The sequence below is a fragment of the Salmo salar genome, unplaced genomic scaffold (assembly GCF_905237065.1).
Source record: "Salmo salar unplaced genomic scaffold, Ssal_v3.1, whole genome shotgun sequence".
Classification (NCBI taxonomy): domain Eukaryota; kingdom Metazoa; phylum Chordata; class Actinopteri; order Salmoniformes; family Salmonidae; genus Salmo; species Salmo salar.
This window is the reverse complement of record NW_025548235.1, coordinates 108925-181013: the sequence shown is the minus strand read 5'-3', so window position 1 is coordinate 181013 and position 72089 is coordinate 108925. Positions and strand designations below refer to the sequence as shown.

Sequence of the window (72089 nt, the reverse complement as noted above, 5' to 3'; positions counted from 1 at the left end):
GTTGTAAATGAGAACTTGTTCTCAACTAGCCTACCCGGTTAAATAAAGGACTTGTTCTCAACTAGCCTACCTGGTTAAATAAAGGACTTGTTCTCAACTGGCCTACCTGGTTAAATAAAGAACTTGTTCTCAACTAGCCTAACCTGGTTAAATAAAGGACTTGTTCTCAACTAGCCTACCTGGTTAAATAAAGGACTTGTTCTCAACTAGCCTACCTGGTTAAATAAAGGACTTGTTCTCAACTAGCCTACCTGGTTAAATAAAGAACTTGTTCTCAACTAGCCTACCTGGTTAAATAAAGGACTTGTTCTCAACTGGCCTACCTGGTTAAATAAAGGACTTGTTCTCAACTAGCCTACCTGGTTAAATGTCACCCTTGTGTTATGTCAAACCTGAACAAGTCACATAATAAGTTGCATAAGTGCAATAATAATGTTGAACATGATTTTTGAATGACCACCTCATCTCTGTACCCCCACACGTACAATGATCTGTCGAGCAGTGAATTTCAAACACAGATTCAACCACAAAAGACCAGGGAGGTTTTCCAATACCTCGCAAAGAAGGGCACCGATTGGTTGATGGATCAAAATGTAAAAAAAAAAAATGTTTAAAAAAAATCGGCCTTTGACCATGGTGAAGTTATTAATTACACTTTGGATGGTGTATCAATACACCCAGTCACTACAAAGAAACAGGTTTCCTTCCTAACTCAGTTGCCAGAGAGGAAGGAAACTGCTCAGGGATATTAATATTTTCACATTATGGGGGTATTGTGTGTAGATGGGTGAGACAACAAATCAATTTAATCCATGTTGAATTGAGTCTGTAACACAACAAAATGTGGAATAAGTCAAGGGGTCTGAATACTTTCTGAAGGCACCGTATATTTACACTAAACTAAACTGTCTCTTGATAACATTCACCTGCTATACTTCCCAGGATACAAGCCCCTCACCAGCCCAGCCTTGGGCCAGTTGTGGAAGTACGGGCCAGGTGTGGAAGTACGGGCCAGGTGTTGAAGTACGGGCCAGGTGTGGAAGTACGGGCCAGGTGTGGAAGTACGTGCCAGGTGTGGAAGTACGGGCCAGGTGTGAAAGTACGTGCCAGGTGTGGAAGTACGGGCTAGGTGTGGAAGTACGGGCTAGGTGTGGAAGTACGGGCCAGGTATGGAAGTACGGGCCAGGTGTAGAAGTACGGGCCAGGTGCAGAAGTACGGGCTAGGTGTGGAAGTACGGGCCAGGTATGGAAGTACGGGCCAGGTGTAGAAGTACGGGCCAGGTGTAGAAGTACAGACCAGGTGTGGAAGTACAGACCAGGTGTGGAAGTACGGGCCAGGTGTAGAAGTACGTGCCAGGTGTGGAAGTACAGACCAGGTGTGGAAGTACAGACCAGGTGTGGAAGTACAGACCAGGTGTGGAAGTACAGACCAGGTGTGGAAGTACGGGCCAGGTGTGGAAGTACGGGCCAGGTGTTGAAGTACGTGCCAGGTGTGGAAGTACAGACCAGGTGTGGAAGTACAGACCAGGTGTGGAAGTACGGGCCAGGTGTGGAAGTACGGGCCAGGTGTGGAAGTACAGACCAGGTGTGGAAGTACGGGCCAGGTGTAGAAGTACGGGCCAGGTGTGGAAGTACGGGCCAGGTGTGGAAGTACGGGCCAGGTGTGGAACTACGGGCCAGGTGTGGAAGTACGGGCCAGGTGTAGAAGTACGGGCCAGGTGTGGAAGTACAGACCAGGTGTGGAAGTACGGGCCAGGTGTGGAAGTACGGGCCAGGTGTGGAAGTACGGGCCAGGTGTGGAAGTACGGGCCAGGTGTGGAAGTACGGTCCAGGTGTGGAAGTACTGGCCAGGTATTTAACGTAAATAGCTTTCTCTTGTGTTCATTTCTTCTTTTACCAAGGACAATTCTAAATGACAAGTGATAAGTAGACCATCCCCTATAATAACCACGACATGTCGTTATTACATCGTTAATAACGTCACCTCAACCACAGTGTAATCAAACAGTGTGTGAGTTTATAACATTGTTATGACTGTGACTAAATTACGATGCATCTCTTTTTCACATTCCTATCTCTCCGACTAGGACTAGGCTACATGACCCTGTTTCCTTCTGGTCCAATAACTATAAATGAAAGGTCTATTAAGATTGTGTTGCTAGATCACTCACATTACATGTTTAGGCCTAATGGTTTAACAACACCAATATAATGCTATAATTATTTTCAAATGGATTACTTAGCACTTTTGAGATATACCGGAAGCTTGATTTTAAACATTTCCCCCTCATCTACTTCTAGACTGTCACTTTGTTGAAGGATGGGCAACTAGTCTGTCTACTAACCTTCCTAATCGCCAACATATTCAACCTTTAGTGACAACAAATACGGAGTCGGGTCGATTCGGTTTAACGTTAAACCAGATCTCCAATTCTTATGTCGAGTAAAAACATTTTTTTTTTAAATCACCGGGTACAGTTTCGTACATTATGTTACTTTCTTGCTCTCCCGGTCTCCAACTCACTCGCTTCTTCATTTTAGACATTTCAGGGAAACTTACCGTTTAAGAGAAGTCGCTGTCAGAAAGCGCCTTTCAACGTCATCAACGACATCTATTATCAAGTTAAAGTTGTTGTTAAAACTCGGTTTCGTGGAGAGTAAAAAACAGAAGAAAACGAACAAAATTGTTTTTTTAAATGAGATGGGAGAAAGATTCGCTGGTTTAGTTAACTTCCAACCATAGAGGATGAGGTCATTGAGATAAAAATATAAAAAAAAAAGGTCGGCGTCATTTGAAACCAACTCCTAATGAACAGGCGGCCTTAAAGGCACAGAACCACCTATAAAACCATCTATCTCACCGCTGACTTTATAGACTTAATAACTTTATTATCGAGTTAGATAGCCAGGGTCATATCTACTCACATGTAAAATCCAGAACTTATTACTTCCTTTATAACTTTCAGGACGTTTGTATGAGGGGGAGGGGCAATGAAGCTCCACTAGTCTAATGAGATGCAAGATCACTGTGATTGGTTGGACTGGGGCCAAGTTAGTCCTGCTGGCTAGATGACCTTTAACCCCTTCATATGGCTGGTTAGTCCTGCTGGCTAGATGCCCTATAACCCCTTCATATGGCTGGTTAGTCCTGCTGGCTAGATGCCCTATAACCCCTTCATATGGCTGGTTAGTCCTGCTGGCTAGATGCCCTATAACCCCTTCATATGGCTGGTTAGTCCTGCTGACTAGATGCCCTATAACCCCTTCATATGGCTGGTTAGTCCTGCTGGCTAGATGCCCTATAACCCCTTCATATGACTGGTTAGTCCTGCTGGCTAGATGCCCTATAACCCCTTCATATGGCTGGTTAGTCCTGCTGGCTAGATGCCCTATAACCCTTCATATGGCTGGTTAGTCCTGCTGGCTAGATGCCCTATAACCCTTCATTTGGCTGGTTAGTCCTGCTGGCTAGATGCCCTATAACCCTTCATATGGCTGGTTAGTCCTGCTGGCTAGATGCCCTATAACCCCTTCATATGGCTGGTTAGTCCTGCTGGCTAGATGCCCTATAACCCTTCATATGACTGGTTAGTCCTGCTGGCTAGATGACCTATAACCCCTTCATATGGCTGGTTAGTCCTGCTGGCTAGATGCCCTATAACCCTTCATATGGCTGGTTAGTCCTGCTGGCTAGATGCCCTATAACCCTTCATATGGCTGGTTAGTCCTGCTGGCTAGATGCCCTATAACCCCTTCATATGGCTGGTTAGTCCTGCTGGCTAGATGCCCTATAACCCCTTCATATGGCTGGTTAGTCCTGCTGGCTAGATGCCCTATAACCCCTTCATATGACTGGTTAGTCCTGCTGGCTAGATGCCCTATAACCCCTTCATATGGCTGGTTAGTCCTGCTGGCTAGAATCGCTGCTGTGTTTGACATAACAGATCTATTTCATTCCTTCCATAAAAACAACGGTATTATCTCATTCCATAACAAACATCAAATGGCTGGGTCAGGATCATAATCGCTCGGATATCTGTGTTTATTGGGCCACACGCTAATTATTGATTTCCTTCCGAGTCTGTATATTGTTTTGATGTCATGCAGTGTGGTGAGATGAGGTAACCCCATACACCTGGACCCAGTGTGGTGAGGTAACACCATACACCTGGACACAGTGTGGTGAGGTAACCCCATACCAAACACCTGGACACAGTGTGGTGTGGTAACCCCATACACCTGGACACAGTGTGGTGAGGTAACCCCAAACACCTGGACACAGTGTGGTGAGGTAACCCCATACACCTGGACCCAGTGTGGTGAGGTAACCCCATATCAAACACCTGGACCCAGTGTGGTGAGGTAACCCCATATCAAACACCTGGACCCAGTGTGGTGAGGTAACCCCATACACCTGGACCCAGTGTGGTGAGGTAACCCCATACACCTGGACCCAGTGTGGTGAGGTAACCCCATATCAAACACCTGGACCCAGTGTGGTGAGGTAACCCCATACACCTGGACCCAGTGTGGTGAGGTAACCCCATATCAAACACCTGGACCCAGTGTGGTGAGGTAACCCCAAACACCTGGACCCAGTGTGGTGAGGTAACCCCATACACCTGGACCCAGTGTGGTGAGGTAACCCCATATCAAACACCTGGACACAGTGTGGTGAGGTAACCCCATACACCTGGACCCAGTGTGGTGTGGTAACCCCATACACCTGGACACAGTGTGGTGAGGTAACCCCATACACCTGGACCCAGTGTGGTGAGGTAACCCCATATCAAACACCTGGACCCAGTGTGGTGAGGTAACCCCATACACCTGGACCCAGTGTGGTGAGGTAACCCCATATCATACACCTGGACACAGTGTGGTGAGGTAACCCCATACACCTGGACCCAGTGTGGTGTGGTAACCCCATACACCTGGACCCAGTGTGGTGAGGTAACCCCATATCAAACACCTGGACACAGTGTGGTGAGGTAACCCCATACACCTGGACCCAGTGTGGTGAGGTAACCCCATACACCTGGACACAGTGTGGTGAGGTAACCCCATACCAAACACCTGGACACAGTGTGGTGTGGTAACCCCATACACCTGGACACAGTGTGGTGAGGTAACCCCAAACACCTGGACACAGTGTGGTGAGGTAACCCCATACACCTGGACCCAGTGTGGTGAGGTAACCCCATATCAAACACCTGGACCCAGTGTGGTGAGGTAACCCCATATCAAACACCTGGACCCAGTGTGGTGAGGTAACCCCATACACCTGGACCCAGTGTGGTGAGGTAACCCCATACACCTGGACCCAGTGTGGTGAGGTAACCCCAAACACCTGGACCCAGTGTGGTGAGGTAACCCCATATCAAACACCTGGACACAGTGTGGTGAGGTAACCCCAAACACCTGGACCCAGTGTGGTGAGGTAACCCCATACACCTGGACCCAGTGTGGTGAGGTAACCCCATACACCTGGACCCAGTGTGGTGAGGTAACCCCATATCAAACACCTGGACCCAGTGTGGTGAGGTAACCCCATATCAAACACCTGGACACAGTGTGGTGAGGTAACCCCATATCAAACACCTGGACCCAGTGTGGTGAGGTAACCCCAAACACCTGGACCCAGTGTGGTGAGGTAACCCCATACACCTGGACCCAGTGTGGTGAGGTAACCCCATATCAAACACCTGGACCCAGTGTGGTGAGGTAACCCCATATCAAACACCTGGACCCAGTGTGGTGAGGTAACCCCATATCAAACACCTGGACCCAGTGTGGTGAGGTAACCCCAAACACCTGGACCCAGTGTGGTGAGGTAACCCCATACACCTGGACCCAGTGTGGTGAGGTAACCCCATACACCTGGACCCAGTGTGGTGAGGTAACCCCATACACCTGGACCCAGTGTGGTGAGGTAACCCCATATCAAACACCTGGACCCAGTGTGGTGAGGTAACCCCATACACCTGGACCCAGTGTGGTGAGGTAACCCCATACACCTGGACCCAGTGTGGTGAGGTAACCCCAAACACCTGGACCCAGTGTGGTGAGGTAACCCCATACACCTGGACCCAGTGTGGTGAGGTAACCCCATACACCTGGACCCAGTGTGGTGAGGTAACCCCAAACACCTGGACCCAGTGTGGTGAGGTAACCCCATATCAAACACCTGGACCCAGTGTGGTGAGGGGGTTACCTGGGGGTTACCTGTAGCTCAGATATACAGTAAGCTGTTCTGTAGCTCAGATATACAGTAAGCTGTTCTGTAGCTCAAATTTACAGTAAGCTGCTCTGTAGCTCAGATATACAGTAAGCTGCTCTGTGGCTCAGATATACAGTAAGCTGCTCTGTAGCTCAGATATACAGTAAGCTGCTCTGTAGCTCAGATATACAGTAAGCTGCTCTGTAGCTCAGATATACAGTAAGCTACTCTGTAGCTCAGATATACAGTAAGCTGCTCTGTAGCTCAGATATACAGTAAGATGCTCTGTAGCTCAGATATACAGTAAGCTGCTCTGTAGCTCAGATATACAGTAAGCTACTCTGTAGCTCAGATATACAGTAAGCTGCTCTGTAGCTCAGATATACAGTAAGCTGCTGTCTGGCTCAGATATACAGTAAGCTGCTCTGTGGCTCAGATATACAGTAAGCTGCTCTGTAGCTCAGATATACAGTAAGCTGCTGTCTGGCTCAGATATACAGTAAGCTGCTCTGTGGCTCAGATATACAGTAAGCTGCTCTGTAGCTCAGATATACAGTAAGCTGCTCTGTAGCTCAGATATACAGTAAGCTGCTCTTTGGCTCAGATATACAGTAAGCTGCTCTGTAGCTCAGATATACAGTAAGCTGCTCTGTAGCTCAGAAAAACAGTAAGCTGCTCTGTAGCTCAGATATACAGTAAGCTACTCTGTAGCTCAGATATACAGTAAGCTGCTCTGTAGCTCAGATATACAGGAAGCTGCTCTGTAGCTCAGATATACAGTAAGGTAATCTGTAGCTCAGACATACAGTAAGCTGCTCTGTAGCTCAGATATACAGTAAGCTGCTCTGTAGCTCAGATATACAGTAAGCTGCTCTGTAGCTCAGATATACAGTAAGCTGCTCTGTGGCTCAGATATACAGTAAGCTACTCTGTAGCTCAGATATACAGGAAGCTGCTCTGTAGCTCAGATATACAGTAAGCTGCTCTGTAGCTCAGATATACAGTAAGCTGCTCTGTAGCTCAGATATACAGTAAGCTACTCTGTAGCTCAAATATACAGTAAGCTGCTCTGTAGCTCAGATATACAGTAAGCTGCTGTCTGGCTCAGATATACAGTAAGCTGCTCTGTGGTTCAGATATACAGTAAGCTGCTCTGTAGCTCAGATATACAGTAAGCTGCTCTGTAGCTCAGATATACAGTAAGCTGCTCTGTGGCTCAGATATACAGTAAGCTGCTCTGTAGCTCAGATATACAGTAAGCTGCTCTGTAGCTCAGAAAAACAGTAAGCTGCTCTGTAGCTCAGATATACAGTAAGCTACTCTGTAGCTCAGATATACAGTAAGCTGCTCTGTAGCTCAGATATACAGGAAGCTGCTCTGTAGCTCAGATATACAGTAAGCTACTCTGTAGCTCAGACATACAGTAAGCTGCTCTGTAGCTCAGATATACAGTAAGCTGCTCTGTAGCTCAGATATACAGTAAGCTGCTCTGTAGCTCAGATATACAGTAAGCTGCTCTGTAGCTCAGATATACAGTAAGCTGCTCTGTGGCTCAGATATACAGTAAGCTACTCTGTAGCTCAGATATACAGGAAGCTGCTCTGTAGCTCAGATATACAGTAAGCTGCTCTGTAGCTCAGATATACAGTAAGCTGCTGTGTAGCTCAGATATACAGTAAGCTCCTCTGTAGCTCAGATATACAGTAAGCTGCTCTGTAGCTCAGATATACAGTAAAGCTGCTCTGTAGCTCAGATATACAGTAAGCTGCTCTGTAGCTCAGATATACAGTAAAGCTGCTCTGTAGCTCAGATATACAGTAAGCTGCTCTGTAGCTCAGATATACAGGAAGCTGCTCTGTAGCTCAGATATACAGTAAGCTGCTCTGTAGCTGAGATATACAGTAAGCTGCTCTGTAGCTCAGATATACAGTAAGCTGCTCTGTAGCTCAGATATACAGTAAAGCTGTTCTGTAGCTCAGATATACAGGAAGCTGCTCTGGCTTCGACGGGTGAACAAAGCTCATTCTTTCAGAGGAGAATTAATGTGTGACACTGCCTCCAACACACAAAGGGGAGATTAAGGCTCTGTCCTTACATCCTGGTATTCAACACCCGGGTCGGCCCGCCGCAAAACAACATGAAACGGCCTCCTATTCCTTATATAGCGTACTACTGTTGAAAGAGGGCCGATAGGGCGCTAACGTAGGGAATTAGGGTGCCATTTTGGAATGCAGTTTCCCATGTCCAGGTGTACATGCCCACTGTACTGGGCAGCCAGGCTCTTCAGTCTTCGGGCTCCCCTGGGCCCCCAGGAACTTCAACACGAAGGCATTGTCCGCACACTACATTCAAGCTGAAAAAAAAGGTGGCACAAAACACAATTTGATTTACAAGGGGAAAGAGAGAGAGACGACACTTTTCAAATTGAGGGAGTTTCACCTGTCAGTGACTAGCCGATACCGACGGCCATGTTGCCAACTGGAAGAAAACCCGTCGTATCACGACGTCGACATCTCTCTGATTTTAGAAAACACCTGTAACGGCGGTCGTTCAAACCCGAGACCAAGGTGCAGCGGAGGATGTGTTCATCTTACAAGATTTTAATAACCCGAATGAACACTAATACAAAAAATAATAATAACAACAACACCGACCAGCAACAGTTCTGTCAGGATACAAACTAAACAGAAAATAATTCACCCACAAAACCCCCCAAAAAACAGGGCTGCCTATGTATGACTCTCAATCAGCAACGACGATCTACAGCTGTTCCTGATTGAGAGCCACACACGGCCCGAAACACCGCATCACACGCCAACATAGAAAAAGAAACCTAGAACGCCCACCCATGTCACACCCTGGCCTAAACCAAAAATAGAGAACAAAAAAATAAAAATAAAAAAACCCTCTCTCTCTCTATGGCCAGGGGGTTACTATGACAACACCTTAAAGTGTCCCGTTACTATGACGACGTTATTATGTTCCTCCTCTTCTGCAGTTCTGATCATCAGTCAGCGGTGTAAACAATCTGGGATCGGGTCCAAACCCTGACTGGGCCCCGAAATTATATTTCTTCATTATAAATCACGGAATGAAGGACATGCGATTTACAATTACTGTTATGTTTCACCCTGGTTAATCCAGAAACCCTAGGGTTGCTGCACCGCTGCCCTGCTGCCCTGCTGCACCGCTGCCCTGCTGCCCTGCTGCACCGCTGCCCTGCTTCCCTGCTGCACCGCTGCCCTGCTGCCCTGCTGCCCTGCTGCCCTGCTGCCCTGCTGCACCGCTGCCCTGCTGCCCTGCTGCACCGCTGCCCTGCTGCACCGCTGCACCGCTGCACCGCTGCCCTGCTGCACCGCTGCCCTGCTGCCCTGCTGCCCCGCTGCCCTGCTGCCCTGCTGCCCTGCTGCCCTGTCCTAGACTCACTATTAACCCAGAACCCTAGCCCTGCTGCCCTGCTGCACCGCTGCCCTGCTGCCCTGCTGCACCGCTGCCCTGCTGCCCTGCTGCCCTGCTGCCCTGCTGCCCTGTCCCAGACTTACTATTAACCCAGAACCCTAGCCCTGCTGCCCTGCTGCCCTGTCCCAGACTCACTATTAACCCAGAACCCTAGCCCTGCTGCCCTGTCCTAGACTCACTATTAACCCAGAACCCTAGCCCTGCTGCCCTGCTGCCCTGCTGCCCTGCTGCCCGGTCCCAGACTCACTATTAACCCAGAATCCTAGCCCTGCTGCCCTGCTGCCCTGTCCCAGACTCAATATTAACCCAGAACCCTAGCCCTGCTGCCCTGTCCCAGAAGGAAAGAAATTCCACAAATTAACTTTTAACAAGGCCCACCTGTTAATTGAAATGCATTCCAGGTGACGACCTCATGAAGCTGGTTGAGAGAATGCCAAAAGTGTGCAAAGCTGCCATCAAGGCAAAGTGTAGCTATTTGAAGAATCTCAAATATTCTTCCGTTGTACCCAATGATTTATGAAAACTTGCTTGGTAGGTCGATGTCCTCATTGTGGTTTTACAGACGTGTTTAATACATTTCATGTACACACTTTATTTGAATATTTATGAAATTAATATTGTTATATTTGGTAGCACTTATTTGTTTTCACCCGACTCCCCATTTGATGCGTGGAACGGATGTGGGTGGGGCTAGGTCTACATAAGGGTGCTAATTTAAAAAACTCACAAGAGGTCTGACGAAGGCCGTGAGGCCGAGACGTAAAGCTTATTAAAGAGCAGTGATGGGTTAAAGATCAGCGATGGGTTAAAGATCAGCGATGGGTTAAAGAGAGCAGCGATGGGTTAAAGAGAGCAGCGATGGGTTAAAGAGCAGCGATGGGTTAAAGAGCAGCGATGGGTTAAAGATCAGCGATGGGTTAAAGAGCAGCGATGGGTTAAAGATCAGCGATGGGTTAAAGATCAGCGATGTGTTAAAGAGCAGCGATGGGTTAAAGATCAGCGATGGGTTAAAGAGCAGCGATGGGTTAAAGATCAGCGATGGGTTAAAGATCAGCGATGGGTTAAAGAGCAGCGATGGGTTAAAGAGCAGTGATAGGTTAAAGAGCAGCGATGGGTTAAAGAGCAGCGATGGGTTGAAGAGAGCAGCGATGGGTTAAAGAGCAGCGATGGGTTGAAGAGAGCAGCGATGGGTTAAAGAGCAGCGATGGGTTGAAGAGAGCAGCGATGGGTTAAAGAGCAGCGATGGGTTGAAGAGATCAGCGATGGGTTAAAGAGAGCAGCGATGGGTTAAAGAGCAGCGATGGGTTAAAGATCAGCGATGGGTTAAAGATCAGCGATGGGTTAAAGATCAGCGATGGGTTAAAGAGCAGCGATGGGTTAAAGATCAGCGATGGGTTAAAGATCAGCGATGGGTTAAAGATCAGCGATGGGTTAAAGATCAGCGATGGGTTAAAGATCAGCGATGGGTTAAAGATCAGCGATGGGTTAAAGAGCAGCGATGGGTTAAAGATCAGCGATGGGTTAAAGATCAGCGATGGGTTAAAGATCAGCGATGGGTTAAAGATCAGCATGGTTTATACTATAGGTGATATCAAACATGGTTTATACTATAGGTGATATCAAACATGGTTTATACTATAGGTGATATCAAACATGGTTTATACTATAGGTGATATCAAACATGGTTTATACTATAGGTGATATCAAACATGGTTTATACTATAGGTGATATCAAACATGGTTTATACTATAGGTGATATCAAACATGGTTTATACAATAGGTGATATCAAACATGGTTTATACTATAGGTGATATCAAACATGGTTTATACTATAGGTGATATCAAACATGGTTTATACTATAGGTGATATCAAACATGGTTTATACTATAGGTGATATCAAACATGGTTTATACTATTGATGATATCAAACATGGTTTATACTATAGGTGATATCAAACATGGTTTATACTATAGGTGATATCAAACATGGTTTATACTATAGGTGATATCAAACATGGTTTATACTATTGATGATATCAAACATGGTTTATACTATAGGTGATATCAAACATGGTTTATACTATAGGTGATATCAAACATGGTTTATACTATAGGTGATATCAAACATGGTTTATACTATAGGTGATATCAAACATGGTTTATACTATAGGTGATATCAAACATGGTTTATACTATTGATGATATCAAACATGGTTTATACTATAGGTGATATCAAACATGGTTTATACTATAGGTGATATCAAACATGGTTTATACTATAGGTGATATCAAACATGGTTTATACTATAGGTGATATCAAACATGGTTTATACTATAGGTGATATCAAACATGGTTTATACTATAGGTGATATCAAACATGGTTTATACTATAGGTGATATCAAACATGGTTTATACTATTGATGATATCAAACATGGTTTATACTATAGGTGATATCAAACATGGTTTATACTATAGGTGATATCAAACATGGTTTATACTATAGGTGATATCAAACATGGTTTATACTATTGATGATATCAAACATGGTTTATACTATAGGTGATATCAAACATGGTTTATACTATAGGTGATATCACACATGGTTTATACTATAGGTGATATCAAACATGGTTTATACTATAGGTGATATCAAACATGGTTTATACAATAGGTGATATCAAACATTGTTTATACTATAGGTGATATCAAACATGGTTTATACTATAGGTGATATCAAACATGGTTTATACTATAGGTGATATCAAACATGGTTTATACTATAGGTGATATCAAACATGGTTTATACTATAGGTGATATCAAACATGGTTTATACAATAGGTGATATCAAACATGGTTTATACTATAGGTGATATCAAACATGGTTTATACTATAGGTGATATCACACATGGTTTATACTATAGGTGATATCACACATGGTTTATACTATAGGTGATATCAAACATGGTTTATACTATAGGTGATATCACACATGGTTTATACTATAGGTGATATCACACATGGTTTATACTATAGGTGATATCAAACATGGTTTATACTATAGGTGATATCAAACATGGTTTATACTATAGGTGATATCAAACATGGTTTATACTATAGGTGATATCAAACATGGTTTATACTATAGGTGATATCAAACATGGTTTATACTATAGGTGATATCAAACATGGTTTATACTATAGGTGATATCAAACATGGTTTATACTATAGGTGATATCAAACATGGTTTATACTATAGGTGATATCAAACATGGTTTATACAATAGGTGATATCAAACATGGTTTATACTATAGGTGATATCAAACATGGTTTATACTATAGGTGATATCAAACATGGTTTATAGTATAGGTGATATCAAACATGGTTTATACTATAGGTGATATCAAACATGGTTTATACTATAGGTGATATCAAACATGGTTTATACTATAGGTGATATCAAACATGGTTTATACTATAGGTGATATCAAACATGGTTTATACTATAGGTGATATCAAACATGGTTTATACTATAGGTGATATCAAACATGGTTTATACTATAGGTGATATCACACATGGTTTTATACAATTGATGATTGTGTTATTTCATAGTTTTGATGACTTCACAATTATTCTACAATACAGAAAATAGTAAAAAAATAAAGACAAACTCTTGAATGGGTGGGTGTTCTAAAACTTTTAACCGGTAGTGTATATAATTGAGAATATATTACCATAATTATACACATTATAATAACTTGCTCCAGACTGACACTGTCCTTTATACCGCAACGTGAAAACGTTATATGAGCGTTTATAGCTTTATTACGAAGAGATCCTCTCACAGACCCCATTAGATAGAATATTATTTGGTTCCTCCACCCATATTTTCGTAATAGTTGATGGTAGTTGTAGTTTTTATACCCCTGGTATACAGACAAACTTCATTTTGATTGAGTCACGCAAAAAAACACCAAGTCCCAGAATCCCTAGCGAAGGGGGGGGGGGGTGGGGCTCGGTCTGAAGTTACCACAACAGGAAGCGTCACTGTCGCTAAAAACATTGGAGCAGGAAAAAAAGTGCAACAAAAACGCTGTCGAACACGAAGCTACAGGAATGTTTTCCTATTTTTAAGAAAATGTGTTGATTTGTGAGATAATATATATTTTTATTTTTATATATATATATATAATCCACAACTTGTCTTCATTTGATCGTCATCCATCTTGAAAACGGTCGAGTTTGCGTCACTAGCAGCCCTCGATAGATAGCTTTGTGTTGACCAAAATGGATGACAGCAAGGTATGTGGTTCTCTGCATTTGTTAAACATGTTTGTAGGCTTAAATCAGTCATGATTGTTCATGCTTTTCTGGTGTATTGTGTTTTGCTTCTCCAACAAGAGGTTAGGTTACTGTAGCTAACTGGTGCACTAAGACTACAGTCTCCGAATAACAAAAGGCCGCTGTGTATTTATTGTCTTGTTCTGCCGTTATCTCGATAGATGGTGGGAGGTAAAGTGAAGAAACCCGGTAAACGAGGCCGTAAACCCGCTAAAATTGATCTGAAAGCCAAGTTGGAGAGGAGTCGTCAGAGCGCCCGTGAGTGCCGAGCCAGGAAGAAACTCCGGTATCAGTATCTGGAGGAACTCGTGTCCAGCAAGGAGAGGGCCATCTGCGCCCTGAGGGAAGAGTTGGAGATGGTAACTACATCACCCGTTCTTCCTAAATGCACCTGGCTGTTCCCCGTCAATTATCTAAAACCACCACTCATTTGGTGTTGGGGTGAAGAAAAGAAAAAATCCACCATATTTCACAAATTTAGAATTATTTTATTTTACCTGCCTCTTGAATAGAGGCCTAGTCCATCCCGTAGAAACTTCCGGAGACACTGACAGTCACTAATATAGTTAATATTCTAAACAAGCCTCTGTGTCGCTAAATAGATGTTTCCAGACCACAGCCAACTCTGTCATCTAACTCTCTATTTGGTTTTCTCCTTCAGTACAAGCAGTGGTGTACAGCCATGGACCAGGGGAAGATCCCGTCTGAGATAAAGGCTCTACTGACGGGAGACGAACAGAACTCCTCCACCAAGACCTCGAAGAACAGCAACCAGAGCTGATGTGTTGGCGGCGCCACACCAGAACTAGTCCGACTGTCCGTTTTTTGTTTTGAGGTGACAGACCCGGGTGATATTCATTATGGGGGGAAATTATATCAAACGTTGTGCAACAGAAAACAAGGGTGTTCGTGTGTAATACCTACCAGCTCCCCACTTTTTTTATTCGTCCTGTTTGCTTCCGTTTGTTGCCCTAGTGAATATGCCCCAGAGCGAGTCTGTCTGTCTGCTGGAAGGTTCCAGCGCTAGGCAGCAGGTACTCCGTCCATCATGCCAGAACGCTCCACTGTATAAGGCCTCTGTGACGGAGAGTGAAGCGGTGTCTCACCGGTCTGTCTGTTTCAGCCCCCCCCCGTCCTCCGTCCTCTAGAGGAGACGTACAGCAACAGAACTGTCTGAGATACATATCATTACTAACGCTGGGGGGGGGGGACGACCTTCAGAGTAATAGTTCATATTATTTACAGTCGTAATCCACCTGACTGGCCTGATTTTTATCATGAGTGGTTCACTATCGCAACACTCGGATTCGTTAATGTTAATCATGTCAAATATGTTATTTAGTTACAGCTATAGACCGCCTGTATTTAGGTACAGCTATAGACAGCCTGTATTTAGGTACAGCTATAGACAGCCTGTATTTAGTTACAGCTATAGACCGCCTGTATTTAGTTACAGCTATAGACAGCCTGTATTTAGTTACAGCTATAGACAGCCTGTATTTAGTTACAGCTATAGACAGCCTGTATTTAGTTACAGCTATAGACAGCCTGTATTTAGTTACAGCTATAGACAGCCTGTATTTAGTTACAGCTATAGACAGCCTGTATTTAGTTACAGCTATAGACAGCCTGTATTTAGTTACAGCTATAGACAGCCTGTATTTAGTTACAGCTATAGACAGCCTGTATTTAGTTACAGCTATAGACAGCCTGTATTATTGCACAGTTTTATTTACATTTCCTTGTCTCAAATGTTTTAGCTTCTACGTGTGAGAATCGAGGAAGCGTTTAATGGTATATGGATGTGAACCCAAGACGGAAGAAGTGAAAGGGTTTTAAGGCTGTGCATTCATCCAAAACAAAAGCAATTACTCTTATTTGACTTGTATTGGTTATGACTCCGTTTTGTATCTGGAGCAGAACTATGCCAACATCCCAAATGGCACTCCGTTCCCTAAAGTAGTGCACTATGTAGGGAATAGGGTCCCATAGGGCCCTGGTCTAAAGTAGTGCACTATGTAGGGAATAGGGTCCCATAGGGCCCTGGTCTAAAGTAGTGCACTAGATAGGGCACCATTGGGGAAATGGATCTGGTCTAAAGTAGTGCACTAGATAGGGCACCATTGGGGGACATAGATGTGGTCTAAAGTAGTGCACTAGATAGGGCACCATTGGGGGACATAGATGTGGTCTAAAGTAGTGCACTAGATAGGGCACCATTGGGGGACATAGATGTGGTCTAAAGTAGTGCACTAGATAGGGCACCATTGGGGGACATAAATGTGGTCTAAAGTAGTGCACTAGATAGGGCACCATTGGGGGACATAGATGTGGTCTAAAGTAGTGCACTAGATAGGGCACCATTGGGGACATAGATGTGGAAATCTATCCTGAATCTACAGAGGTGATGCTGTAACGACACACAGCACTATATGTTGAATATGTTGGATTTATTGTTTATATATATATATATTTATTATTGGATCACAGAAAGACCTCCCCCCCCCCCCCCTGGTTTTGTAGTGTGATGTTATAGAAGGTATAAAAGGTCTGACGGGCAGAGAGAAATGCTATTTGTCATTTTGTAAAGATGTTCAAGTGTCTTGTTTGTGTGAAAGGCTAGAATGGGGACACGTCCTTCCCAGAACAGAGCCGCCGCTGAAGCGTTGCTCATCCTAGGTTGTATCATGTGGTGTCTAGTCGAGGTCTAGACTAGTTCACGTTCTCTCGCCGTAATGCAGCCAAAATACCTGGTCCTGCTTTGGTTTACAAATGATGATTCTATTGTCCTGAGGTAATTTAAATAAATAAAGACTAATTAATAGACATGAATTCTGTCTGACACTCATTAATATTCATTAATTCTGACACTCATTAATATTCATTCATTCATTCTGACACTCATTAATATTCATTCATTCTGACACTCATCAATATTCATTCATTCTGACACACATCAATATTCATTCATTCTGACACTCATTAATATTCATTCATTCTGACACTCATTAATATTCATTCATTCTGTGCTAATGTGATTAGCATGACGTTGTAAGAAACACAAACATTTCCAAGGACAGACATGCCAGCTATGCCAAGGTAACTAAATATTATGCCAGCTATGCCAAGGTAACTATATATTATGCCAGCTATGCCAAGGTAACTATATATTATGCCAGCTATGCCAAGGTAACTATATATTATGCCAGCTATGCCAAGGTAACTATATATTATGCCAGCTATGCCAAGGTAACTATATATTATGCCAGCTATGCCAAGGTAACTAAGACTCGAAATTGAGCTCAGGTGCATCCTGTTTCCATTGATCATCCTTGATGTTTCTACAACTTGATTGGAGTCCACCTGTGGTAAATTCAATTGATTGGACATGATTTGGAAAAGCACACACCTGTCTATATAAGGTCCCACAGTTGACAGTGCATGTTAGAGCGAAAACCAAGCCATGAGGTCGAAGGAATTGTCCGTAGAGCTCAGAGACAGGATTGTGTCGAGGCACAGATCTGGGGAAGGGTACCTTCTTGAATGTCACCAAGAACACAGTGGCCTCCATCACTCTTAAATGGAAGAAGTTTGGAGCCACCAAGACTCTTCCTAGAGCTGGCCGCCCGGCCAAACTGAGCTATCGGGGGAGAAGGGCCTTGGTCAGGGAGGTGACCAAGAACCAGACGGTCACTCTGACAGAGCTCCAGAGTTCCTCTGTGGAGATGGGAGAACCTTCCAGAAGGACAACCATCTCTGCAGCACTCCACCAATCAGGCCTTTATGGTAGAGTGGCCAGACGGAAGCCACTCCTCAGTAAAAGGCACATGACAGCCCGCTTGGAGTTTGCCAAAAGGCACCTAAAGGATTCTCAGACCATGAGAAACAAGATTCTCTGGTCTGATGAAACCAAGATTGAACTCTTTGGCCTGAATGCCAAGTGTCACGTCTGGAGGAAACCTGGCACCATCCCTTCGGTGAAGCATGGTGGTGGCAGCATCATGCTGTGGGGATGTTTTTCAGCGGCAGGTACTGAGAGACTAGTCACGATAGAGAGAAAAGTACAGAGAGAATCCTTGATGAAAACCTGCGCCAGAGCGTTTAGGACCTCAGACTGGGGCGAAGGTTCACCTTCCAACAGGACAACGACACTAAGCACTGTCGTGTCTTTGGCTATGCCGGATTAAGTGATATGACATGCTATTCTATAAAATCCTTTCTCTGTAATTAATATTACCTGATTAAGCTAATCAGGTAGATAATTAACTAGAAAGTCGGGGCACCACGAAAGAATGTTTATAGAGCTGTTATCTTCCGAATAAACTCTTAAAGACCTGGTAATCTCTCACATCAATAGCAGTCAATATTCAATCCTCACCTTGTTTAGTCTCATCTGAAAAACTGGTAAATTCTTGGTTATCTTCACGAACCCTGGCTAACAAGTTGAATCAGCAATACAAAATTGGGTTTAATTATTTATTTACTAAATACCTAACTAATCACACAGAATTACATATACACAGAATGCAAATGATGTCATACAGAAAACGTCCCTGGTGGACGGAGCCGACATGACGGCTGGTTACACAAAGGAAAGGGGGTTGGGTTTGAGTGAAAGAGCGGGAAGACTGAGGACCAAAGGGAGAAGCTCTGCTATCGTAAATACATTATCTTATGCATTTTAAAATTACCGCCCATTTGGAAAAAGGAAAACGCAATAAATATTTACTCTGAGCTGCGCTTCGGTAGGTTGGTCGTAGATGCTGGCCGTGTCGCCCAAACAGAGATCTTCCTTGTCCTTTGAAGAGTGTCTCTGGTGGTAAACTGTATACTTTGTAGTATCGTGTTGTTTGTTAGAGCAAATCCTTTGTCCGTCCCTTTCCTAGCCCAACGTTAGCAGCTGCCGCTGCTAACTCAACGGCTAGGAGGTATCACTTCTGGAGCGAATAAGAGTTCAAAGTCCATACCAAGTTGCCATGCTATATCCTGGCTGGTATGTATTCGAAATTCATCCTTCCGGCATGAAGGTCGTCACCTTCACATTGAAATTCGATGTTAATTTTGTTAGGTTATTATCTGAGGTTGGTTTAGTTCTGTAGGTGGTCTTTGTCCTTTCAACGCGGAAATGGTAAGTCCTCACGTCCTTGGACCAGTTTATTATCTGAACCCTTCTAACATCCTAATGTAGTCGGGAACAGAAAGGTACGTTCTCGTCAAGGGCTTTAATATATACAGGAGGGGAGAGAAGGGCGTGTTTCATAGTTTATAACCAATGTCTCTTCACATGGGCGGGGCCGCCGAGTGAGCGGAGCTCTAACCTTATGAAAACCCAATTCTCTCATTTGGAAGTTAAAATTACATTTAATCTTTTCACAAATAGTTTCATTTTTTATACATTTAAATTGAACAACAATTCCATGTGAATCTGATAACTAGAGGGTGTATACTTTCCCAGGTACAGTTTATGTCGTCCTGTCATCAGTCATAATGTCTCAGATGACGACCGAACTGACATCCATATTCATTAAGTACCTGGTATATTTCCAACTGGTTCTATTACCGAAATATGGTTCCTTTCCCCCCCACTTGTTTGATGTTCCCAGACTCTCAATGTTTAACAAAGGCTATTCAAGAGTCCTTCAGTAGGGTCAGAGAGAGAGAGAGAGAGAGAGAGAGAGAGGGGAAGGGAGAAAGGTATTTATGGGGGGGGGTCATAAACCTTAGCCACAGGCCAACGTCATGACAGCACACAGCCAAGACCACGCAGGAGTGGCTTCGGGACAATTTTCTGAATGTCCTTGAGTGGCCCAGCCAGAGCCCGGACATGAACCCGATCGAACATTGCGAGAGAGAACTGAAAATAGCTGTGCAGCGACGCTCCCCATCCAAGTTGACAGAGCTTGAGAAGATCTGCAGAGAAGAATGGGAGAAACTCCTCAAATACAGGTGTTGCCAAGCTTGTACCTCAAGAAGACTCGAGGCTGTAATCACTGCCAAAGGTGCTTCAACAAAGTACTGAATAAAGTCTGAATACTTATTTAAATGTGATATTTCAGTTTTTATTTTAATACATTTTGCAAAAAATATCTTAAGAACCTGTTATTGCTTTGTAATTTTGTGGTATTGTGATGTCATTATGGGGTATTGTGATGTCATTATGGGGTATTGTGATGTCATTTTGGGGTATTGTGATGTCATTATAGGGTATTGTGATGTCATTATGGGGTATTGTGATGTCATTATGGGGTATTGTATGTAAATTGATGAGGGGGGGGGTGTAAAAAAAACAATTGAATCCATTTTAGAATAAGGCTGTAACGTAACAAAATGTGGGAAAAGTTAAGAGGTCTGAATACTTTTCGAATGCACTGTTTACAGGCAGCCTTTGTTAAAACAGACTAGAAAAGGTACGACTAAGGAACGGATCAACATTTCCAGAATGTTTTACCTGGAGGAAAATGGAGGAGGGTCATGCTTTTTCAATTTCAGTTTAGGGAAGGATGAATCTAGTCCAGAGGAGGGTCATGTAATTGAAATGTCAATATGTCTATTTTTTTTATTTATTTTATTTTGTTATTAGTGGCTTATTAGGTTATATATCGATGTGTGCCCGATGCCGCCCCTCAATCTCTGATTCTCCACTGGGGGCGCTATATCAATGGCACCTATTGGCTATTCAACATGGTCTCAATGAAATGATCCATAGACTATAGGCTACCAAGGTGCATGCTGGGAGAAGCACAGAGCAACGTTAGAAGATGAGGAGGAGGAGGAAGGTCAAAGGTCAACTTTGATAGCTGGCTACTACTATAATAGATGATTATTTAAAAAAAAAAAACACAATATGTTTCTTACCCGTAATGTATTTATCAGAGTTATTGATCTCACGATAAGCCAGATTCTAGTAATTTACGTCGACACGATCGATCAGAAACGGACAGCTCGTGGTGTTGAAAGGAGGCAGATTAGAGCAACAATTAATTTAAACCGTCTTCGTTTTAATTAGACCTTACGAAAGAAAGAAGAGGTAGTTAGTCCTATTAGACCTATTAGACCTCTAGTGGTGTGGGGGGCTATTACCTATTAGACAGACTACATTAGACTATAGGCTGCTATGTTCACAGATCTGTCGGTTAATTCCTCCTCCCCACTCTTTAAATAGCCTTAAAACAATATTCCGCTAATATGTACAATTATTTACAATGAAAGAAAAATACAAAATACGATGATATATTCATGCAATGCTTTTACTATAGATGAGATCTTTCCACCCTTTAATCTAGTCCGGCCAGACGGGTACAGTCAACTTCCTGTTGAGTATATTACAACACTAACCAATCACAACCCAGTACCTGTTGGTCACTTCCTGTTGAGTATATTACAACACTAACCAATCACAACCCAGTACCTGTTGGTCACTTCCTGTTGAGTATATTACAACACTAACCAATCACAACCCAGTACCTATTGGTCACTTCCTGTTGAGTATATTACAACACTAACCAATCACAACCCAGTACCTGTTGGTCACTTCCTGTTGAGTATATTACAACACTAACCAATCACAACCCAGTACCTGTTGGTCACTTCCTGTTGAGTATATTACAACACTAACCAATCACAACCCAGTACCTGTTGGTCACTTCCTGTTGAGTATATTACAACACTAACCAATCACAACCCAGTACCTATTGTTCACTTCCTGTTGAGTATATTACAACACTAACCAATCACAACCCAGTACCTGTTGGTCACTTCCTGTTGAGTATATTACAACACTAACCAATCACAACCCAGTACCTATTGTTCACTTCCTGTTGAGTATATTACAACACTAACCAATCACAACCCAGTACCTGTTGGTCACTTCCTGTTGAGTATATTACAACACTAACCAATCACAATGTTGCGTGTGTGTGTGTGTGTGTGTGTATGTTGCGTGTGTGTGTGTGTGTGTGTGTGTTGTGTGTGTGTGTGTGTGTGTGTGTGTGTGTGTGCGTGTGTGTGAGTTTTCATCGCCCCAGACAGACAGAGAGGAGAACAACCATCGGTTTGAGCGATATGGTGGGTAGCCGGGGGAAGGACCTTGGTACATTAGAAATACTATAAACATATTTACCTGCCACTCCGGGGAATCCTGTACAGACAGTATGTGAGGGGTGTTGGGGCCCGGGGGGCCCTGTTTCAGTATGTGAGGGGTGGGGGCCGGGGGCCCTGTTTCAGTATGTGAGGGGTGGGGGTGGCCCTGTTTCAGTATGTGGGGGTGTTGGGGCCGGGGGCCCTGTTCAGTATGTGAGGGGTGGGGGGCCCTGTTTCAGTATGTGAGGGTTGTTGGGTCCCTGTTTCAGTATGTGAGGGGTGGGGGGCCCTGTTTCAGTATGTGAGGGGTGGGGGGCCCTGTTTCAGTATGTGAGGGGTGGGGGGCCTTGTTTCAGTATGTGAGGGTGTGGGGGCCCTGTTTCAGTATGTGAGGGGTGGGGGGCCCTGTTTCAATATGTGGGGGGCCCTGTTTCAGTATGTGAGGGGTGGGGGGCCCTGTTTAAGTATGTGGGGGGCCCTGTTTCAGTATGTGAGGGGTGGGGGGCCCTGTTTCAGTATGTGAGGGGTGGGGGGCCCTGTTTCAGTATGTGAGGGGTGGGGGGCCCTGTTTCAGTATGTAAGGGGTGGGGGGGCCCTGTTTCAGTATGTGAGGGGTGGGGGCCCTGTTTCAGTATGTGAGGGGTGGGGGGCCCGGGGGGCCCTGTTTCAGTTTGTGAGGGGTGGGGGCCCTGTTTCAGTATGTGGGGGTGGGGGCCCTGTTTCAGTATGTGAGGGGTGGGGGGCCCTGTTTCAGTATGTGAGGGGTGGGGGGCCCTGTTTCAGTATGTGAGGGTGGGGGGCCCTGTTTCAGTATGTGAGGGGTGGGGGGCCCTGTTTCAGTATGTGAGGGGTGGGGGGCCCTGTTTCAGTATGTGGGGGGGCCCTGTTTCAGTATGTGAGGGGTGGGGGGGCCCGGGGCCCTGTTTCAGTTTGTGAGGGTGGGGGGCCCTGTTTCAGTATGTGGGGGTGGCGGCCCTGTTTCAATATGTGGGGGGTCCCTGTTTCACTATGTGAGGGGTGTTGGGGCCCTGTTTCAGTATGTGAGGGTGTTGGGGCCCGGGGGGCCCTGTTTCAGTTTGTGAGGGGTGGGGGCCCTGTTTCAGTATGTGGGGGGCCCTGTTTCAATATGTGGGGGGGCCCTGTTTCAGTATGTGAGGGGTATTGGGGGCCCTGTTTCAGTATGTGCGGGGTGGGGGGCCCTGTTTCAGTATGTGAGGGTGGGGGGCCCTGTTTCAGTATGTGAGGGGTGGGGGGCCCTGTTTCAGTATGTGACGGGTGTTGGGGCCTTGTTTCAATATGTGGGGGGCCCTGTTTCAGTATGTGAGGGGTGTGTGGGCCCTGTTTCAGTATGTGAGGGGTGTTGGGGGCCCTGTTTCAGTATGTGAGGGGTGGGGGCCCTGTTTCAGTATGTGAGGGGTGGGGGGCCCTGTTTCAGTATGTGAGGGGTGGGGGCCCTGTTTCAGTATGTGAGGGGTGGGGGGCCCTGTTTCAGTATGTGAGGGGTGGGGGGGCCCTGTTTCAGTATGTGAGGGGTGGGGGGCCCTGTTTCAGTATGTGGGGGGCCCTGTTTCAGTATGTGAGGGGTGGGGGGGGCCCTGTTTCAGTATGTGAGGGGTGGGGGGCCCTGTTTCAGTATGTGAGGGGTGGGGGGCCCTGTTTCAGTATGTGAGGGGTGGGGGGGCCCTGTTTCAGTATGTGGGGGGCCCTGTTTCAGTATGTGAGGGGTCGGGGGCCCTGTTTCAGCTCCAGATTACAAAACCTGCACACACTCCCAGAGGGTTGTGGGTCCGTCCACTTCCTTTAAACCGGAGGGTTGTGGGTCTGTCCACTTCCTTTAAACCAGAGGGTTGTGGGTCCGTCCACTTCCTATAAATCAGAGACACCACCAAAACATCCACTATGTGGCAGAGCTATATAAACATTGAGTTGTTATTTTACCTGAAATGCACAAGGTCCTCAACTCCGACAATTAATCCAAAGATAAAACGGTCAACCGATTCGTTTATAGTCATCTCTCCTCCTTCCAGGCTTTTTCTTCTCTGGACTTTATATGGCGATTGGCAACTAACTTTCATAGTTACCACGACGACCGACCGACCGACCGACCGACCGACCTCAGTTCATCTTTCAATCCCCCAACGTGAGTATAACCAATGAGGAGATGGCATGTGGGTATCTGCTTCTATAAACCAGTGAGGAGATGGCATGTGGGTATCTGCTTCTATAAACCAATGAGGAGATGGCATGTGGGTATCTGCTTCTATAAACCAATGAGGAGATGGGAGAGGCAGGACTTGCACATCGTTCAGCGTCACAAATAGAACTGACTTCTACAGCGCTTGGCAACGCAGGCGCTGGTCGACGCGGCGCGAGCGCGGTGTGATCAGCGTGTTACGGGCCATGTAATCTGTCCAGGAAGTGAACGGTAGACCGGTTCTCTGCTATCCACCATGTTTTAATGATTATTTTGGGGTATAGGGGAGGGTCACTCGTTCAAGGAGGGTTTAGGCGAAATATATATTTTACTGAAGTGGAGGACCATCCATTTTCATTTCAGAGAGGTACGATTTTCTCCATGTAACCCTTATTATAAATAACGTTCACTCCCTAACTGTAACTCATCGGACGGGGTCACAGTGTCTCCTGACCCCTCCTGTCTCAGCCTCCAGTATTTATGCTGCAGTAGTTTATGTGTCGGGGGGCTAGGGTCAGTCTGTTATATCTGGAGTATTTCTCTTGTCTTATCCGGTGTCCTGTGTGTATTTAAATATGCTCTCTCTAATTCTCTCTTTCTCTCTTTCTGTCTTTCTCTCGGAGGACCTGAGCCCTAGGACCATGCCTCAGGACTACCTGACATGATGACTCCTTGCTGTCCCTAGTCCACCTGGCCGTGCTGCTGCTCCAGTTTCAACTGTTCTGCCTGCGGCTATGGAACCCTGACCTGTTCACCGGACATGCTACCTGTCCCAGACATGTTGTTTTCAACTCTCTTAGAGACAGCAGGAGCGGTAGAGATACTCTCAATGATCGGCTATGAAAAGCCAACTGACACTTACTCTTGTGTTACTGACTTGTTGCACCCTCGACAACTACTATGATTATTATTATTTGACCATGCTGGTCATTTATGAACATTTGAACATCTTGGCCATGTTCTGTTATAATCTCCACCCGGCACAGCCAGAAGAGGACTGGCCACCCCTCATAGCCTGGTTCCTCTCTAGGTTTCTTCCTAGGTTTTGGCCTTTCTAGGGAGTTTTTCCTAGCCACCGTGCTTCTACACCTGCATTGCTTGCTGTTTGGGGTTTTAGGCTGGGTTTCTGTACAGCACTTTGAGATATCAGCTGATGTAAGAAGGGCTATATAAATATATTTGATTTGATTTGATAACTATACTCCACTGGGATTCTCTGCCTCTGACCCTATTACAGGGGCTGAGTCACTGGCTTACTGGTGCTCTTCCATGCCGTCCCTAGGAGGGGTGCGTCACTTGAGTGGGCCGAGTCACTGACGTGGTCTTCCTGTCTGGGTTGGCGCCCCCCCCTTGGGTTCGTGCCGTGGCGGAGATCTTTGTGGACTATACTCGGCCTTGTCTTAGGATGGTAAGTTGGTGGTTGAAGATATCCCTCTAGTGGTGTGGGGGCTGTGCTTTGGCAAAGTGGGTGGGGTTATATCCTGCCTGTTTGGCCCCTGTACAGGGGTATAATCATTGTCATGTGTGTGTGTGTGTATACATGACGCTGTGTGTTGTGTGTACATGCTAATGCTGTGTGTGTGTGCACATGCTAATGCTGTGTGTGTGTGTGCACATGCTAATGCTGTGTGTGTGTGTGCACATGCTAATGCTGTGTGTGTGTGTGTGCACATGCTAATGCTGTGTGTGTGTGTGCACATGCTAATGCTGTGTGTGTGTGTACATGCTAATGCTGTGTGTGTGTGTGTGTGTACATGCTAATGCTGTGTGTGTGTGTGCACATGCTAATGCTGTGTGTGTGTGTACATGCTAATGCTGTGTGTGTACATGCTAATGTTCTGTGTGTGTGTGTACATGCTAATGCTGTGTGTGTACATGCTAATGTTCTGTGTGTGTGTGTGTGTGTGTGTGTACATGACGCTGTGTGTGTGTGTGTGTGTGTGTGTGTGTGTGTGTGTGTGTGTGTGTGTGTGTGTACATGACGCTGTGTGTGTGTGTGTGTGTGTGTGTGTGTGTGTGTGTGTGTGTGTGTGTGTGTGTGTGTGTGTGTGTACATGACGCTGTGTGTGTGTGTGTGTGTGTGTGTGTGTGTGTGTGTGTGTGTACACGACGTGCCATTGGTTCCTGGAAAGAAAAGGAATGTTTAACAGAATCTGTTTTAAATGGAGAAAAAAATAGAACCTGTTGAATATTCATGTCCAGAACCTGTTGAATATTCATGTCCAGAACCTGTTGAATATTCATGTCCAGAACCTGTTGAATATTCTGGCCTCATCTCTTAATGCTTGATTACATGAAGAACCAGGAAGTGAGGTGTTATATATAGGCCTGTTCGCATGTCACGTTAACTCCTTCCAAGATATATTGACATGTCCATCATTTCTCTGTCTCCTGTAGTGTCCTCTCTACAGCGTTCTGTCTCCTGTAGTGTCCTCTCTACAGCGTTCTGTCTCCTGTAGTGTCCTCTCTACAGCGTTCAGTCTCCTGTAGTGTCCTCTCTACAGCGTTCTGTCTCCTGTAGTGTCCTCTCTACAGCGTTCTGTCTCCTGTAGTGTCCTCTCTACAGCGTTCTGTCTCCTGTAGTGTCCTCTCTACAGCGTTCTGTCTCCTGTAGTGTCCTCTCTACAGCGTTCTGTCTCCTGTAGTGTCCTCTCTACAGCGTTCTGTTTCCTGTAGTGTCCTCTCTACAGCGTTCTGTTTCCTGTAGTGTCCTCTCTACAGCGTTCAGTTCTGTTTCCTGTAGTGTCCTCTCTACAGCGTTCAGTTCTGTCTCCTCTAGTGTCCTCTCTACAGCGTTCTGTCTCCTGTAGTGTCCTCTCCACAGCGTTCTGTCTCCTGTAGTGTCCTTTCTACAGCGTTCTGTCTCCTGTAGTGTCCTCTCCACAGCGTTCTGTCTCCTGTAGTGTCCTCTCTACAGCGTTCTGTCTCCTGTAGTGTCCTCTCTACAGCGTTCTGTCTCCTGTAGTGTCCTCTCTACAGCGTTCTGTCTCCTGTAGTGTCCTCTCTACAGCGTTCTGTCTCCTGTAGTGTCCTCTCTACAGAGTTCTGTCTCCTGTAGTGTCCTCTCTACAGCGTTCTGTCTCCTGTAGTGTCCTCTCTACAGCGTTCTGTCTCCTGTAGTGTCCTCTCTACAGCGTTCTGTCTCCTGTAGTGTCCTCTCTACAGCGTTCTGTCTCCTGTAGTGTCCTCTCTACAGCGTTCTGTCTCCTGTAGTGTCCTCTCCACAGCGTTCTGTCTCCTGTAGTGTCCTCTCTACAGCGTTCTGTCTCCTGTAGTGTCCTCTCCACAGCGTTCAGTTCTGTCTCCTGTAGTGTCCTCTCTACAGCGTTCTGTCTCCTGTAGTGTCCTCTCTAAAGCGTTCTGTCTCCTGTAGTGTCCTCTCTACAGCGTTCTGTCTCCTGTAGTGTCCTCTCTACAGCGTTCAGTCTCCTGTAGTGTCCTCTCTACAGCGTTCTGTCTCCTGTAGTGTCCTCTCTACAGCGTTCTGTCTCCTGTAGTGTCCTCTCTACAGCGTTCTGTCTCCTGTAGTGTCCTCTCTACAGCGTTCTGTCTCCTGCAGTGTCCTCTCTACAGCGTTCTGTCTCCTGTAGTGTCCTCTCTACAGCGTTCTGCCTCCTGTAGTGTCCTCTCTACAGCGTTCTGTCTCCTGTAGTGTCCTCTCTACCTGCGTTCTGTCTCCTGTAGTGTCCTCTCTACAGCGTTCTGTCTCCTGTAGTGTCCTCTATACAGCGTTCTGTCTCCTGTAGTGTCCTCTCTACAGCGTTCTGTCTCCTGTAGTGTCCTCTCTACAGCGTTCTGTCTCCTGTAGTGTCCTCTCTACAGCGTTCTGTCTCCTGTAGTGTCCTCTATACAGCGTTCAGTCTCCTGTAGTGTCCTCTCTACAGCGTTCTGTCTCCTGTAGTGTCCTCTCTACAGCGTTCTGTCTCCTGTAGTGTCCTCTCTACAGCGTTCTGTCTCCTGTAGTGTCCTCTCTACAGCGTTCTGTCTCCTGTAGTGTCCTCTCTACAGCGTTCAGTCTCCTGTAGTGTCCTCTCTACAGCGTTCTGTCTCCTGTAGTGTCCTCTCTACAGCGTTCTGTCTCCTGTAGTGTCCTCTCTACAGCGTTCTGTCTCCTGTAGTGTCCTCTCTACAGCGTTCTGTCTCCTGTAGTGTCCTCTCTACAGCGTTCTGTCTCCTGTAGTGTCCTCTCTACAGCGTTCTGTTTCCTGTAGTGTCCTCTCTACAGCGTTCTGTTTCCTGTAGTGTCCTCTCTACAGCGTTCAGTTCTGTTTCCTGTAGTGTCCTCTCTACAGCGTTCAGTTCTGTCTCCTCTAGTGTCCTCTCTACAGCGTTCTGTCTCCTGTAGTGTCCTCTCCACAGCGTTCTGTCTCCTGTAGTGTCCTCTCTACAGCGTTCTGTCTCCCTGTAGTGTCCTCTCCACAGCGTTCTGTCTCCTGTAGTGTCCTCTCTACAGCGTTCTGTCTCCTGTAGTGTCCTCTCTACAGCGTTCTGTCTCCTGTAGTGTCCTCTCTACAGCGTTCTGTCTCCTGTAGTGTCCTCTCTACAGCGTTCTGTCTCCTGTAGTGTCCTCTCTACAGAGTTCTGTCTCCTGTAGTGTCCTCTCTACAGCGTTCTGTCTCCTGTAGTGTCCTCTCTACAGCGTTCTGTCTCCTGTAGTGTCCTCTCTACAGCGTTCTGTCTCCTGTAGTGTCCTCTCTACAGCGTTCTGTCTCCTGTAGTGTCCTCTCTACAGCGTTCTGTCTCCTGTAGTGTCCTCTCCACAGCGTTCTGTCTCCTGTAGTGTCCTCTCTACAGCGTTCTGTCTCCTGTAGTGTCCTCTCCACAGCGTTCAGTTCTGTCTCCTGTAGTGTCCTCTCTACAGCGTTCTGTCTCCTGTAGTGTCCTCTCTAAAGCGTTCTGTCTCCTGTAGTGTCCTCTCTACAGCGTTCTGTCTCCTGTAGTGTCCTCTCTACAGCGTTCAGTCTCCTGTAGTGTCCTCTCTACAGCGTTCTGTCTCCTGTAGTGTCCTCTCTACAGCGTTCTGTCTCCTGTAGTGTCCTCTCTACAGCGTTCTGTCTCCTGTAGTGTCCTCTCTACAGCGTTCTGTCTCCTGCAGTGTCCTCTCTACAGCGTTCTGTCTCCTGTAGTGTCCTCTCTACAGCGTTCTGCCTCCTGTAGTGTCCTCTCTACAGCGTTCTGTCTCCTGTAGTGTCCTCTCTACCTGCGTTCTGTCTCCTGTAGTGTCCTCTCTACAGCGTTCTGTCTCCTGTAGTGTCCTCTATACAGCGTTCTGTCTCCTGTAGTGTCCTCTCTACAGCGTTCTGTCTCCTGTAGTGTCCTCTCTACAGCGTTCTGTCTCCTGTAGTGTCCTCTCTACAGCGTTCTGTCTCCTGTAGTGTCCTCTATACAGCGTTCAGTCTCCTGTAGTGTCCTCTCTACAGCGTTCTGTCTCCTGTAGTGTCCTCTCTACAGCGTTCTGTCTCCTGTAGTGTCCTCTCTACAGCGTTCTGTCTCCTGTAGTGTCCACTCTACAGCGTTCTGTCTCCTGTAGTGTCCTCTCTACAGCGTTCTGTCTCCTGTAGTGTCCTCTCTACAGCGTTCTGTCTCCTGTAGTGTCCTCTCTACAGCGTTCTGTCTCCTGTAGTGTCCTCTCTACAGCGTTCTGCCTCCTGTAGTGTCCTCTCTACAGCGTTCTGTCTCCTGTAGTGTCCTCTCTACAGCGTTCAGTTCTGTCCCCTGTAGTGTCCTCTTTACAGCGTTCTGTCTCCTGTAGTGTCCTCTCTACAGAGTTCTGTCTCCTGTAGTGTCCTCTCTACAGCGTTCTGTCTCCTGTAGTGTCCTCTCTACAGCGTTCTGCCTCCTGTAGTGTCCTCTCTACAGCGTTCAGTCTCCTGTAGTGTCCTCTCTACAGCGTTCTGTCTCCTGTAGTGTCCTCTCTACAGCGTTCAGTTCTGTCCCCTGTAGTGTCCTCTCTACAGCGTTCTGTCTCCTGTAGTGTCCTCTCTACAGCGTTCTGTCTCCTGTAGTGTCCTCTCTACAGCGTTCTGTCTCCTGTAGTGTCCTCTCTACAGCGTTCAGTTCTGTCCCCTGTAGTGTCCTCTCTACAGCGTTCTGTCTCCTGTAGTGTCCTCTCTACAGCGTTCTGTCTCCTGTAGTGTCCTCTCTACAGCGTTCTGTCTCCTGTAGTGTCCTCTCTACAGCGTTCTGTCTCCTGTAGTGTCCTCTCTACAGCGTTCTGTCTCCTGCAGTGTCCTCTCTACAGCGTTCTGTCTCCTGTAGTGTCCTCTCTACAGCGTTCTGTCTCCTGTAGTGTCCTCTCTACAGCGTTCTGTCTCCTGTAGTGTCCTCTCTACAGCGTTCAGTTCTGTCCCCTGTAGTGTCCTCTCTACAGCGTTCTGTCTCCTGTAGTGTCCTCTCTACAGCTATATCTCTCTGGACAGACTGAGCTGTATATCTCTCTGGACAGACTGAGCTGTATATCTCTCTAGACAGACTGAGCTGTATATCTCTCTCTAGACAGACTGAGCTGTATATCTCTCTCTGGACAGACTGAGCTGTATATCTCTCTGGACAGTCTGAGCTGTATATCTCTCTCTAGACAGACTGAGCTGTATATCTCTCACTGGACAGACTGAGCTGTATATCTCTCTGGACAGACTGAGCTGTATATCTCTCTAGACAGACGGAGCTGTATATCTCTCTCTCTGGACAGACTGAGCTGTATATCTCTCTCTGGACAGACTGAGCTGTATATCTCTCTCTAGACAGACTGAGCTGTATATCTCTCTCTGGACAGACTGAGCTGTATATCTCTCTGGACAGACTGAGCTGTATATCTCTCTGGACAGACTGAGCTGTATATCTCTCTGGACAAACTGAGCTGTATATCTCTCTCTAGACAGACTGAGCTGTATATCTCTCTCTGGACAGACTGAGCTGTATATCTCTCTCTGGACAGACTGAGCTGTATATCTCTCTGGACAGACTGAGCTGTATATCTCTCTCTGGACAGACTGAGCTGTATATCTCTCTCTGGACAGACTGAGCTGTATATCTCTCTAGACAGACTGAGCTGTATATCTCTCTAGACAGACTGAGCTGTATATCTCTCTAGACAGACTGAGCTGTATATCTCTCTGGACAGACTGAGCTGTATATCTCTCTCTAGACAGACTGAGCTGTATATCTCTCTCTAGACAGACTGAGCTGTATATCTCTCTCTAGACAGACTGAGCTGTATATCTCTCTCTGGACAGACTGAGCTGTATATCTCTCTGGACAGACTGAGCTGTATATCTCTCTGGACAGACTGAGCTGTATATCTCTCTCTGGACAGACTGAGCTGTATATCTCTCTCTCTGGACAGACTGAGCTGTATCTCTCTCTGGACAGACTGAGCTGTATATCTCTCTCTGGACAGACTGAGCTGTATATCTCTCTCTGGACAGACTGAGCTGTATATCTCTCTCTGGACAGACTGAGCTGTATATCTCTCTCTGGACAGACTGAGCTGTATCTCTCTCTGGACAGACTAAGCTGTATATCTCTCTCTGGACAGACTGAGCTGTATATCTCTCTCTCTGGACAGACTGAGCTGTATATCTCTCTCTCTGGACAGACTGAGCTGTATATCTCTCTCTGGACAGACTGAGCTGTATCTCTCTCTGGACAGACTAAGCTGTATATCTCTCTCTCTGGACAGACTGAGCTGTATATCTCTCTCTCTGGACAGACTGAGCTGTATATCTCTCTCTCTGGACAGACTGAGCTGTATATCTCTCTCTGGACAGACTGAGCTGTATATCTCTCTCTAGACAGACTGAGCTGTATATCTCTCTGGACAGACTGAGCTGTATATCTCTCTGGACAGACTGAGCTGTATATCTCTCTCTGGACAGACTGAGCTGTATATCTCTCTCTGGACAGACTGAGCTGTATATCTCCTTCTAGACAGACTGAGCTGTATATCTCTCTGGACAGACTGAGCTGTATATCTCTCTCTAGACAGACTGAGCTGTATATCTCTCTGGACAGACTGAGCTGTATATCTCTCTCTGGACAGACTGAGCTGTATATCTCTCTCTGGACAGACTGAGCTGTATATCTCTCTCTGGACAGACTGAGCTGTATCTCTCTCTGGACAGACTGAGCTGTATATCTCTCTCTGGACAGACTGAGCTGTATATCTCTCTCTGGACAGACTGAGCTGTATATCTCTCTGGACAGACTGAGCTGTATATCTCTCTGGACAGACTGAGCTGTATATCTCTCTCTGGACAGACTGAGCTGTATATCTCTCTCTCTGGACAGACTGAGCTGTATCTCTCTCTGGACAGACTGAGCTGTATATCTCTCTCTGGACAGACTGAGCTGTATATCTCTCTCTGGACAGACTGAGCTGTATATCTCTCTCTGGACAGACTGAGCTGTATATCTCTCTCTGGACAGACTGAGCTGTATCTCTCTCTGGACAGACTAAGCTGTATATCTCTCTCTCTGGACAGACTGAGCTGTATATCTCTCTCTCTGGACAGACTGAGCTGTATATCTCTCTCTCTGGACAGACTGAGCTGTATATCTCTCTCTGGACAGACTGAGCTGTATATCTCTCTCTAGACAGACTGAGCTGTATATCTCTCTGGACAGACTGAGCTGTATATCTCTCTGGACAGACTGAGCTGTATATCTCTCTCTGGACAGACTGAGCTGTATATCTCTCTCTGGACAGACTGAGCTGTATATCTCTCTCTAGACAGACTGAGCTGTATATCTCTCTGGACAGACTGAGCTGTATATCTCTCTCTAGACAGACTGAGCTGTATATCTCTCTGGACAGACTGAGCTGTATATCTCTCTCTGGACAGACTGAGCTGTATATCTCTCTCTGGACAGACTGAGCTGTATATCTCTCTCTGGACAGACTGAGCTGTATATCTCTCTGGACAGACTGAGCTGTATATCTCTCTCTGGACAGACTGAGCTGTATATCTCTCTCTGGACAGACTGAGCTGTATATCTCTCTGGACAGACTGAGCTGTATATCTCTCTCTGGACAGACTGAGCTGTATATCTCTCTGGACAGACTGAGCTGTATATCTCTCTCTAGACAGACTGAGCTGTATATCTCTCTGGACAGACTGAGCTGTATATCTCTCTAGACAGACTGAGCTGTATATCTCTCTAGACAGACTGAGCTGTATATCTCTCTCTGGACAGACTGAGCTGTATATCTCTCTGGACAGACTGAGCTGTATATCCCTCTCTCTCAGACAGATTCCTTTTCAATCCTTCAAATACATCAAATAACATTCTGATTCATTTGGCCTTTTTGTGTGAGTCCCATTTCGCTGTAAATCTGTGGGTAAATCTTACAACAGGTTTACATTGTAACGTGTGATGCTGCATTGTGTATTCACATCTGATGCTTTATTCATTAGGTATTCATCAGTAGAAAGCAATGAGTATTTAAATCACAGTACAGACAGTAGTTTCACACACTAACAGAGACTAACAGAGTGTCTGGCAGGTTAGAGCCTGGGGTTAGGGGTCAGGGGTTAGAGGATAGGGGTTAGGGGTTAGAGGATAGGGGTTAGGGGTTAGAGGTCAGGGGTTAGAGGTTAGGGGATAGGGGATAGAGGTTAGGGGTTAGGGGTTAGAGTTTAAGGGTTAGGGGTTAGAGGTTAGGGGTTAGAGCCTGGGTTTAGGGGTTAGAGGTTAGGGGTTAGAGGTTAGGGGAATAGGGGTTAGGGGTTAGGGAATAGGGGTTAGAGGTTAGGGGTTAGAGGTTATGGGAATAGGGGTTAGGGGTTAGGGGTCAGAGGATAGGGGTTAGAGGTTAGGGAATAGGGGTTAGGGGTTAGAGGTTAGGGGTTAGAGGTTAGGGAATAGGGGTTAGGGGTTAGAGGTTAGGGGTTAAGGGTTAGAGGTTAGGGAATAGGGGTTAGAGGTTAGGGGTTAGGGGTCAGAGGATAGCGGTTAGAGTCAGGCAGTAACAGGTGATAGCAGCAGCAGCTAGAGAGTAGTCAAGGCCCGTGATGCTGCAAAGCGTTTCAATGAGACTCCGTCATCGCCAACCAATCAGGTCCTCAGCCTGCTGCGTCTGTCTGCGTGGGGGGAGGGGCCAAAGACTGTCCAGTTAAAGGCCGTCTGTCAGACCAATCACCTCAAGGCTTCAGCCTCCATGAAAAATCACAGGGATCACAGCAAAACAGCAATAAGAGCATCACGTGTGTTATAACAGACGTTACAAGGTGTTATAACAGATGTTACAATGTGTTATAACAGACGTTACCATGTTTTATAACAGTGTTATGGATGTATGAGATGTTAAAACACATTGTAACAGTGTTATAGATGTATGAGATGTTACAATGTGTTATAACAGATGTTACAATGTGTTATAACAGATGTTACAATGTGTTATAACAGTGTTATAGATGTATGAATGTTACAATGTTTTATAACAGATGTTACAATGTGTTATGACAGTGTTATAGAAGTATGAGACATTACAATGTGTTATAACAGATGTTACAAGGTGTTATAACAGTGTTATAGAAGTATGAGACGTTACAAGGTGTTATAACAGGTGTTATAACAGTGTTATAGATGTATGAGGACCATGTATATAATATAGGATCATGTTAACAGACTGCTCTACCTGAGAAAACCTTTTCCACACAGACACTCTTAACTGTCCCATGGTCACATCCCACCACAGACAGACAGGGGATTCAGAACCACAGACAGACAGGGGATTCAGAACCACAGACAGACAGGGGATTCAGAACCACAGACAGACAGGGGATTCAGAACCACAGACATGTTAACAGACAGACAGGGGATTCAGAACCACAGACAGACAGGGGATTCAGAACCACAGACATGTTAACAGACAGACAGGGGATTCAGAACCACAGACAGACAGGGGATTCAGAACCACAGACAGACAGGGGATTCAGAACCACAGACAGACAGGGGATTCAGAACCACAGACAGACAGGGGATTCAGAACCACAGACATGTTAACAGACAGACAGGGGATTCAGAACCACAGACAGACAGGGGATTCAGAACCACAGACAGACAGGGGATTCAGAACCACAGACAGACAGGGGATTCAGAACCACAGACAGACAGGGGATTCAGAACCACAGACATGTTAACAGACAGACAGGGGATTCAGATCCACAGACAGACAGGGGATTCAGAACCACAGACAGACAGGGGATTCAGAACCACAGACAGACAGGGGATTCAGAACCACAGACATGTTAACAGACAGACAGGGGATTCAGAACCACAGACAGACAGGGGATTCAGAACCACAGACAGACAGGGGATTCAGAACCACAGACAGACAGGGGATTCAGAACCACAGACATGTTAACAGACAGACAGGGGATTCAGAACCACAGACAGACAGGGGATTCAGATCCACAGACAGACAGGGGATTCAGATCCACAGACATGTTAACAGACAGACAGGGGATTCAGAACCACAGACATGTTAACAGACAGACAGATGTGATTCAGAACCACAGACATGCTAACAGACAGACAGGGGATTCAGAACCACAGACATGTTAACAGACAGACAGACGGGATTCAGAACCACAGACATGTTAACAGACAGACAGACGTGATTCAGAACCACAGACATGCTAACAGACAGACAGGGGATTCAGAACCACAGACATGTTAACAGACAGACAGACGGGATTCAGAACCACAGACATGTTAACAGACAGACAGACGTGATTCAGAACCACAGACATGCTAATAGACAGACAGACGGGATTAAGAACCACAGACATGTTAACAGACAGACAGACGGGATTAAGAACCACATATGTGGAATCCAGTGTCTGATTCAATACAATGTGAACTAACTAACTCTCTCTCTCTCTCTCTCTCTCTCTCTCTCTCTCTCTCTCTCTCTCTCTCTCTCTCTCTCTCTCTCTCTCTCTCTCTCTCTCGTTCAAAAGTACCCTCTGAATATAGTGTTTTAGCAACCCAGATATTGTCCTGTTTCAACAACGCATGCCATCCTCAGAAATGTAGCGTCAATAGTTAAACCCTGTCTCCCTCCAATCAGACGAAGGTATTGGGAGGATTGGCTCTGATTGGTTGTTAAACCCTGTCTCCCTCCAATCAGACGAAGGTATTGGGAGGGATGGCTCTGATTGGTAGTTAAACCCTGTCTCCCTCCAATCAGACGAAGGTATTGGGAGGATTGGCTCTGATTGGTTGTTAAACCCTGTCTCCTCCAATCAAACGAAGGTGTTGGGAGGATTGGCACTGATTGGCCAGGCCAGCTTCTTCTCCTTGGCCTCGCGGTCAAACGTGTCGTAGACTGAGTCTTTGGCGAGTGTCGTCTTGGTCGCCGCGGGGACGTCGACCACGCCCACGTAGTTGTTCTTGGCCATGCGGGAGCTGGCGGTGATGGTGTAGGCGTTGCTACGGTAACACTTCATAGAGGACGTGCAGAAGGTCTCCCTCGTGCCGCGTCTGAAGTTAGCGTTGTAGACGGAGTAGAGCGACGGTTTGGAGGCGGCGGAGCTAAACGCCACCCACATCACGCAGCAGAAGACCAGAGCCCCTTGTCTGCTGGGGCCCGGGGCCTCACTAGGGTGCCACAGCTGGACAACGTAGAAGGGAGTCCAGGTGAGGAGGAACACAACGTTCAACATGAGAAACATCTTGATGGTCTTCACTTTAGTCCTTGGGACGATGTTCATGGTTCTCCGGACCGTGTGTCCGTCTGCGCCGATCCTCCAGATGTAACGGACGACGCGCTGGTAAAACCACACGATGAGGACGGCTGGGATCAAGAAACCCAGGAGCAGGTGGGCGGATCCGTACGCCACGCCGTCCCAGCTTCCCGCCGGCAGGAAGAAGTCACAGTGCACGCCCCCCGTCCGTCGCCTCCTCCGAGCCGTAGAAGAAAAAGCAAGGAGAGACGAAAGCGGCGTCCAACAACCAGGAAGCCAAGATCATCCGTTTCGCTTTCTCCCTGGACACCTTGAAGCTCAGTGGGTACACGATGGTGTAGAAACGGTCCACACAGATAGACAGCAGAACATACACCTGGACACCAGGACACAGGTGCTGCAGGTAACGGACAACCTTACAGGCGGCAGCGCTGAGAGGCCAGCTTCCGCAGGTCACCTGGAGGAGTACGAAGGGAGCGCAGCCCAGGGACAACAACAGGTCAGCGCAGGCCATGGACACCACAAAATAGTTAGTAGTGGATTGACTTCTTCTGCTACGGTGGATCACCACACACACTAGAACATTACCCAGGATGGAGATCAGCCACAGGAGACTGAACACAAGCCCCAGAACAGCCACCTCCGCTGGGGTGAGTTCATACGACACCTGGGTGGTGTTCTGGAGGCCGGAGGAGGAGGAAGAGGAAGAGAGGGCATCGTGGTTACAGAGAGAGGGTGTGGCTGAGCTGGTGTTGCTCCTGTCTGAGAGGTTAAAGGTCATGGGGAGGGTAAAGGAGGGGGAGAGGAGAGACAGGAGGGAGGGCTTGATGCTGTCTGTTGATTGGGAGTAGACCATGCCGCTACCGGAGACAGCACCGCAGGAGAGCTGCAGAGACGGCACCACGGGAGAGCTGCGGAGACGGCACCACGGGAGAGCTGCAGAGACGGCACCACGGGAGAGCTGCAGAGACAGCACCTCAGGAGAGCTGCAGAGACAGCACCGCAGGAGAGCTGCGGAGACAGCACCGCAGGAGAGCTGCAGAGACAGCACCTCAGGAGAGCTGCAGAGACGGCACCGCGGGAGAGCTGCAGAGACGGCACCATGGGAGAGCTGCGGAGACAAACACACAAAATAGATGTTGTGAGATGGAGGAGACATGGGAAAACTTACAAAACAGTAGGTAATAAATAATACCATCTGCATTGTATATGATATATACCCGTACGGAAGAGGACATTCGTGGAAATAAGAGACTTACAGCGCCTTCCGAAAGTATTCACACCTCGGGACTTTTTCCACATTTTGTTGTGTGAATTCAAAAAATGGATTAAATCCAGATTTGTATCACTTTGCCTACACACAATACCCCCCCTAATGTCAATTAAAAATGTTAATTAAAAATGAAAAAGCTGAAATGTCTCGAGTCAAAAAGTACTAAACCCCATTTGTTATTGGTAAGGAGCCTAAATAAGTTCAGGAGTAAAAATGTGCTCAACAAGTCGGATAATAAGTTGCATGGATTCACTCTGTGTTCAATAATAGTGTTTAACATGATTTATGAATGACTACCTCATCTCTGTACCTCCACACACGTACAATTATCTGTAAGGTCCCTCAGTCGAGGGCGTGAATTTCAAACACAGATTCAACCACAAAGACCAGGGAGGTTTCCCAAGGCCTCGAAAAGAAGGGCACTGATAGGTAGATGGGTAAAAAAAAGTTAAAAAAAATAAAGTGTCAAGTCCTGACCAGTAATAGGGGTTATTTGTTATTGTAGTTTGGTCAGGACGTGGCAGAAGGGTATTTGTTTTATGTGGTTCGGGTTGGTGGTTTATTTAGTAGGGCGTTTGATTTATTATTTCCGGGTTTTTGGGTAATGTTCTATGTTTGTATTTCAAGGTGGTCTCTGGTCTTTTGTATTTCTATGTCTGGTTTATTGGGGTTTGGACTCTCAATTGGAGGCAGGATGTTTTCTCGTTGCCTCTGATTGGGAGTCCTATATATGGGTATGTGTTTGGTTTAGTGTTGGTGGGAGATTGTTTCTTGTTTTGCGTGTTTTTGAGCCTGACAAGACTGTATTTTCGATCGTTCATCATTTATTTTTTTTATTTTTTTGTATACGTGTTTGTTTGGTTTTCCTTCTTTCGCCTATTAACCTCTCCTTTGATGATCTTCATCAGATGACAACCCTAGGACATTATGTTATACAATACATGCATGTTTTGTTCAATCAAGTTCATATTTATATAAAAAAACAGCTTTTTACATTAGCATATGACGTTCAGAACTAGCATACCCCCGCAAACTTCCGGGGAATTCGCTAACATTTTACTAAATTACTCACGATAAACGTTCACAAAAAGCATAACAATTATTTTAAGAATTATAGATACAGACCTCCTCTATGCACTCGATATGTCCGATTTTAAAATAGCTTTTTGGTGAAAGCACATTTTGCAATATTCTAAGTACATAGCCCAGGCATCACGGGCTCGCTATTTAGACACCCGGCAAGTTTAGCACTCACCATAATCATATTTACTATTATAAAAGTTTGATTACCTTTTGTTGTCTTCGTCAGAATACACAGCCAGGACTGCTACTTCAATAACAAATGTTGGTTTGGTCCAAAATAATCCATCGTTATATCCGAATAGCGGCGTTTTGTTCGATGCGTTCCAGACACTATCCGAAATAGTAAAGAAGTGTCACGCGCTTGGCGCAATTCGTGACAATAAAATTCTAAGTATTCCATTACCGTACTTCGAAGCATGTCAACCGCTGTTTAAAATCAATTTTTACGACACTTTTCTCGTAGAAAAGCGATAATATTCCGACAGGGAATCTCCTTTTCGGCAAACAGAGGAAAAAATCCCAAAGGCGGGGGCGGTCGGGGTCACGCGCATAAGCCCAGTGTCTCTTGATCGGCCACTTGAGAAAGGCGATAATGTGTTTCAGCCTGGGGCTGGAATGACGACATTCAGTTTTTTCCCGGGCTCTGAGCGCCTATGGACGACGTGGGAAGTGTCACGTTAGAGCAGAGATCCTTAGTAAATGATAGAGATGGAAAAGAAGTTCAAGAAATGGTCAGACAGGCCACTTCCTGTAAAGGAATCTCTCAGGTTTTGACCTGCCATTTGAGTTCTGTTATACTCACAGACACCATTCAAACAGTTTTAGAAAATGTAGGGTGTTCTCTATCCATATGTAATAAGTATATGCATATTCTAGTTACTGGGTAGGAGTGGTAACCAGATTAAATCGGGTATGTTTTTTATCCAGCCGTGTCAATACTGCCCTCTAGCCCTAACTTAAACAACTCCAGTGATACCAAGTTGGTTTCTCCTGCGCCTGACTTCCCTGCCACCTACAGACACGACGACGACGATCACAAGAACACATCTACACTGGAGTTACTTACCAAGGAGACAGCGAATGTTCCTGAGCGGCCGAGTTTACAGGTTTTTTAAATTGATTTATTTCACCTTTATTTAACCAGTTAGACTAGTTGAGAACAAGTCCTTTATTTAACCAGGTAGGCTAGTTGAGAACAAGTCCTTTATTTAACCAGGTAGGCTAGTTGAGAACAAGTCCTTTATTTAACCAGGTTAGGCTAGTTGAGAACAAGTCCTTTATTTAACCAGGTTAGGCTAGTTGAGAACAAGTCCTTTATTTAACCAGGTAGGCTAGTTGAGAACAAGTCCTTTATTTAACCAGGTAGGCTAGTTGAGAACAAGTCCTTTATTTAACCAGGTTAGGCTAGTTGAGAACAAGTCCTTTATTTAACCAGGTTAGGCTAGTTGAGAACAAGTCCTTTATTTAACCAGGTAGGCCAGTTGAGAACAAGTCCTTTATTTAACCAGGTTAGGCTAGTAGAGAACAAGTCCTTTATTTAACCAGGTTAGGCTAGTTGAGAACAAGTTCTCATTTACAACTGCGACCTGGCCAAGATAAAGCAAAGCAGTTCGACAACATACAACAACACAGAGTTACACATGGAATAAAAACAAACATACAGTCAATAATACAGTAGAAAAATAAGTCTATATACAATGTGAGCAGATGAGGTGAGATAAGGGAGGTCAAGGCAATAAATAAAGAGGCCATGGTGGCGAAGTAAATACGTTTTTAAGTTTTGACTTAAATCTAGTTGATTTCAAAATGGCCGTCTAGCAAACTACCAACTTGACAGAGCTTGAAGAATTTTTTTAAAAGAATAATGTGCAAAAATATTATACAATCCAGGTGTGCAAAGCTCTTAGAGAATTACCCAGAAAGCCTCACTGCTGTAACCACTGCCCAAGAGGATTCTAACATGTATTGACTCAGGGGGTGTTGAATACTTATGTGGATTTCAATACATTTGCAAATATTTCTAAAAACATCTTTCACTTGGTCATTATTGTGTCTGAATACTTTCTGAAGGCACCGTAACTCATCTTCTCAGGTTTACAGATGATATTCTAACCTGAGGAGAGATCAGTCCTGAGGAGAGATCAGTCCTGAGGAGAGATCAGTCCTATTCTAACCTGAGGAGAGATCAGTCCTGAGGAGAGATCAGTCCTGAGGAGAGATCAGTCCTGAGGAGAGATCAGTCCTATTCTAACCTGAGGAGAGATCAGTCCTATTCTAACCTGAGGAGAGATCCGTCCTGAACTGATCTGAGCACATCTGTGAGATGCTGTCTGTCTGTCTGTCTGTCTGTCTGTCTGTCTGTCTGTCTGTCTGTCTGTCTGTCTGTATATATGTGTGTGTGTGTATATATGTGTGTGTGTGTGTGTGTGTGTGTCTGTGTCTGTGTGTGTGTGTGTGTCTGTGTGTAGGTGTGTGTGTGTGTGTGTGTGTGTGTGTCTGTGTGTGTGTGTGTGTGTGTCTGTGTCTGTGTGTGTGTGTGTGTCTGTGTCTGTGTGTGTGTGTGTGTGTGTGTGTGTGTGTGTCTGTGTGTGTGTGTGTCTGTGTGTGTGTGTGTGTATATATGTGTCCTTGGAAAGATCAACATGTGTTTGTACCCAGAGGAAACTGAATCAGCAAGGCCAGCTCCCCATATTGCATAATGGTGATGGGGAACATAGTCATTATAGACAAGGCCTCTGGAAGGACAGCTGTCCCTGGGCCCTATGAGGGGCTCTGGCTCTCTGTGGCCCTGGGCCCTATGAGGGGCTCTGGCTCTCTGTGTCCCTGGGCCCTATGAGGGGCTCTGGCTCTCTGTGTCCCTGGGCCCTATGAGGGGCTCTGGCTCTCTGTGTCCCTGGGCCCTATGAGGGGCTCTGGCTCTCTGTGTCCCTGGGCCCTATGAGGGGCTCTGGCTCTCTGTGTCCCTGGGCCCTATGAGGGGCTCTGGCTCTCTGTGTCCCTGGGCCCTATGAGGGGCTCTGGTTCTCTGTGTCCCTGGGCCCTATGAGGGGCTCTGGCTCTCTGTGTCCCTGGGCCCTATGAGGGGCTCTGGCTCTCTGTGTCCCTGGGCCCTATGAGGGGCTCTGGCTCTCTGTGTCCCTGGGCCCTATGAGGGGCTCTGGCTCTCTGTGTCCCTGGGCCCTAAGAGGGGCTCTCGCTCTCTGTGTCCCTGGGCCCTATGAGGGGCTCTGGCTCTCTGTGTCCCTGGGCCCTATGAGGGGCTCTGGCTCTCTGGGTCCCTGGGCCCTATGAGGGGCTCTGGCTCTCTGGGTCCCTGGGCCCTATGAGGGGCTCTGGCTCTCTGTGTCCATGGGCCCTATGAGGGGCTCTGGCACTCAGTGTCCCTGGGCCCTATGAGGGGCTCTGGCTCTCTGGGTCCCTGGGCCCTATGAGGGGCTCTGGCTCTCTGGGTCCCTGGGCCCTATGAGGGGCTCTGGCTCTCTGGGTCCCTGGGCCCTATGAGGGGCTCTGGCTCTCTGTGTCCCTGGGCCCTATGAGGGGCTCTGGCTCTCTGGGTCCCTGGGCCCTATGAGGGGCTCTGGCACTCAGTGGCCAAACAAGCAGAAGACTCTATATCTCACGGTGAGAGGCTCGAGGTCACCCACTCAGTGTCCTTTGGGCTCTAACGTCTCTCTCTTTGTTCCCTGACAAAGAGGGGCTGTGTTGATGAGATGTCTGTATTCTAATACATCTCTACCTCTGTATAATACATCAGTAGAACAACCACTACTTCCTGTTAAGGGTTTATATAGTCTCAGTAGAACATCAACTACTTCCTGTTAATGGTTTATATAGTCTCAGTAGAATATCAACTACTTCCTGTTAATGGTTTATATAGTCTCACTAGAACTTCAACTACTTCCTGTTAATGGTTTATATAGTCTCAGTAGAACATCAACTACATCCTGTTGTCATATAATAAGTCGTACTCATCCTTAAAAATGTCGTACTGGAGAGAAGAGGACCAAAACGCAGCAGGTATGTGCAGGCTCATCTTGACTTTTATTAACTATCAAAAATGAACACCCAAAATAACTAAAGAACTCACGAGAATTCACGAACGACCAACAGTCTGGCAAAGCATAGGGCTCAATACAGAACACCCCACCTAACCAGGACCAAGCAGCGGGAGGAAAAAGGAGAGATGGGCTCGCGAGGGGAAGGAGTTCTGGACCTGGGAGGAGATCATGACGGGGAAAGGACCCTGGCGGAAGGATTCCCAGGTCGAGGAGGTGATGCCAGCCGGTGGAAGGAGTCGCAGGCGGCGGTCGAGGAGGCCCGGAAAACACCCCCAAGAATTTTTTTTTGGGGGGGGGGCTAATGGGGTGGTCCGGAAGGGCAGAGGAAGAGCCCAGACCACTGCTCTCGTGGGGGATGACGGCGGAGGAAGAGCCCAGACCACTGCTCTCGTGGGGGATGACGGCGGAGGAAGAGACCAGACCACTGCTCTCGTGGGGGATGACGGCGGAGGAAGAGACCAGACCACTGCTCTCGTGGGGGATGACGGTGGAGGAAGAGCCCAGACCACTGCTCTCGTGGGGGATGACGGCGGAGGAAGAGCCCAGACCACTGCTCTCGTGGGGGATGACGGCGGAGGAAGAGCCCAGACCACTGCTCTCGTGGGGGATGACGGCGGAGGAAGAGACCAGACCACTGCTCTCGTGGGGGATGACGGTGGAGGAAGAGCCCAGACCACTGCTCTCGTGGGGGATGACGGCGGAGGAAGAGCCCAGACCACTGCTCTCGTGGGGGATGACGGCGGAGGAAGAGACGGAGATGATGAGGCAGTTGATTGAGGACCTGCAGAGGGAAGATCTGGAGGAGGAGCCATGGTATGCGGAGTTGCGCGCTGTGTCGCCAGTGCGCCCGCACAGCCCGGTGCGTCCGGTGGACATGCCCAGCACATGCCGTGCTAGGATGGGCATCCAGCCAGGACGAGTGGCTAAACCGGCTCCACGCTTCAGGTCACCAGTACGTGTTCACAGTCCTGTCCGGCCCGTCCCTGCTCCCCGCACCAGGTTAGTGGTGCGTGTCCCCAGTCCTGTCCGGCCCGTCCCTGCTCCCCGCACCATGTCAGTGGTGCGTGTCCCCAGTCCTGTCCGGCCCGTCCCTGCTCCCCGCACCAGGTTAGTGGTGCGTGTCCCCAGTCCTGTCCGGCCCGTTCCTGCTCCCCGCACCAAGTCAGTGGTGCGTGTCCCCAGTCCTGTCCGGCCCGTCCCTGCTCCCCGCACCAAGTCAGTGGTGCGTGTCCCCAGTCCTGTCCGGCCCGTCCCTGCTCCCCGCACCAGGTTAGTGGTGCGTGTCCCCAGTCCTGTCGGGCCCGTTCCTGCTCCCCGCACCAGGTTAGTGGTGCGTGTCCCCAGTCCTGTCCGGCCCGTCCCTGCTCCCCGCACCAAGTCAGTGGTGCGTGTCCCCAGTCCTGTCCGGCCCGTCCCTGCTCCCCGCACCAGGTTAGTGGTGCGTGTCCCCAATCCTTTTCCGGTCGACGGCTCCGCTCCGGAGCCTGAGCATGCCGCTCCACAGTGGTCCAGTCTGGGCCAGAGGGGTAGGGCTAAGGTGAAGGCGGGGGAGAGAACACGCCCGGGGCCAGAGCCTCCACCGAGGGTGAGGCGCCCACCCGGGTCCCCCCCCCTAATAGACTTAAGTTTGGTGCACCGGGAGTACGCACCGTTGGGGGGGGGGGTTCTGTCACGCCCTGACCAGGTGAACTCGGGTATATTGGGTCAGGGTGTGTCATGTTAGGTATTTTTCATTGGTTTGTGTTTGGTTTACGTTTTAGCCTTGTGTAGGCTCTAGGTGGGTTATTTCTATGTTGGGTTCTGTTGATTCCCAATCAGAGACAGCTGTCGCTAATTGTCTCTGATTGGGATCACATTTAAGTTGCTGTTGGTGGGGTGTTGTCTCTTTGTTTGAGCACGTAACGTATCTGCATTTTTCTTGATTTTTGTGTACATGTTTAATTCCAGTGTGTTGAATAAACATGTGTTCGCTCCCAGCTGCGTTTTGGTCCGCTTCCTCGTCACCCGGCAACGAACGTTACACCTGTTAATGGTTTATATAGTCTCAGTAGAATATCAAATACTTCCTGTTTAATGGTTTATATAGTCTCAGTAGAATATCAACTACTTCCTGTTAAGGGTTTATATAGTCTCAGTAGAATATCAACTACTTCCTGTTAAGGGTTTATATAGTATCAATAGAATATCAACTACTTCCTGTTAATGGTTTATATAGTCTCAGTAGAACATCAACTACTTCCTGTTAAGGGTTTATATAGTCTCAATAGAACATCAACTACTTCCTGTTAATGGTTTATATAGTCTCAATAGAACATCAACTACTTCCTGTTAATGGTTTATATAGTCTCAGTAGAACATCAACTACTTCCTGTTAAGGGTTTATATAGTCTCAGTAGAACATCAACTACTTCCTGTTAATGGTTTATATAGTCTCAATAGAACATCAACTACTTCCTGTTAATGGTTTATATAGTCTCAGTAGAATATCAACTACTTCCTGTTAATGGTTTATATAGTCTCAGTAGAACATCAACTACTTCCTGTTAAGGGTTTATATAGTCTCAATAGAATATCAACTACTTCCTGTTAATGGTTTATATAGTCTCAGTAGAATATCAACTACTTCCTGTTAATGGTTTATATAGTCTCAGTAGAACATAAACTACTTCCTGTTAATGGTTTATATAGTCTCAGTAGAACAACCACTACTTCCTGTTAATGGTGTATATAGTCTCAGTAGAATATCAACTACTTCCTGCTAATGGTTTATATAGTCTCAGTAGAATATCAACTACTTCCTGTTAAGGGTTTATATAGTCTCAGTAGAATATCAACTACTTCCTGTTAAGGGTTTATATAGTCTCAATAGAATATCAACTACTTCCTGTTAATGGTTTATATAGTCTCAATAGAACATCAACTACTTCCTGTTTATGGTTTATATAGTCTCAGTAGAATATCAACTACTTCCTGTTAATGGTTTATATAGTCTCAATAGAATATCAACTACTTCCTGTTAAGGGTTTATATAGTCTCAGTAGAACATCAACTACTTCCTGTTAATGGTTTATATAGTCTCGGTAGAATATCAACTACTTCCTGTTAATGGTTTATATAGTCTCGGTAGAACATCAACTACTTCCTGTTAATGGTTTATATAGTCTCAGTAGAACATCAACTACTTCCTGTTAATGGTTTATATAGTCTCAGTAGAATATCAACTACTTCCTGTTAATGGTTTATATAGTCTCAGTAGAACATCAACTACTTCCTGTTAATGGTTTATATAGTCTCAGTAGAACATCAACTACTTCCTGTTAATGGTTTATATAGTCTCAGTAGAACATCAACTACTTCCTGTTAATTGTTTATATAGTCTCAGTAGAATATCAACAACTTCCTGTTAATGGTTTATATAGTCTCAGTAGAATATCAACTACTTCCTGTTAAGGGTTTATATAGTCTCAGTACAATATCCACTACTTCCTGTTAAGGGTTTATATAGTCTCAGTAGAACATCAACTACTTCCTGTTAAGGGTTTATATAGTCTCAGTAGAACATCAACTACTTCCTGTTAATGGTTTATATAGTCTCAGTAGAACATCAACTACTTCCTGTTAAGGGTTTATATAGTCTCAGTAGAATATCCACTACTTCCTGTTAATGGTTTATATAGTCTCAGTATAACATCAACTACTTCCTGTTAAGGGTTTATATAGTCTCAGTAGAACATCAACTACTTCCTGTTAAGGGTTTATATAGTCTCAGTAGAACATCAACTACTTCCTGTTAATGGTTTATATAGTCTCAGTAGAATATCCACTACTTCCTGTTAATGGTTTATATAGTCTCAGTAGAACATCAACTACTTCCTGTTAATGGTTTATATAGTCTCAATAGAATATCAACTACTTCCTGTTAATGGTTTATATAGTCTCAATAGAACATCAACTACTTCCTGTTAATGGTTTATATAGTCTCAGTAGAACATCAACTACTTCCTGTTAAGGGTTTATATAGTCTCAGTAGAATATCAACAACCACTACTTCCTGTTAAGGGTTTATATAGTCTCAGTAGAATATCAACAACCACTACTTCCTGTTAAGGGTTTATATAGTCTCAGTAGAACATCAACTCCTTCCTGTTAATGGTTTATATAGTCTCAGTAGAATATCCACTACTTCCTGTTAAGGGTTTATATAGTCTCAGTAGAACATCAACCTGCCCTGAGGATCAGTAACGGCTGAAGAGACAAACCTATTCATTAGTCGCTCCGAGGGACAAAGCTGAGCGCAACCACACCAGGGGACAGCAGGGCACACAGAGCCAATAAGCAGGAGTCTGTGGGGTCCTGAGTCTCTCTGGGGATAATCATTAAGGTTCTGCTGAGGTACTCTAGGAGAGGGGGATTATGGGTGGAGGCTGAGGTACTCTAGGAGAGGGGGATTATGGGTGGAGGCTGAGGTACTCTAGGGGAGGGGGATTATGGGTGGAGGCTGGGGTACTCTAGGAGAGGGGATTATGTGTGGAGGCTGAGGTACTCTAGCGGAGGGGATTATGGGTGGAGGCTGAGGTACTCTAGGAGAGGGGGATTATGGGTGGAGGCTGAGGTACTCTAGGAGAGGGGGATTATGGGTGGAGGCTGAGGTACTCTAGGAGAGGGGGATTATGGGTGGAGGCTGAGGTACTCTAGGAGAGGGGGATTATGGGTGGAGGCTGAGGTACTCTAGGAGAGGGGGATTATGGGTGGAGGCTGGGGTACTCTAGGAGAGGGGATTATGTGTGGAGGCTGAGGTACTCTAGGAGAGGGGATTATGGGTGGAGGCTGAGGTACTCTAGCGGAGGGGATTATGGGTGGAGGCTGAGGTACTCTAGGAGAGAGGATTATGGGTGGAGGCTGAGGTACTCTAGGAGAGGGGGGATTATGGGTGGAGTCTGGGGTACTCTAGGAGAGGGGATTATGTGTGGAGGCTGAGGTACTCTAGGAGAGGGGATTATGGGTGGAGGCTGAGGTACTCTAGGAGAGGGGATTATGGGTGGAGGCTGAGGTACTCTAGGAGAGGGGGATTATGGGTGGAGGCTGAGGTACTCTAGGAGAGGGGGATTATGGGTGGAGGCTGAGGAACTCTAGGAGAGGGGATTATGGGTGGAGGCTGAGGTACTCTAGGGGAGGGGATTATGGGTGGAGGCTGAGGAACTCTAGGAGAGGGGGATTATGGGTGGAGGCTGAGGTACTCTAGGAGAGGGGGATTATGGGTGGAGGCTGAGGTACTCTAGGAGAGGGGATTATGGGTGGAGGCTGAGGTACTCTAGGAGAGGGGGATTATGGTTGGAGGCTGAGGTACTCTGAGGTATAGTCCATACATGGGGACAGGATGTGGTTGTGAAAGGTCGAGGTAGGTTATATCCAGCCCAGACCCAGGGGACAGGTTGAGGTAGGTTATATCCAGACCCAGGGGACAGGTTGAGGTAGGTTATATCCAGCCCAGACCCAGGGGACAGGTTGAGGTAGGTTATATCCAGACCCAGGGGACAGGTTGAGGTAGGTTATATCCAGCCCAGACCCAGGGGACAGGTTGAGGTAGGTTATACCCAGACCCAGGGGACAGGTTGAGGTAGGTTATATCCAGCCCAGGGGACAGGTTGAGGTAGGTTATATCTAGCCCAGACCCAGGGGACAGGTTGAGGTAGGTTATATCCAGCCCAGGGGACAGGTTGAGGTAGGTTTTACCCAGACCCAGGGGACAGGTTGAGGTAGGTTATATCCAGACCCAGGGGACAGGTTGAGGTAGGTTATATCCAGCCCAGGGGACAGGTTGAGGTAGGTTATATCCAGACCCAGGGGACAGGTTGGGGTAGGTTATATCTAGCCCAGACCCAGGGGACAGGTTGAGGTAGGTTATATCCAGCCCAGGGGACAGGTTGAGGTAGGTTTTACCCAGACCCAGGGGACAGGTTGAGGTAGGTTATATCCAGACCCAGGGGACAGGTTGAGGTAGGTTATATCCAGCCCAGGGGACAGGGGACAGGTTGAGGTAGGTTATACCCAGACCCAGGGGACAGGTTGAGGTAGGTTATATCCAGACCCAGGGGACAGGTTGAGGTAGGTTATATCCAGCCCAGACCCAGGGGACAGGTTGAGGTAGGTTATATCCAGCCCAGACCCAGGGGACAGGTTGAGGTAGGTTATATCCAGCCCAGACCCAGGGGACAGGTTGAGGTAGGTTATACCCAGGCCCAGGGGACAGGTTGAGGTAGGTTATATCCAGTCCAGACCCAGGGGACAGGTTGAGGTAGGTTATACCCAGACCCAGGGGACATGTTGAGGTAGGTTATGTCCAGCCCAGACCCAGGGGTCGGGTTGAGGTAGGTTATACCCAGCCCAGACACAGGGGACAGGTTGAGGTAGGTTATACCCAGACCCAGGGGACAGGTTGAGGTAGGTTATATCCAGCCCAGACCCAGGGGACAGGTTGAGGTAGGTTATACCCAGCCCAGGGGACAGGTTGAGGTAGGTTATATCCAGCCCAGACCCAGGGGACAGGTTGAGGTAGGTTATAGCCAGCCCAGACCCAGGGGACAGGTTGAGGTAGGTTATAGCCAGACCCAGGGGACAGGTTGAGGTAGGTTATACCCAGGCCCAGGGGACAGGTTGAGGTAAGTTATATCCAGCCCAGGGGACAGGTTGAGGTACGTTATACCCAGCACAAGGGACAGGTTGAGGTAGGTGATACCCAGCCCAGACCCGGTTGACAGGTTGAGGTAGGTTATACCCAGCCCAGGGGACAGGTTGAGGTAGGTTATATCCAGCCCAGACCCAGGGGACAGGTTGAGGTAGGTTATATCCAGCCCAGACCCAGGGGACAGGTTGAGGTAGGTTCTATCCAGCCGAGGGGACAGGTTGAGGTAGGTTATACCCAGCCCAGACCCAGGGGACAGGTTGAGGTAGGTTATACCCAGCCCAGGGGACAGGTTGAGGTAGGTTATATCCAGCCCAGACCCAGGGGACAGGTTGAGGTAGGTTATATCCAGCCCAGACCCAGGGGACAGGTTGAGGTAGGTTATATCCAGCCGAGGGGACAGGTTGAGGTAGGTTATACCCAGCCCAGACCCAGGGGACAGGTTGAGGTAGGTTATACCCAGCCCAGGGGACAGGTTGAGGTAGGTTATATCCAGCCCAGACCCAGGGGACAGGTTGAGGTAGGTTATAGCCAGCCCAGACCCAGGGGACAGGTTGAGGTAGGTTATAGCCAGACCCAGGGGACAGGTTGAGGTAGGTTATACCCAGGCCCAGGGGACAGGTTGAGGTAAGTTATATCCAGCCCAGGGGACAGGTTGAGGTAGGTTATACCCAGCACAAGGGACAGGTTGAGGTAGGTGATACCCAGCCCAGACCCAGGGGACAGGTTGAGGTAGGTTATACCCAGCCCAGGGGACAGGTTGAGGTAGGTTATATCCAGCCCAGACCCAGGGGACAGGTTGAGGTAGGTTATATCCAGCCCAGACCCAGGGGACAGGTTGAGGTAGGTTATATCCAGCCGAGGGGACAGGTTGAGGTAGGTTATACCCAGCCCAGACCCAGGGGACAGGTTGAGGTAGGTTATATCCAGCCGAGGGGACAGGTTGAGGTAGGTTATACCCAGCCCAGACCCAGGGGACAGGTTGAGGTAGGTTATACCCAGGCCCAGGGGACAGGTTGAGGTAGGTTATACCCAGCCGAGGGGACAGCAGCAGTAGCAGCTTATCTCACATCTCATGTTTACTCTAGTGGCTCTCCTCTCTCTACCTCCATACCCTCTATTCCCTTGGCAACCATCGCCTGATTCAGCCCTGACATCCATACAGCACAGCCTGATGGGAGAGAAGCCTGAACCTCAACCAGCCAGCTGCTGCTGCTGCTGAAAGATATACAGTTTACAGTGTTTCTGGGCTGGAGAGAGAGGAACACCGCGACAACACGACACCGTACCAACACCACAACACCACGACACCACAACACCACAACAACACGATACCACAACACCACAACACCACACAACCACGACACCACAACACCATGACAACACGATACCACAACACCACACCACCACAACACCACACCACCACGACACCACAACACCATGACAACACGATACCACAACACCACAACACCACGACACCACAACACCATGACAACACGATACCACAACACCATGACAACACGATACCATACCAACACCACAACACCACGACACCACGACACCATGACAACACGATACCATACCAACACCACAACACCACGACACCACAACACCATGACAACACGATACCACAACACCACAACACCACAACACCATGACACCACAACACCACAACACCATGACAACACGATACCACAACACCACAACACCACAACACCACGACACCACAACACCATGACAACACGATACCACAACACCACCACAACACCACACCACCACGACACCACAACACCACAACACCATGATACCACAACGCCACAACGCCACAACACCACAACACCACAACACCATGACAACACGATACCACAACACCACAACGCCACAACACCACAACACCACAACACCATGACAACACGATACCACAACACCACAACGCCACAACACCACCACGACACCACAACACCATGACAACACGATACCACAACACCACGACACCACAACACCATGACAACACCACAACACCACAACACCACAACACACCAGTGTCAACACCACAACACCACAACACCATGACAGCCCAGTGTCAACACCACAACACCACAACACCACCGTGACAGACCAGTGTCAACACCACAACACCACAACACACCAGTGTCAACACCACAACACCACAACACCACAACACCATGACAACACGACACCACAACACCACAACACCGTGACAGCCCAGTGTCAACACCACAACACCACAACACACCAGTGTCAACACCACAACACCACAACACCATGGAGAAAAGCCTCTCTCTCAGTGTCATGACAGGAAATGGAGCGAGAACACAGCTATGGAGAAAAGTCTCTCTCTCAGTGTCATGACAGGAAATGGAGCGAGAACACAGCTATGGAGAAAAGTCTCTCTCCAGTGTCATGACAGGAAATGGAGCGAGAACACAGCTATGGAGAAAAGCCTCTCTCTCAGTGTCATGACAGGAAATGGAGCGAGAACACAGCTAGGGGGAAAAGCCTCTCTCGGTGTCATGACAGGAAATGGAGCGAGAACACAGCTATGGAGAAAAGCCTCTCTCTCGGTGTCATGACAGGAAATGGAGCGAGAACACAGCTATGGAGAAAAGCCTCTCTCTGGTGTCATGACAGGAAATGGAGCGAGAACACAGCTAGGGGAAAAGCCTCTCTTTGTAGGTTAGAGATGACATGAATATTACTAAAACAACAAGATGCGCCACCCTTACGAGGGACATATCAGAGACTCGTCACCCTCGATCTGGCTTTACATAATTCTCCTGAAGCGGTGAGATGAGCTCACGTCACACCTACTTATTTTGATAAGCCTATCAGAGACAGAGTAGGATTATTAGATGGACTGATCTACCTCATGCCACCATTAACAGCAGGTAGATGGACTGATCTACCTCATGCCACCATTAACAGCAGGTAGATGGACTGATCTACCTCATGCCACCATTAGCAGCAGGTAGATGGACTGATCTACCTCATGCCACCATTAACAGCAGGTAGATGGACTGATCTACCTCATGCCACCATTAGCAGCAGGTAGATGGACTGATCTACCTCATGCCACCATTAGCAGCAGGTAGATGGACTGATCTACCTCATGCCACCATTAACAGCAGGTAGATGGACTGATCTACCTCATGCCACCATTAATAGCAGGTAGATGGACTGATCTACCTCATGCCACCATTAATAGCAGGTAGATGGACTGATCTACCTCATGCCACCATTAGCAGCAGGTAGATGGACTGATCTACCTCATGCCACCATTAACAGCAGGTAGATGGACTGATCTACCTCATGCCACCATTAGCAGCAGGTAGATGGACTGATCTACCTCATGCCACCAACAGCACCATTAACAGCAGGTAGATGGACTGATCTACCTCATGCCACCAACAGCACCATTAACAGCAGGTAGATGGACTGATCTACCTCATGCCACCATTAACAGCACCATTAACAGCAGGTAGATGGTCTGATCTACCTCATGCCACCATTAACAGCAGGTAAATGGACTGATCTACCTAATGCCACCATTAACAGCAGGTAGATGGACTGATCTACCTCATGCCACCATTAATAGCAGGTAGATGGTCTGATCTACCTCATGCCACCAACAGCACCATTAACAGCAGGTAGATGGACTGATCTACCTCATGCCACCATTAACAGCACCATTAACAGCAGGTAGATGGACTGATCTACCTCATGCCACCATTAATAGCAGGTAGAGGGTCTGATCTACCTCATGCCACCATTAGCAGCAGGTAGATGGACTGATCTACCTCATGCCACAAACAGCACCATTAAAAGCAGGTAGATGGACTGATCTACCTCATGCCACAAACAGCACCATTAAAAGCAGGTAGACGGACTGATCTACCTCATGCCACCAACAGCACCATTAACAGCAGGTAGATGGACCGATCTACCTCATGCCACCATTAACAGCACCATTAACAGCAGGTAGATGGACTGATCTACCTCATGCCACCATTAACAGCACCATTAACAGCAGGTAGACGGACTGATCTACCTCATGCCACCAACAGCACCATTAGCAGCAGGTGGATTGAAATGTATTGTTCATCTGGCCTACGTGAGTTCTGCTGTTCCCTGGCAGGATAACAGGTCTCATGAGATTCAGCTTTCAGAAATAATAGCTTATCAACATACAGCCTGGCAAAAACCATAGACTCACAGGACAATTACAGGACAATTACAGGACAAAGAGAAGATGCAGCTTTAGAAACAACCAGACAAGACACCTGTGTGCGCTGTAGTGCGAACGTTGTGGGAACGTTGTGGGAATGTTGTGCGAATGTAGTGCGAACGTTGTGGGAATGTTGTGCGAATGTTGTGGGAATGTTGTGCGAATGTTGTGCGAATGTTGTGGGAATGTTGTGGGAATGTTGTGGGAATGTTGTGGGAACGTTGTGGGAATGTTGTGCGAATGTTGTGGGAATGTTGTGGGAATGTAGTGCGAACGTTGTGGGAATGTAGTGCGTAACGTTGTGGGAATGTTGTGGGAATGTTGTGCGAATGTTGTGGGAATGTTGTGGGAATGTAGTGCGAACGTTGTGGGAATGTAGTGCGAACGTTGTGGGAATGTTGTGCGAATGTTGTGGGAATGTTGTGGGAATGTTGTGGGAATGTTGTGCGACTGGAGACTAAAGCTACAGCTCATCTATTTCACAGATTTTTGTTATTATTGATGATCGTTGAATTGGAATAACATCTATGATATTACATCTCACACGGTCCTGGCTCAGACGGTCCTGGCTCAGACGGTCCTGGCTCAAACGGTCCTGGTTCAGACGGTCCTGGCTCAAACGGTCCTGGCTCAAACGGTCCTGGTTCAGACGGACCGAACACTGGCTCAATACATCTCACACGGTCCTGGCTCAGACGGTCCTGGCTCAGATGGTCCTGGCTCAAACGGTCCTGGTTCAGACGGACCGAACACTGGCTCAATACATCTCACACGGTCCTGGCTCAGACGGACCGAACACTGGCTCAATACATCTCACACGGTCCTGGCTCAGACGGACCGAACACTGGCTCAATACATCTCACATGGTCCTGGTCCTGGCTCACACGGTCCTGGCTCACACGGTCCTGGCTCAGACGGACCGAACACTGACTCAATACATCTCACACGGTCCTGGCTCAGACGGTCCTGGTTCAGACGGTCCTGGTTCAGACGGTCCTGGCTCAGACGGTCCTGGCTCAGACGGACCGAACACTGGCTCAATACATCTCACACGGTCCTGGCTCAGACGGTCCTGGCTCAGACGGTCCTGGCTCACACGGTCCTGGCTCAGACGGACCGAACACTGACTCAATACATCTCACACGGTCCTGGCTCAGACGGTCCTGGCTCAAACGGTCCTGGTTCAGACGGACCGAACACTGGCTCAATACATCTCACACGGTCCTGGCTCAGACGGACCGAACACTGGCTCAATACATCTCACACGGTCCTGGTCCTGGCTCACACGGTCCTGGCTCACACGGTCCTGGCTCAGACGGTCCTGGCTCAGACGGACCGAACACTGACTCAATACATCTCACACGGTCCTGGCTCAGACGGTCCTGGCTCAGACGGACCGCACACTGACTCAATACATCTCATTACTTATACATTCATCTTCTGCACATCTATCACTCCAGTGTTTATTTGCTATATTGTATTTACTTTACCACCATGGCCTATTTATTGCCTTTACCTCCCTTATCTCACCTCATTTACACACATTGTATATATACTTTCTCTACTGTATTATTGACTGTACGCTTGTTTACTCCATGTGTAACTCTGTGTTGTTGTATGTTGTCGCACTGCTTTGCTTTATCTTGGCCAGGTCGCAATTGTAAATGAGAACTTGTTCTCAACTAGCCTACCTGGTTAAATAAAGGACTTGTTCTCAACTAGCCTACCTGGTTAAATAAAGGTGAAATAAAAATAAAATACTTTTTTGTTGTTGTGATGGACACATTCAATGTAAACAAAGACAAACGTTTAGGCAAAAATGATTAAAAAAAAACCATTCTGAATATCCCTAATTGAACAACGGCCTAATTATTATCAGCTTGGTCTGAAATAATCATGATGGCGAAGAAGGTAAAACGTTGTCCTCCAACTGTTCTGCCAGATCTACCCGGGTAACTGTTACAATAATCAGCAATCACGTACCTGTCTCACGGCAATAACGGTCGCATTTTTTACATTCCGTATCCTTTTAACTCCTTATTTATTCCGTTAATGATCTAACGGGTATTTTGTGCTTCGGGAAGGATCTCCCCCGGTTCTTCATCTGAATCATCAATGTCCGTTCGGTTCGGTTCGGGGGTTACAACCGTTACAATAACAGCCTCCTCTTCGTGACAACTGCGGCATCCCTGGAAAGTGGAAACTGCTTTAGGAACGAGACAAAATGTCGCGGATGTGGAGGGGAGAGGAGGGGAGGAGAGGAGATGAGGGAAGAGGAGGGGAGAGGGGAGGAGAGGAGGGGAGAGGAAAGGAGGGGAGGGGAGAGGAAAGGAGGGGAGAGGAGAGGAGAGGAGGAGAGGGGAGGGGAGAGGAGAGGAGAAGAAAGGAGGGGAGGGGAGAGGAGGGAGGAGAGGAGAGGAGAGGAGGGGAGAGGAGAGGAGAGGAGGAGAGGGGAGGGGAGGGGAGGAGGGGAGGGAGGGAGGAGAGGAGAGGAGGGGAGAGGAGCGAGGAATATAATATAATCAATACCTTTTCTCTCAACGGAGACGGTCACATGGTGTGATGATCACGTGCCCACTAGGATAATACAGATAGAAGGTTAGAAACACCAGAACAGACTGGACTAATCTGTGAAGGACACTGGATATTTGCCAAATCTCTAAATAATGATTTCTTCTCCTTCACTACTGATCTGATCTAATCTGATTTAATCTAATCTGATCTAATCTGATCTGACCTGATCTGATCTGACCTAATCTGACCTAATCTAATCTAATCTGATCAGATCTAATCTGATCTGACCTGATCTGATTAATGATGATCTTTCACCATATTCATTTCACCTGTCAAGTCTCTTCCAATCAGAGAAGCTGAAGGGCATGAGGATTTGGAAGAACCCTGCTCCAATTCCATCCACCAGGGCCCTACCCAAAAGGATTCCCCAGGGCCCTACCCAAAAGGAGACCCCAGGGCCCTACCCAAAAGGCTGTCCCCAGGGCCCTACCCAAAAGGAGTCCCCAGGGCCCTACCCAAAAGGAGACCCCAGGGCTCTACCCAAAAGGAGTCCCCAGGGCCCTACCCAAAGGCTGTCCCCAGGGCCCTACCCAAAAGGAGTCCCCAGGGCCCTACCCAAAAGGGAGACCCCAGGGCCCTACCCAAAAGGATTCCCCAGGGCCCTACCCAAAAGGATTCCCCAGGGCCCTACCCAAAAGGAGACCCCAGGGCCCTACCCAAAAGGCTGTCCCCAGGGCCCTACCCAAAAGGGAGTCCCCAGGGCCCTACCCAAAAGGAGACCCCAGGGCCCTACCCAAAAGGAGTCCCCAGGGCCCTACCCAAAGGCTGTCCCCAGGGCCCTACCCAAAAGGAGTCCCCAGGGCCCTACCCAAAAGGAGACCCCAGGGCCCTACCCAAAAGGATTCCCCAGGGCCCTACCCAAAAGGATTCCCCAGGGCCCTACCCAAAAGGAGACCCCAGGGCCCTACCCAAAAGGCTGACCCCAGGGCCATACCCAAAAGGAGACCCCAGGGCCCTACCCAAAAGGAGACCCCAGGGCCCTACCCAAAAGGAGTCCCCAGGGCCCTACCCAAAGGCTGTCCCCAGGGCCCTACCCAAAAGGAGTCCCCAGGGCCCTACCCAAAAGGCTGTCCCCAGGGCCCTACCCAAAAGGAGTCCCCAGGGCCCTACCCAAAAGGAGACCCCAGGGCCCTACCCAAAAGGATTCCCCAGGGCCCTACCCAAAAGGAGACCCCAGGGCCCTACCCAAAAGGATTCCCCAGGGCCCTACCCAAAAGGATTCCCCAGGGCCCTACCCAAAAGGATTCCCCAGGGCCCTACCCAAAAGGAGACCCCAGGGCCCTACCCAAAAGGAGACCCCAGGGCCCTACCCAAAAGGATTCCCCAGGGCCCTACCCAAAAGGAGACCCCAGGGCCCTACCCAAAGGCTGTCCCCAGGCCCTACCTACAGGCTGTCCCCAGGGCCCTACCTACAGGCTGTCCCCAGGCCCAACCTACAGGCTGTCCCCAGGGCCCTACCCAAAGGCTGGTTCATGTCCTTGAACTGTGAGAATAATTGACCGGATATAAATGTTTCCCATCTCCACGAGAATGAAAAAACAGTTTTGTTGGCAACCATGTTGTTAATGAAGAGGACGCTATAGGGCTGTCGTAGAACGGGCTGGTTTTACCTGTGATGGATCCACTCCAGCGTTTATGGATACATTCAATTCACATAAAACTGACCATAATTTCAAGGCTGTCAGACTCATTATGTGACTCAGAGCCATACCTCTACTCTGACTCAACAGATATGAAAAGCAGTCCAGAGCCATACCTCTACTCTGACTCAACAGATATGAAAAGCAGTCCAGAGCCATACCTCTACTCTGACTCAGCAGATATGAAAAGCAGTCCAGAGCCATACCTCTACTCTGACTCAACAGATATGAAAAGCAGTCCAGAGCCATACCTCTACTCTGACTCAGCAGATATGAAAAGCAGTCCAGAGCCATACCTCTACTCTGACTCAACAGATATGAAAAGCAGTCCAGAGCCATACCTCTACTCTGACTCAGCAGATATGAAAAGCAGTCCAGAGCCATACCTCTACTCTGACTCAGCAGATATGAAAAGCAGTCCAGAGCCATACCTCTACTCTGACTCAGCAGATATGAAAAGCAGTCCAGAGCCATACCTCTACTCTGACTCAACAGATATGAAAAGCAGTCCAGAGCCATACCTCTACTCTGACTCAGCAGATATGAAAAGCAGTCCAGAGCCATACCTCTACTCTGACTCAACAGATATGAAAAGCAGTCCAGAGCCATACCTCTACTCTGACTCAGCAGATATGAAAAGCAGTCCAGAGCCATACCTCTACTCTGACTCAACAGATATGAAAAGCAGTCCAGAGCCATACCTCTACTCTGACTCAACAGATATGAAAAGCAGTCCAGAGCCATACCTCTACTCTGACTCAGCAGATATGAAAAGCAGTCCAGAGCCATACCTCTACTCTGACTCAGCAGATATGAAAAGCAGTCCAGAGCCATACCTCTACTCTGACTCAACAGATATGAAAAGCAGTCCAGAGCCATACCTCTACTCTGACTCAACAGATATGAAAAGCAGTCCAGAGCCATACCTCTACTCTGACTCAACAGATATGAAAAGCAGTCCAGAGCCATACCTCTACTCTGACTCAGCAGATATGAAAAGCAGTCCAGAGCCATACCTCTACTCTGACTCAACAGATATGAAAAGCAGTCCAGAGCCATACCTCTACTCTGACTCAACAGATATGAAAAGCAGTCCAGAGCCATACCTCTACTCTGACTCAGCAGATATGAAAAACATTTGAGTAGACTGATGATTGTTAAATACACATGTGGGTCCATCTGTCTGACAGCTGCAGAGTTAAACTACACCGATATTTTAATGAAAACATGATCAGCCTACAAGACATCACTACCCTCGCTCTGTCAAGAGGTCTGGACCTTACGTGGTAGTGTCTTAATTCTGTATTTTACTTGTAAAATAAATTTAAAAAATGTTAACCTTTATTTAACTGGGTAAGTCAGTTAAAGAACAAATTCTTATTTACAATGACGGCCTACCCCGAGCCAAACCCGGACAACGCTGAACCAATTGTACGCAGCCCTACGGCCGGATGTGTGCTACTACAGCCTGGAATCGAACCAGGGACTGTAGTGACGCCTGCTTGCACTGAGATGCAGTGCCTTTAGACCCCTGCGCCAATCGGGAGAGCCTCAGAGTTGCTGGTTCAATGTCTCTCCCCCCCAGCTCTGCCTCAGCCCCTTCACGCCTCCATGTAGAATTAAAAACATGGCTGGAGATGATTGGCTCATGAGTTCTACGTTCCCGCTAATGTAAAGTCTACTACTCCCTCTACTGGACAGATACGGTAGTGTTTCTGAATGTTGAAGCCATGTTGAATGGACCAAACTGCAGGCGGAATGTGGATACTCATCTTTTAATGTAAATAATAATAAATTAAAGCAAAGTATACACAAGAAAACACGGCACTCACGACAGGCTACGTACAAACAAAAAGACTAGCAGTGTTAGCACAACCACCCACAAACCCCAAGTGACAAACATACTGCTAAATATATGACTCCCAATCAGGAACAACGATCCCCAGCTGTTCCTGATCAGGAGTCACAAGACTAACACAGAAACAGACATACTAGACAACACATGCAGACTTCTTCTGCCACGTCCTGACCAAAATACTATACCACTACTCCCTCTGCTGGTCAGGTACGGTAGTGTTTCTGAACCAGACGGATCTACAGCGTGGCGCTGAGTCACCACCACAATCACATGCTTCGTTATATAGGTTCTGTAGGCACCAAACATGCATGTCATTATTACGTTTTTAACTGCATTAGCAAAGTGATTGACTGAATCTATAGGCTGTATTACACCCCAGCAGCGCAGTAGTCAGGTTATGGTGGTATGATAACTGAACAACATGGTGTCCGATACATTATCCCTATATTAACAACATGCTGTCCAATACATTATCCCTATATTAACAACATGCTGTCCAATACATTATCCCTATATTAACAACATGCTGTCCAATACATTATCCCTATATTAACAACATGCTGTCCAATACATTATCCCTATATTAACAACATGCTGTCCAATGCTGTCCAATACATTATCCCTACATTAACAACATGGTGTCCAATACATTATCCCTATATTAACAACATGCTGTCCAATACATTATCTCTATAGTAACATTAACAACATGGTGTCCAATACATTATCCCTATATTAACAACATGCTGTCCAATGCTGTCCAATACATTATCCCTATATTAACAACATGGTGTCCAATACATTATCCCTATATTAACAACATGCTGTCCAATACATTATCCCTATATTAACAACATGCTGTCCAATACATTATCCCTATATTAACAACATGCTGTCCAATGCTGTCCAATACATTATCCCTATATTAACAACATGTTGTCCAATACATTATCCCTACATTAACATTAACAACATGGTGTCCAATACATTATCCCTATATTAACAACATGCTGTCCAATGCTGTCCAATACATTATCCCTATATTAACAACATGCTGTCCAATACATTATCCCTATATTAACAACATGCTGTCCAATACATTATCCCTATATTAACAACATGCTGTCCAATACATTATCCCTATATTAACAACATGCTGTCCAATACATTATCCCTACATGAACAACATGCTGTCCAATACATTATCTCTATAGTAACATTAACAACATGCTGTCCAATACATTATCCCTATATTAACAACATGCTGTCCAATACATTATCCCTACATTAACATGAACAACATGCTGTCCAATACATTATCCCTACATGAACAACATGCTGTCCAATACATTATCCCTACATGAACAACATGCTGTCCAATACATTATCCCTACATTAACATGAACAACATGCTGTCCAATACATTATCCCTATAGTAACATTAACAACATGCTGTCCGATACATTATCCCTATAGTAACATGATCAACATGCTGTCCAATACATTATCCCTACATTAACATGAACAACATGCTGTCCAATACATTATCCCTATAGTAACATGATCAACATGCTGTCCAATACATTATCCCTACATTAACATGATCAACATGCTGTCCAATACATTATCCCTACATTAACAACATGCTGTCCAATACATTATCCCTACATTAACAACATGCTGTCCAATACATTATCCCTATATTAACAACATGGTGTCCGATACATTATCCCTATATTAACAACATGCTGTCCGATACATTATCCCTATATTAACAACATGCTGTCCAATACATTATCCCTATATTAACATGAACAACATGCTGTCCAATACATTATCCCTATATTAACAACATGCTGTCCAATACATTATCCCTATATTAACAACATGCTGTCCAATACATTATCCCTATATTAACAACATGCTGTCCAATACATTATCCCTATATTAACAACATGCTGTCCAATACATTATCCCTACATGAACAACATGCTGTCCAATACATTATCTCTATAGTAACATTAACAACATGCTGTCCAATACATTATCCCTATATTAACAACATGCTGTCCAATACATTATCTCTATAGTAACATTAACAACATGCTGTCCAATACATTATCCCTATATTAACAACATGCTGTCCAATGCTGTCCAATACATTATCCCTATATTAACAACATGCTGTCCAATACATTATCCCTATATTAACAACATGCTGTCCAATACATTATCCCTATATTAACAACATGGTGTCCAATACATTATCCCTATATTAACAACATGCTGTCCAATACATTATCCCTATATTAACAACATGCTGTCCAATACATTATCCCTATATTAACAACATGCTGTCCAATACATTATCCCTATATTAACAACATGCTGTCCAATACATTATCCCTATATTAACAACATGTTGTCCAATACATTATCCCTATATTAACAACATGCTGTCCAATACATTATCCCTATATTAACAACATGCTGTCCAATACATTATCCCTATATTAACAACATGCTGTCCAATACATTATCCCTATATTAACAACATGCTGTCCAATACATTATCCCTATATTAACAACATGTTTGTCCAATACATTATCCCTACATTAACATGAACAACATGCTGTCCAATACATTATCCCTATATTAACATGAACAACATGCTGTCCAATACATTATCCCTACATTAACATGAACAACATGCTGTCCAATACATTATCCCTATAGTAACATTAACAACATGCTGTCCAATACATTATCCCTATAGTAACATTAACAACATGCTGTCCAATACATTATCCCTATATTAACAACATGCTGTCCAATACATTATCCCTATAGTAACATTAACAACATGCTGTCCAATACATTATCCCTATATTAACAACATGCTGTCCAATACATTATCCCTATATTAACATGAACAACATGCTGTCCAATACATTATCCCTACATTAACAACATGCTGTCCAATACATTATCCCTACATTAACATGAACAACATGCTGTCCAATACATTATCCCTATAGTAACATTAACAACATGCTGTCCAATACATTATCCCTACATTAACATGAACAACATGCTGTCCAATACATTATCCCTATAGTAACATTAACAACATGCTGTCCAATACATTATCCCTATATTAACAACATGCTGTCCAATACATTATCCCTATATTAACATTAACAGCATGCTGTCCAATACATTATCCCTACATGAACAACATGCTGTCCAATACATTATCCCTATATTAACAACATGCTGTCCAATACATTATCCCTATAGTAACATTAACAACATGCTGTCCAATACATTATCCCTATATTAACAACATGCTGTCCAATACATTATCCCTATATTAACAACATGCTGTCCAATACATTATCCCTATATTAACAACATGCTGTCCAATACATTATCCCTATATTAACAACATGCTGTCCAATACATTATCCCTACATGAACAACATGCTGTCCAATACATTATCCCTATATTAACAACATGCTGTCCAATACATTATCCCTATAGTAACATTAACAACATGCTGTCCAATACATTATCCCTATATTAACAACATGCTGTCTCTCCCTCTATCAGGTGGTGATAACATGCTGTCTCTCCCTCTATCAGGTGGTGATAACATGCTGTCTCTCCCTCTATCAGGTGGTGACAACATGCTGTCTCTCCCTCTATCAGGTGATAACATGCTGTCTCTCCCTCTATCAGGTGGTAACATGCTGTCTCTCCCTCTATCAGGTGGTGATAACATGCTGTCTCTCCCTCTATCAGGTGGTGATAACATGCTGTCTCTCCCTCTATCAGGTGACAACATGCTGTCTCTCCCTCTATCAGGTGGTAACAACATGCTGTCTCTCCCTCTATCAGGTGGTAACATGCTGTCTCTCCCTCTATCAGGTGGTAACAACATGCTGTCTCTCCCTCTATCAGGTGGTGACAACATGCTGTCTCTCCCTCTATCAGGTGGTGATAACATGCTGTCTCTCCCTCTATCAGGTGGTGACAACATGCTGTCTCTCCCTCTATCAGGTGGTGACAACATGCTGTCTCTCCCTCTATCAGGTGATAACATGCTGTCTCTCCCTCTATCAGGTGGTAACAACATGCTGTCTCTCCCTCTATCAGGTGGTGATAACATGCTGTCTCTCCCTCTATCAGGTGGTGATAACATGCTGTCTCTCCCTCTATCAGGTGGTGACAACATGCTGTCTCTCCCTCTATCAGGTGGTGACAACATGCTGTCTCTCCCTCTATCAGGTGACAACATGCTGTCTCTCCCTCTATCAGGTGGTGATAACATGCTGTCTCTCCCTCTATCAGGTGACAACATGCTGTCTCTCCCTCTATCAGGTGGTGACAACATGCTGTCTCTCCCTCTATCAGGTGGTGACAACATGCTGTCTCTCTCTCTATCAGGTGATAACATGCTGTCTCTCCCTCTATCAGGTGGTGATAACATGCTGTCTCTCCCTCTATCAGGTGGTGATAACATGCTGTCTCTCCCTCTATCAGGTGGTGACAACATGCTGTCTCTCCCTCTATCAGGTGATAACATGCTGTCTCTCCCTCTATCAGGTGGTGATAACATGCTGTCTCTCCCTCTATCAGGTGGTGATAACATGCTGTCTCTCCCTCTATCAGGTGGTGATAACATGCTGTCTCTCCCTCTATCAGGTGACAACATGCTGTCTCTCCCTCTATCAGGTGGTAACAACATGCTGTCTCTCCCTCTATCAGGTGACAACATGCTGTCTCTCCCTCTATCAGGTGGTGATAACATGCTGTCTCTCCCTCTATCAGGTGACAACATGCTGTCTCTCCCTCTATCAGGTGATAACATGCTGTCTCTCCCTCTATCAGGTGGTAACATGCTGTCTCTCCCTCTATCAGGTGGTGATAACATGCTGTCTCTCCCTCTATCAGGTGGTGACAACATGCTGTCTCTCCCTCTATCAGGTGGTGACAACATGCTGTCTCTCCCTCTATCAGGTGACAACATGCTGTCTCTCCCTCTATCAGGTGATAACATGCTGTCTCTCCCTCTATCAGGTGATAACATGCTGTCTCTCCCTCTATCAGGTGATAACATGCTGTCTCTCCCTCTATCAGGTGGTGACAACATGCTGTCTCTCCCTCTATCAGGTGATAACATGCTGTCTCTCCCTCTATCAGGTGGTGACAACATGCTGTCTCTCCCTCTATCAGGTGGTGACAACATGCTGTCTCTCCCTCTATCAGGTGACAACATGCTGTCTCTCCCTCTATCAGGTGATAACATGCTGTCTCTCCCTCTATCAGGTGATAACATGCTGTCTCTCCCTCTATCAGGTGGTGACAACATGCTGTCTCTCCCTCTATCAGGTGATAACATGCTGTCTCTCCCTCTATCAGGTGATAACATGCTGTCTCTCCCTCTATCAGGTGGTAACAACATGCTGTCTCTCCCTCTATCAGGTGGTAACAACATGCTGTCTCTCCCTCTATCAGGTGGTGATAACATGCTGTCTCTCCCTCTATCAGGTGGTGATAACATGCTGTCTCTCCCTCTATCAGGTGGTAACATGCTGTCTCTCCCTCTATCAGGTGGTGACAACATGCTGTCTCTCCCTCTATCAGGTGGTGATAACATGCTGTCTCTCCCTCTATCAGGTGGTGATAACATGCTGTCTCTCCCTCTATCAGGTGGTAACATGCTGTCTCTCCCTCTATCAGGTGGTGATAACATGCTGTCTCTCCCTCTATCAGGTGATAACATGCTGTCTCTCCCTCTATCAGGTGGTAACAACATGCTGTCTCTCCCTCTATCAGGTGATAACATGCTGTCTCTCCCTCTATCAGGTGGTAACAACATGCTGTCTCTCCCTCTATCAGGTGGTGGTAACATGCTGTCTCTCCCTCTATCAGGTGGTGACAACATGCTGTCTCTCCCTCTATCAGGTGATAACATGCTGTCTCTCCCTCTATCAGGTGGTGATAACATGCTGTCTCTCCCTCTATCAGGTGGTGACAACATGCTGTCTCTCCCTCTATCAGGTGGTAACAACATGCTGTCTCTCCCTCTATCAGGTGGTGACAACATGCTGTCTCTCCCTCTATCAGGTGGTGATAACATGCTGTCTCTCCCTCTATCAGGTGGTGATAACATGCTGTCTCTCCCTCTATCAGGTGGTGATAACATGCTGTCTCTCCCTCTATCAGGTGGTGACAACATGCTGTCTCTCCCTCTATCAGGTGGTGACAACATGCTGTCTCTCCCTCTATCAGGTGATAACATGCTGTCTCTCCCTCTATCAGGTGGTGATAACATGCTGTCTCTCCCTCTATCAGGTGATAACAACATGCTGTCTCTCCCTCTATCAGGTGATAACATGCTGTCTCTCCCTCTATCAGGTGATAACATGCTGTCTCTCCCTCTATCAGGTGGTGATAACATGCTGTCTCTCCCTCTATCAGGTGGTGACAACATGCTGTCTCTCCCTCTATCAGGTGGTAACAACATGCTGTCTCTCCCTCTATCAGGTGGTGATAACATGCTGTCTCTCCCTCTATCAGGTGGTGACAACATGCTGTCTCTCCCTCTATCAGGTGGTAACAACATGCTGTCTCTCCCTCTATCAGGTGGTGACAACATGCTGTCTCTCCCTCTATCAGGTGGTGATAACATGCTGTCTCTCCCTCTATCAGGTGGTGATAACATGCTGTCTCTCCCTCTATCAGGTGGTGACAACATGCTGTCTCTCCCTCTATCAGGTGGTGACAACATGCTGTCTCTCCCTCTATCAGGTGGTGATAACATGCTGTCTCTCCCTCTATCAGGTGGTAACAACATGCTGTCTCTCCCTCTATCAGGTGGTGACAACATGCTGTCTCTCCCTCTATCAGGTGACAACATGCTGTCTCTCCCTCTATCAGGTGGTGATAACATGCTGTCTCTCCCTCTATCAGGTGGTAACAACATGCTGTCTCTCCCTCTATCAGGTGGTGACAACATGCTGTCTCTCCCTCTATCAGGTGATGATAACATGCTGTCTCTCTCTCTATCAGGTGGTGGTAACATGCTGTCTCTCCCTCTATCAGGTGGTAACAACATGCTGTCTCTCCCTCTATCAGGTGGTGACAACATGCTGTCTCTCCCTCTATCAGGTGACAACATGCTGTCTCTCCCTCTATCAGGTGGTGATAACATGCTGTCTCTCCCTCTATCAGGTGACAACATGCTGTCTCTCCCTCTATCAGGTGGTGGTAACATGCTGTCTCTCCCTCTATCAGGTGGTAACAACATGCTGTCTCTCCCTCTATCAGGTGGTGATAACATGCTGTCTCTCCCTCTATCAGGTGGTGATAACATGCTGTCTCTCCCTCTATCAGGTGATAACATGCTGTCTCTCCCTCTATCAGGTGACAACATGCTGTCTCTCCCTCTATCAGGTGATAACATGCTGTCTCTCCCTCTATCAGGTGGTAACAACATGCTGTCTCTCCCTCTATCAGGTGGTGACAACATGCTGTCTCTCCCTCTATCAGGTGGTGATAACATGCTGTCTCTCCCTCTATCAGGTGGTGATAACATGCTGTCTCTCCCTCTATCAGGTGGTGACAACATGCTGTCTCTCCCTCTATCAGGTGGTGGTAACAACATGCTGTCTCTCCCTCTATCAGGTGGTGACAACATGCTGTCTCTCCCTCTATCAGGTGGTAACAACATGCTGTCTCTCCCTCTATCAGGTGGTGATAACATGCTGTCTCTCCCTCTATCAGGTGGTGATAACATGCTGTCTCTCCCTCTATCAGGTGGTGACAACATGCTGTCTCTCCCTCTATCAGGTGGTAACAACATGCTGTCTCTCCCTCTATCAGGTGGTGATAACATGCTGTCTCTCCCTCTATCAGGTGACAACATGCTGTCTCTCCCTCTATCAGGTGACAACATGCTGTCTCTCCCTCTATCAGGTGGTAACAACATGCTGTCTCTCCCTCTATCAGGTGGTGACAACATGCTGTCTCTCCCTCTATCAGGTGGTGATAACATGCTGTCTCTCCCTCTATCAGGTGATAACATGCTGTCTCTCCCTCTATCAGGTGGTGACAACATGCTGTCTCTCCCTCTATCAGGTGGTAACAACATGCTGTCTCTCCCTCTATCAGGTGGTGATAACATGCTGTCTCTCCCTCTATCAGGTGACAACATGCTGTCTCTCCCTCTATCAGGTGGTAACAACATGCTGTCTCTCCCTCTATCAGGTGGTGACAACATGCTGTCTCTCCCTCTATCAGGTGGTAACATGCTGTCTCTCCCTCTATCAGGTGGTGACAACATGCTGTCTCTCCCTCTATCAGGTGACAACATGCTGTCTCTCCCTCTATCAGGTGGTGATAACATGCTGTCTCTCCCTCTATCAGGTGGTGATAACATGCTGTCTCTCCCTCTATCAGGTGATAACATGCTGTCTCTCCCTCTATCAGGTGGTAACAACATGCTGTCTCTCCCTCTATCAGGTGATAACATGCTGTCTCTCCCTCTATCAGGTGGTGATAACATGCTGTCTCTCCCTCTATCAGGTGGTAACAACATGCTGTCTCTCCCTCTATCAGGTGGTGACAACATGCTGTCTCTCCCTCTATCAGGTGGTAACAACATGCTGTCTCTCCCTCTATCAGGTGGTGACAACATGCTGTCTCTCCCTCTATCAGGTGGTGATAACATGCTGTCTCTCCCTCTATCAGGTGACAACATGCTGTCTCTCCCTCTATCAGGTGGTGACAACATGCTGTCTCTCCCTCTATCAGGTGGTGATAACATGCTGTCTCTCCCTCTATCAGGTGGTAACAACATGCTGTCTCTCCCTCTATCAGGTGATAACATGCTGTCTCTCCCTCTATCAGGTGGTGACAACATGCTGTCTCTCCCTCTATCAGGTGGTGATAACATGCTGTCTCTCCCTCTATCAGGTGGTAACAACATGCTGTCTCTCCCTCTATCAGGTGGTGATAACATGCTGTCTCTCCCTCTATCAGGTGGTGACAACATGCTGTCTCTCCCTCTATCAGGTGGTGGTAACAACATGCTGTCTCTCCCTCTATCAGGTGGTGACAACATGCTGTCTCTCCCTCTATCAGGTGGTGGTAACATGCTGTCTCTCCCTCTATCAGGTGGTGATAACATGCTGTCTCTCCCTCTATCAGGTGGTAACAACATGCTGTCTCTCCCTCTATCAGGTGGTGATAACATGCTGTCTCTCCCTCTATCAGGTGGTGACAACATGCTGTCTCTCCCTCTATCAGGTGGTGATAACATGCTGTCTCTCCCTCTATCAGGTGATAACATGCTGTCTCTCCCTCTATCAGGTGGTGACAACATGCTGTCTCTCCCTCTATCAGGTGGTAACAACATGCTGTCTCTCCCTCTATCAGGTGACAACATGCTGTCTCTCCCTCTATCAGGTGGTGACAACATGCTGTCTCTCCCTCTATCAGGTGGTGATAACATGCTGTCTCTCCCTCTATCAGGTGGTGATAACATGCTGTCTCTCCCTCTATCAGGTGGTGATAACAAAATGCTGTCTCTCCCTCTATCAGGTGGTGACATGCTGTCTCTCCCTCTATCAGGTGGTAACATGCTGTCTCTCCCTCTATCAGGTGGTGACAACATGCTGTCTCTCCCTCTATCAGGTGGTAACAACATGCTGTCTCTCCCTCTATCAGGTGGTGACAACATGCTGTCTCTCCCTCTATCAGGTGGTGATAACATGCTGTCTCTCCCTCTATCAGGTGGTGACAACATGCTGTCTCTCCCTCTATCAGGTGGTAACAACATGCTGTCTCTCCCTCTATCAGGTGGTGACAACATGCTGTCTCTCCCTCTATCAGGTGATAACATGCTGTCTCTCCCTCTATCAGGTGGTGATAACATGCTGTCTCTCCCTCTATCAGGTGACAACATGCTGTCTCTCCATCTATCAGGTGGTGACAACATGCTGTCTCTCCCTCTATCAGGTGATAACATGCTGTCTCTCCCTCTATCAGGTGGTGATAACATGCTGTCTCTCCCTCTATCAGGTGATAACATGCTGTCTCTCCCTCTATCAGGTGGTAACATGCTGTCTCTCCCTCTATCAGGTGGTAACATGCTGTCTCTCCCTCTATCAGGTGGTGACAACATGCTGTCTCTCCCTCTATCAGGTGGTGATAACATGCTGTCTCTCCCTCTATCAGGTGGTGATAACATGCTGTCTCTCCCTCTATCAGGTGATAACAACATGCTGTCTCTCCCTCTATCAGGTGGTGACAACATGCTGTCTCTCCCTCTATCAGGTGATAACATGCTGTCTCTCCCTCTATCAGGTGACAACATGCTGTCTCTCCCTCTATCAGGTGACAACATGCTGTCTCTCCCTCTATCAGGTGGTGACAACATGCTGTCTCTCCCTCTATCAGGTGATAACATGCTGTCTCTCCCTCTATCAGGTGACAACATGCTGTCTCTCCCTCTATCAGGTGATAACATGCTGTCTCTCCCTCTATCAGGTGACAACATGCTGTCTCTCCCTCTATCAGGTGACAACATGCTGTCTCTCCCTCTATCAGGTGGTGACAACATGCTGTCTCTCCCTCTATCAGGTGATAACATGCTGTCTCTCCCTCTATCAGGTGGTGATAACATGCTGTCTCTCCCTCTATCAGGTGGTGACAACATGCTGTCTCTCCCTCTATCAGGTGACAACATGCTGTCTCTCCCTCTATCAGGTGGTGACAACATGCTGTCTCTCCCTCTATCAGGTGACAACATGCTGTCTCTCCCTCTATCAGGTGGTGATAACATGCTGTCTCTCCCTCTATCAGGTGACAACATGCTGTCTCTCCCTCTATCAGGTGGTAACAACATGCTGTCTCTCCCTCTATCAGGTGATAACATGCTGTCTCTCCCTCTATCAGGTGGTAACAACATGCTGTCTCTCCCTCTATCAGGTGGTGATAACATGCTGTCTCTCCCTCTATCAGGTGGTGATAACATGCTGTCTCTCCCTCTATCAGGTGGTGATAACATGCTGTCTCTCCCTCTATCAGGTGGTAACAACATGCTGTCTCTCCCTCTATCAGGTGATAACATGCTGTCTCTCCCTCTATCAGGTGGTGATAACATGCTGTCTCTCCCTCTATCAGGTGGTGATAACATGCTGTCTCTCCCTCTATCAGGTGGTAACAACATGCTGTCTCTCCCTCTATCAGGTGGTGATAACATGCTGTCTCTCCCTCTATCAGGTGGTAACAACATGCTGTCTCTCCCTCTATCAGGTGACAACATGCTGTCTCTCCCTCTATCAGGTGGTAACAACATGCTGTCTCTCCCTCTATCAGGTGATAACATGCTGTCTCTCCCTCTATCAGGTGGTAACATGCTGTCTCTCCCTCTATCAGGTGGTAACATGCTGTCTCTCCCTCTATCAGGTGACAACATGCTGTCTCTCCCTCTATCAGGTGGTAACAACATGCTGTCTCTCCCTCTATCAGGTGGTGATAACATGCTGTCTCTCCCTCTATCAGGTGGTGATAACATGCTGTCTCTCCCTCTATCAGGTGATAACATGCTGTCTCTCCCTCTATCAGGTGGTGATAACATGCTGTCTCTCCCTCTATCAGGTGATAAC

The 72089-nt window shown here is 46.8% G+C and overlaps 1 protein-coding gene and 1 pseudogene across 1 annotated transcript; one reads left to right on the top strand and one right to left on the bottom strand.

Moving 5' to 3' along the window:
* The first annotated feature begins 13731 nt into the window (after positions 1 to 13731).
* On the top strand, positions 13732 to 16862 carry crbl2 (cAMP-responsive element-binding protein-like 2). The gene is given in 3 exon segments (NM_001139915.1): positions 13732 to 13991; positions 14192 to 14389; positions 14692 to 16862. Coding segments are annotated over 3 exon segments (333 nt in total). The 5' UTR covers positions 13732 to 13976; the 3' UTR covers positions 14812 to 16862.
* Positions 16863 to 36554: 19692 nt separating this feature from the next.
* On the bottom strand, positions 36555 to 56645 carry LOC123732794 (probable G-protein coupled receptor 19; annotated as a pseudogene).
* Between the last annotated feature and the right edge of the window lie 15444 nt (positions 56646 to 72089).